This window comes from Ambystoma mexicanum, chromosome 3p (assembly GCF_040938575.1).
Source record: "Ambystoma mexicanum isolate Mex_15411 chromosome 3p, UKY_AmexF1_1, whole genome shotgun sequence".
In the NCBI taxonomy this organism is placed as follows: Eukaryota; Metazoa; Chordata; class Amphibia; order Caudata; family Ambystomatidae; genus Ambystoma; species Ambystoma mexicanum.
The window spans coordinates 862504083-862576171 of record NC_090925.1 but is presented as its reverse complement, the minus strand read 5'-3'; the positions used below and the strand labels follow the sequence as shown (position 1 = coordinate 862576171).

The window sequence follows — 72089 nt, the reverse complement described above, 5'->3', positions numbered from 1 at the left end:
CGTAGAACAGGCGCCGTGGCCGGCAAGTTCGTAGGCAAATACAATGGAGTTGTCCTAAGGACACTGGAACTGTCCGTACAGTGAACATATTATGTATGCACATGCGCAGTACAACCGTAAGTATAGCGAACATCGCGCCTGTCCCTAACTGACCGTCTCACTTGTGTCGCACTTTGAAATTGTTTGAGAACCCGAACACTGTCCGTAGGACACTTGCGCATGTTTGGTACTCTGCATTTGCTATCCAGCGGACTATCATTTCTGGCGCGGATGTGCTCAGGACGTCATCATGTGACCGCACCCACGCTGAGCGTGGACTAATTTGTGCAGTTTGTGTCCTTCTGCAACAGTCCAAAAGAAATTGTAGACACAAGGCAAAGTATTGTAGAGTGTAAAAATATAATTTCACATATCCCAGACAATAGTTGACCTGAGGACTTGATGTGTAAATTTTTTGTACCGCTTTGCAGTGATGAATACAGTCACGAGGCACACCGCTCCACCCCTACAAATGGCCACACCCCCGAGCACATCTTCATTCTCCTTCTAGCTATAGCAGATTGAGGTGTAGTGCCTTTACTGCTGAAGTGACCAAAAGGAAACTAATCGGTATGGCTTCCATGGCTGCTGTTGGTTCATTAGCCTCTGCACCACCCCCAAACCCGCCACCACCACCACATCCCCAAGAGCCTGCAGAGAGATATATGGGGAGGATGTAGAGAGCGAGGAAGAAGAAGAGGAACAGAATGAAGTGGAGGAACTCAGCAGTAGGAGCACTCGCCGGGAGTCGTGGGTGTGGCGGTTGTTTTCCGTTTATGGGAACGTACCAAAAGCATGTGAGAACCTGGTGAAGTGTAACCAGTGCGAGGTGGTGCTGAGTCGCGGGAGAGTTGGTTCGTACAGCTTTCGTACGACAACCATGAAGCGACACCTCACTTTGTTCCACACTGCGGACATTTGCAAGGTGGTGCCATGTGAAGAGCATAGTCGCTTGAGTTCCTCCACAGCATCCTCCTTGTCTGATCCTCCCACCACAAGAGACACTCCTGTGGGGGAGCGCCTCCCTCCAGCTGCCTCACAAGCCATTCGCAATGCTGTTGACTCTTACCTTTCAAAGGTGACAATAGTGTGTAATTATTGTGACGCAGTACTCTGCAGGGGGGAGAGTTTTCCAAGTGCTTTTGAGGCTACGGTCGCAGAGCACCAGAAGATCTGCTCCTTACCTAAATAAAGCTCACCCTATATCTTTCTCTGTTCACTTGCCCTTTCTTATCCCTGTGGCTGGTGTCCCTTCCTTACCCTCCTTTGGCCTCTTCTCCTAGTGTATCGTGTGCTGTGAAGCAATAAACGTGAAAACAACAAAAATTACTCCAAAGGCTCTTTTCAGAGCCGCCTTTCTCAGTTTAAAGATAGAACTATGAAGTGACGGTCGTAAACCCCCGCGGAGTGGTGGAAAAGTTTGTGAACAGTCGTAGGGGAAAAAGGGAGGGTGCAAGCGGAGCAAACACAATGAAGTGGACGCTGGGAGTAAGTGGTGGCTCTGAAAAGAGCCTTTCGGTGGTGTGTTGTGTGGGTCAAAAACTGCGGATTGGAGAAAACGGATTGTCAGATAGCTTAGTGTGAATTCAGAAGAGGTTGCAATGCATTGTGTACATTGCGAAGAAAAATCTGATTGCCAGCATATGTGAGGTGGACTCACATTGTGCCTCGCTTTCTCCATTTGTGGACCAAAAGCAGAAGAACGCAGCCATATTTGTCTTTGTGCAATACGGGAGAAAAGTATGTGACAATTTCGAAACATGTCCACGAGCTTCGCAAGTCCTTCCTTCATTGCAAATTGCAAAGAAATTCCAGAGACATGGCCCAAACTGCTTCCTCTGCAGTGAATGATAAGTATATCTGGAAAACGCTCTGTCAGTAAAGTAACACAGAGAGGTACCAAGTCCATCCACCTCATGCCACGCACGCCATGCCAGTGCACCTCCACATGAGGAAATCGAGATCTGCAGATAAACTGCAGCTTTCTGCATGCACCTTCAACCAATGTATCCATGAGTCTTCCAAAATCCAGATAATCTGTTTTCGAGCATGGAAAGCCATGGCTCTGTGGTGTCCTGTCAGGGAGAAGACGGTCTTACTAAAGTGCACAGTTCAGAACACATCTACTGAACTTTATGGACCAATCCCTAGCTCCTCTCATTCTCATTTGCATGCGTCTCCACCTCTGAATCTCCATTGGTGATACGCGCTGGCTGTGAAGTACCGCCATGTTCGCGGACATGTATAGGATCAGAGCGTGACGACGGTACATTAAAGTGTCATTCCCCTTTTTCCCCTTTAAGATGGGCTCTGAAAAGAGACGTTTTCTTTATTTTTGGCCAGATACCGTACAGACATCTGTTATTTTATTTTTTTTTTTGTATTTTTTGTCCTTGCTTTACTCCTACAACCATTACAGAACCTTCTCTAAAGCAAGCCTTACGTTCCAAAAGAACATCGCATTTCCCAAAGAAGATACCGCAACACCATCTGCTTCGAAATAATCTGCATTGCTTGAAGCAAGGTTATCGTGGCTACAGAAAAATATACCAGCTCGTATCATGAATGCACGCATGCCGCGATTGATGATACACCTCCCAATACTTTGGTCTGGACAGAAAACAGAATTGTTGTCCCATTTTATTCTAGGCAGCAAAGCAGAAAAAATTACTTTCGTTGTTGGGAAGATGGTCATGAGTGCTTCAACCAAATGTGCCAAATCGGCCAACAAAGTACATGAACTCACGTATCCCAAATGGGAAGCACCGTAGTGCAAAATTACCACATGAGGAGTGGTCATTGTATGCATGTCTCTGCAAACTTGCAGAATTGCCGCAGCATTGCCATCAGTGTCAGCGCTCCACACCACCTCTACTCCTCTGACATCGAAATGGTGTGCCGCATGCCTACTCTCGGCATAGTGTTGTAATCCATGCACAAAAATGTCTCCAATCACCAAAACCCTGACCCTCTGCACCTCTGCCATCTTCACTGTACGCACTGTCTTTCCACACAAAAGAGTAATGTGAACATCAGATTGGCTGATGCCTACAGTCCCCTTTCCATGCAGGATTTGCTGTAGAAACCCGTATGTGACACGCCCTACCTGCAGACAAGCGTTGCTTACGTGCGGCACGTAACTCTTAACCAGTCCTTCCACCCTTTCCACAGTGGTAGCAAGTCGAGTCCCTCATTGGACACAACTAAGCAGTCGCACAACCATCCACCAATCACATTAAACATCGCTAATTCTAACTCTGTCATCAACATTGCGCACTTCAAAATTACTGTCGATTATTGTGAATGGAAGTCGCCTATCATTGCAAAGCACCTACTTCATAAGCTACTGTGCAAGTATTGCGAATTTCTACGTACAGCTCCATGCATGCGCACATGCATGAGTATATAATACAGGTATGTATATTGTAATCAGAGAACATATGCAACCCTCATGATTTAATTTAGACAAATGAATGGCACTAAATGTGCACAGGCAACGCATACCAACGTTCCCCCTTTTAAGTACAAGATGTCCGATTTATGATTGACAAACCGCACGACTGCTTACTGTCTTCCGCATAACCTTTACATACGTTGCAAGCATGCCTATTTAGGGCAGAACTCAGTTTTGTATGTGAAAATGTCAGAGTTGTGTACTGTGTACGGGCTAGAGTAATGCTACTTGCAATGTAATCGTATGAGAAAATTAAGCGCTCCCGATTGCTGTACTGACATCTCCTTCTGAGGGTCTCCCGATTTTTCGGCATCGTGCTTTCAATTTGCAAGTAGAACATTTTTTCCCATCTACTACTGTGCCCTATCGCTTACAAACCTCTCGCCTATACATAGTACACCGTGTAAAAAACAAGGCTTTTCCATAAACTTAAAATTGTTAGCAATTTTGAAGGACTTTCAAGTACCATATTGCAAATGCCATGGAAAGACTGCACAGAGTGCAGTGAAATGCAGACATGCACTGGGTTGAAATATGAAAGCAGAATGCTGTGATGAAAGAAGCACAATTAATGTGTGCAGTATCATCACTGCTGTAAACACACTAAGTCATTGATTTTGTTTTTTTGCACCGCAGTGAAGGCTACTCTCCTGAGAATCAACAGCATCTACACTGCAGACGACATACCCGAAGAAACCTGGTTATTTTGCAAAAAAAGTAAGTACAGTACTACCTTTATATTGTAACTACTCCTCAAAGAGACTTTGTGAGTTATTTGTTTATTTTGGGCACCAAAGCAAACATTGATTTCTAAACCATTCTACCTACAAATATCCATTTATTGAACAAAGAATAACAGGCAGAATGGCTCACAAATCCCTGTGTGTTTGGAACACAAATAACATGCGTAATCCTTAGAAGGTTAGATTTAGAAAAGAAGTTGCTGTTGCAAGTTTATGGCATTTCGTTCATTAATAATGGTTTTTGTCACAAGTAGACCACTTTGTACTCTCATCTGAAGCACATTGTAGTAGTATAGAAACAATGAAGTAGCCTTACCAAATCATTGCACGAGTCCAATGCACATCGACACACCATGACAAAGACCTTCCCCATCAGACTCATGCACACATGCACACAGCACACAGACATTGGACAACAGACCAAAGTATACCTTTTTTTTTCAACAGATATCAAAGAATGCCTACCAAAAAGCAACTCTGTAGAAAGGAACGCAAAAGTAGAGAAAATAAAAATAAAAGTGCCCAATGTAAGCATCCACCTGTTGTAGAGTTTGTAGAGAATGTTAGAACAAACCAGCTAATGCAGTTGGTTAGCAAAACAAAGGAAGTCTCAACTACCGAAACGTTACCTCCTCCATCAAAATGCGTCACAAAACAAGAAAATGTTGTCAAACAAACGACTACCAGTACAGCTAACAATGCTCCTAATAATCCTGATAGTGTAACAAGAATGCATAGTAAAAAAAGTCACAGAGTCCTTCAGAATCTACTAAGAAGAGGACCGAAATCATCCTCACCCCTTAAACCCTACCGTAGGAAGTTAATCCTACAAGGTCTTGTGGACAGTGCAATCCTTCTCAAAAGAAAGTTGTTTATATTAGTATTAAATAGGATGAAAGCACTAATAAAACTAAGTACTAAACTACAAAAGAAACTGAGCAATAAACGGAATGTGAACAAAAATAATTTCTTACATGTTTGTGGTGGTGAATGGAGTCACACAACAACCACAGAACCATATTTTAATGAAGAAGCATACAAACAAAATCAAACAAACACAATTGCCATCCATAGCAGTGGACGCGGGTATGAGAAAATCAATACTACCATCATGGAACAAGAAACACTGCTTACAAATGTATTCCCTGAAAATTACCTCTCGATTCAGCAGAACCACACCGTGCAGTATACAAATGGCCGTGCACAGAAATGTGTACCATTCCAAACAAAGCGTTCAAATATTTACGTCAGTTCCTTAATCAATATGTAAAAGGTAAAGAGAAAAGTAAAATGAAAGTGCTGCAAAATATGGATATTTGTCCAGTGCGGAAATACACAGGATTAAAAGGACATTCATTAGCCTGCATTTCTGGGCCTATTTGCAAAAGCAAATATTTGCAAAAGCACCTTCCATGATATCAAAAGGATATCAATACATAATTCCAATGTAAGAAATCTAGTGTATAAAATATACTATGCAAAAAGTCCAGCTTCAGAATTAGGCAACTTAAATACCACTCTTCTGCATGGTACACCCAAATACTTACAAGAAGAAATTGACCGTATTCAGGGAAAGTATTTTGGAAGTGAGAGCCACTTACAAAATACAACAGTTTCAGAACATAGTAGCAACAATTCTGCATATAGCAACCTTCTACTACACACATACAGAAAAGAAATAGTAAAATTTAAAAGGTCATCGGCTGAGCTACCAAACCATGTGTGTGTGTGTTGCCGCAGAATGTTTTACAAAAGGAACACAGAAAATGTGGACATAGCATACAAAATAGAAGACAGTGAAGATTCTAAATGGTTTGAATTAGCTCTCTACCTTTTAGCAGAAAACAAATATGAACTAACTGAACGCCTAATATGTTGCAGTTACTGTACTACAAAATTAGACAACAACCACACTTCTTCACGTGCTATCACAAATAATTTTCAAGCAATTATACGCCTTCATCCAAAAACAGCAAAATTACCTTCCTCCGAATTTGTGAAAGGCATTTGTGGCAAAGTAGTTTATTTGCCATTAGATCTAATGGAAAATGTACACACTCTAAGAGTGGAACGTTCAATAGAGCATTTTTTAATAGTCTTGGTAAATGGAGTACCAACAAAGGACAAAAACATTTGGCAACAATTAGTGGATTTACACAAAGTTAGACAAGCATTGCAATATCTAAAAGACAATAATGAGTACTACAAGGAAATAAATATTGATGAAAGCTTAAGGCAAACAACTGAAATAAATCAAGAGCCATCAGAAACTGGACAATTCGAACTTCTGGATCCTGCTACAGTATCCACTCTTTTGGACCATTACACAATTCATCCATTGCATTCCAATGAAAGCATAGATGATGCACTAGAAACTTACCAAATGCGACAAACCAAAGGGTCACCAATGAGTATATGGGAAAAAAGTATAGAAGCACATGCTTTTCCACTGCTATTTCCTACTGGCAAAGGTGGAAGATACGAAGATAGACCCACTCAGATTGGGGCATCAGAATACCGTTCATTACGAATGTATTCGCAAGATCCCAGATTTAGACAAAATGTGGAATACACATTCCACCTTCTCTATGAAAGTGAATTAGCAACACTATGTTACGGAGTTGCACACATTCTTAAATCTGGTACCCACTTTCAAAATATGTCAGCTACTCAGTTAATACAAAAAGTAAAGAAAAAGATGAGGTTTTACAATCAAGTATAACACATTTGTTTGCAAACATGCGTTGTACAAAGGAATACTGGTTCCGACGGCACGGAGACATGCGTTGTATGATCAGAAACCTAGGACCACCAACTTGGTTTGTTACGTTAAGTTGTGCCGAATATGCATGGGATGATTTACATGAGTTCCTAAGCATAGCAAACAGCAACAAAAACAACATAGATATATTAACACCTGGCAAACTTTGCTCTCTAGATCCAGTTAATGTGTCAAGATATTTCCATCATCGTTTCATTGCCATGCTACACTTTATTTGCAATAAAACTGTACCTCTCCTTGGACAAGTGCAGCACTTCTTTTGGAGAAAAGAATATCAAGTGAGAGGAGCACCACATATTCACATGCTGTTATGGATCAAAGGTGCACCGAAATTTGGTCACGACAGTGACAGTACTGTTTTGCAGTTTATCCAAAAATATGTCACTTGTGAAATCCCTTCTGAACAGACACATAGTGAGCTGCATGGGCAGATTTTACAATTTCAAAGACACAAATGTGGCAAATATTGTCGCAGCAAATACAAAAACAAAGGTAAATACTACACCAAATGCCGCTTTGGTTTCCCTAGACCAGTTACAGAAACAGGTGAAGTAAACAACTTCATGTCTTCAGTTCGACATAGTGTTAAAGGTAAATCACCTAAGAACACGTATTACATAAAAAGAAGGGAAGAATCAAAATATATCAATGATTACAATGCAATCATTGCCCTCTTATGGAATGCAAACATAGATGTGCAGTACATTGCAGACAATTCCACTGCTGTTCCATGATATGTTACAGCCTACTCAACAAAAGCAGAAAGTACAGAGCTTCAAGACCTCTGGGATGACCTAGCATCAGACAAAACATTATCACAGAAATAGTACAGCCTAGGCATAAAAATGCTCTCTCATAGAGAATGTGGCGCCAGCAGCAGATAATGTAACCGGTACTGCTTTGTATGGAAAAATCAGACAACATAGTATGGCTCAGTCTTGGTCCTGCAAAATCTAGAAAAAGAGTGCTAAAATCATATGAGGACATAGAAACAATTGCCAGAAATGATCCCAACAGCCAAGACATTCTGAAAAACAATTTACTGGACACATACTATCCAAACAGGAGTAGCACTCTGGAAAGCATGTGTCTATACCACATAGCTCAAAACTTTGCATACGAAAATGATGTAAAACCTGATGAAAGTAAACGTAGATATAGAGTGACCGATTGTGAAGGGAGCTTAGTGAAACTAACCAAACAAAGCTTAATTAATCATGTAGAATTGTGATTAAAAAGCTCTCAACAAAAAGAAATATATTACATGTCACTGTTACAACTTTTCAGACCATGGAGAAAAGAGGAAGACATACTAGATAACTATGACTGCTATGAAGATACTTTCAAAGCAAATGAAAGCGATATCACTGATGTGAACTTTACGCAGTACAAAACAATGTTACACAATGAGCAGCAACAGGAAGAAGAACTTCAGGCCCAACTAGATAAGGACTCTTCCGACAGTAGTCAACCTTCTGTAACAGGAAGTCAAGAACCACTAGGACAACCACTAATAGCAAATGAGGCTGAAGTAGCTATGGCAGAAGTAGAAAACACCATGTATTAGTATCAAGAAGATACAGAAGACTTAACTGTACAACAAGCAACACTTAATAACGATCAGCGCACCATTTCTGAAGACGTAACAAAACAAATTGTACATGGTGAACAACACGAAAATAAAGAATGTACCTGCCAAAATTACAAACCTATACTGCTGTACGTCAGTGGTGAAGCTGGATCAGGGAAAACATTCTTAATCAAAATCATCAGCAAGTTCCTTCAACAATTGACAAACAACAAACTGTCAGCTGTTGTTACGGCCCCCCCAGGTCTAGCTGCCTACAACATAGGCGATGTCACTTTACACTGATTACTATTGCTTCCAGTAGAGCATCAAAATACATTAGACTACTACAAACTTTCTGCAGAAGCTGCAATGGAATTATGCAGAGTATTGAAACAAATTAAAATGCTATTAATAGATGAAGTGAGCATGGTCTTCAACCTAATGTTGGCTTTGATTCATCTCAGATTGCAGGAAGTACTTAAAAGTAACAATGAAGAACTCTTTGCAAGGAAACACAAAGAGATCTTCTACAATTGAAAGGTGAACCGATTTTTAAAACCTTAGGCCACAAACTCTGCCGGAAAACTGTTGGTAGCATAGGTAATGTTAACCTTTGGCAACATTTCCAATTTAGAGAATTAACTGAGAACATGCGGCAATCTGCATATCTCACTTATGCCAACATCTTTAAAAGTATTAGAGTTGGTGTATTATCGCAAGAAGCACAAGTTGTATTGAAAAACCGGCACATACATGCACTTTATGGCGACAATGCATGTGCAACTGATGTTATGGAACAAATAGCGCACAAAAATTTCAATTGTATGGCCTTAATGCCAACTCTTGCAAGCTGTTTCAAATTCAATGAAACAATGTTAAGTAAAGAAATGCAACCAATACTGGAAATTAGCGCCACAGACAAACTAGACGTACATGCTATGACAGTACCCATGTGTGAGCAAGCCACAACAAGACTAAATAGTTTAGAAAATTCAATCTCCAACAGAGCTGGGTTGGAAAAAATATTAAAATTATCCTTAAATTGTAGACTAATGCTTAAACTTAACCTTGACGTAGAGCAAGGGCTAGTTAATGGAGCACTGGGCACAGTTGTTGGCTTTCAATCATACCCACATGATAGCAACATTCAGTTTGTCAATATTCGCTTTGATAAACTTTCAGAAGTGAAAAGGATAGGGCGCTCAATTGCTCGATTCCTTCTCTTCAAAGACATGTATGTACGTATAGAGCAGTTTTCTCTAACTCTTGCATATGCAGTTACCATTCATAATTCCCAAGGTCTTACCCTAGACAAAGTATTGATAGATATAGAAACACAGTCTTTAAGGAAGGCATGAGCTACGTAGCATTATCACGCTTACGTACACTTGACGGTCTATTGCTAATGAACTTTGATGCAAGTAAAGTCAAAGCTGATATTCCTTGCATTCTAGAATACAATAGATTGTGTTTACTGTACACCCCTCATCTGAAACAATACCCTGATCCAGATAAAGTAAAGCATGGTAAAAGAAAACTAAATGGAACAGAAATGCAACAGAATCCAACAGCAAATTCCGGAAAGAAAAGAAAAGAAGCTAAAGTTTCATCAATTACCGCAAACATAGAAGAACCTACTAGGGAATGTAAACCAGGGACGTCGGCAAAGAAGCAACAGAAATTCCGAAAATTGCACTCAGATACAGAACTTGCTGACCATTCAAATTTGCAAATGAAAGTGGGGTAAGTTGCTATGCAAATGTAGCAATGAATATTCTATTTCAATTGCCATCAATTGTTAACAATGTTTACCTCCACAGTACAGACCAATTGTGTTTCCAAATGTTAGTGCTGCATAGAAACGCAACAAGCAATCCTGACAACACATACAGTGTTCATGGAGTAAGGCAACATTTGGACGACTGTGGTGGAATGGTGAGATTCACTATGAACTCACAAGAAGATCCACAAGAATTTCTAATGTACATACTATTAGTATTGGAAAACAAAAGCATACCTGTAAATGAAATCTTCCAGATTTCGTACATGTGAAAACATACATGCACTCTCTGTAGCAAAGTGATACAGGAAGAAATCCCAAATGAGCTATTTGTGTATGTTTCCATATGAAATTGTGAGAGCATTCCATTTCAGCAACTTGTACAAAATGCAAACCATGGCAGATTATGTACTATTTGCAATTCAGACAATCGCTCCACCTTACTGATACAATCACATAGTGCCTGCATAATACTTATGCTTCTACGTTATAATGAAGATGGCACCAAAAACAACTGCAAACTGACTGGATTCACACACGGTCAAGTGTCACTTGGAAAGAAAACCTTTACAACAGTAGTTATAATCTACCATGCAGGAGCTACAACCAATGCAGGTCACTACACTGCATACATTAAAAAGAATTGTGAATGGTTCGAATGTAATGATAGCACCATTACTCTAAAGCAGAGATTGCCATCTAATCTTACAAATGCATATTTAATGTTCTTAAAGCCAAAATTTACGAAATAATGTGTACTTCAAGATTTAAAAAAACAATGATGTGAAAGACTACAAACAGTTAGAATACGCCAACAGGTATCTAACTACCCAAGAGGATGTAAGAATGACACAAAGAAATGAATATCACAGATCGTTGGGAACAAATACACCTACAGGTATCTAACTATTGTTAAAAATCGGCAGGAAGGCAACAAACATAACATTAATGGAAACGATGAAGGAAACAGGATATATCAATGACACAAATGAGCTGTAGGAACAAATGCACAGTTAGAATATGCCTACAGGTATCTAACTGTTGGTAAAAATCGACAGGAAGGCAACAAATATAACATTAATCGGAAAGATGAAGGAAACACTCAAAGGAAACAAGGAAGTACTTAGTACCATAGTAAATGAAGTTTTTTTTAATCCGACAAGGATTTTTTTCCGCAGACCCAAGGATTAGAAAAGCAAACACAGAAAATGAGCGCATTGCACAGTACACTGGTTTGTAAACTAAATATGAGGGAAAAAAAGGTAAACTGTCGATTAAGTAATGTAGTAAATTTTCAAAAAATGCAAAGACTAACATACCTCTTTCTTTTATCACAGAAATGGAAAAAGGGATACTTCCGTCAAGTACGATAACCATTTAATAATTGTATGTGGATTTTGAACAAAGTAAGGAGTAAGTATATTGGCAGTCATTTTCTACACATGCAAATCTACACGTCTAATCTATGGTACTAATATGCTGCAGTGCCTGTAGGCTGGTCCTTGCATCTTCGGTGTGGAACCTACCATGTACACCTTACGACCAAGCTACAAGGAGTATAGGTCCTAGCCACAACCATCGCTGCATATCAAAACCATGGTCCTTGTAAATTAGCTACTTATAAATGTACTTTCCGGACCATGGTCTGCAGCCATGCAGGCAAGACACTACGGCGTCCACACAAGCGCATTACACCACACCCATATTCACTTGTAACTCCACTGCTTATGACTTCAGTCTTGGGTGCATGGCCTTTGGGCAAGCAATCAAGAGTCTGGGTCCTGGCTAGAAACACCACAGCATATCGGAAACATTGTGCCTTGTCATTGTACTATGTACAAACTTGGTTTTGGGAGCATGGCCTTTGACCATGCTCCCAAAACGCTACGCCCTCCCCATAACCATCTTAATGTGTTGCATAGTACAAGTGTACCAAGAGCTGTGATATGATGCAGTAGTTGGTAGTCACAGGATACAGAGGTGAGTTTGAGTTTGAGGCCATAGCATTATGAATGTATGGGTATACAGTATTTAAAATGCATAGTTACTTATAACTGCAGTGCTTATTACTTTGTTCAAATACTCTGCATCCTGGCCACTACTACCACACCATCGACATCCATTGTGGCATATAAGTACACTACGAACAAATGTACTTTTGGGGGCATGGCCTTCATGATTGCAGCCCCTCCCCACAGCCGCGAGAGTGATGCACTACCACATCATATCTTACCCATTGTGCCTTGTAAGTACACTACATATAACTGTGCTGTTGGGTGCATGGCCTGCACCCATGCACTCATGACTGCAGACTCTCCCCACAGCCACCTGACTGATGTTCAATACTAGGGGTGTCGCTGTAGCTCTGAAATGCTGCACTGTTTGTGCGCAGGGCCTAAAATTGTAGGTGTATGGCCATACATTTCAATATATGGTTGTGAAGTGTCTTATAACTGCAGTGCTTACAAGTTTCTTGTTGGGTGCATGCTTGGATGTATGGCATACAGCCTGCAACCATGCACCCAAATGTAAGCATCTTGTCCACAACCACCGCACTACATGACACCCATGTGGACTTGTAAGTGAAGAGGTTATAGCTTTGTTGTTGAGGGCATGGCCTTCAGCCTTGCACCCAAGAGTACACACACTCCCCACAAACAAGCAATCGATACACATACTGAGGTATCCATGGGTGTGACATGCTGAAGTATTGGTGGCCAGGGCCTAGAGTTTTGGAAGTAACGGCCATGCATCCAAGACTCTAGGCCCTGGCCACAACCACTGTAGCATGTGACACCCATGGCGGCGTACTAATGATTATAATAATAATAGCCATCGGGGAAAAGTAATGCAATCACAGCATGTTGTCAATTTCAATGTTGCCTACCACTACGCGTGTGCTTTCAACAGTCAGAAGTTTCCTGTCCACTGCATGGACTGAAATACTGCCCTTATTGGACCCCTCATTTTCTGTGCGTACAAGGTGGGCATAGGAAATACATCATAAACAGATTATAGCTGGGTTATTGGGTGAATGGCCTTCGGCAAGACTGCACGCACTCCCCACACTTTTTTTTTTAACAATATTTATTGGTTTTCAACGATATGAACAAGATACAACAATAATCAATAAGACATTCTCAGTTGCACTCCCCACAACTTGCCAATGGAAACGCAATACTACGGGTGTATCCATGGGTGTGACATGCTGCGGTGGTTGTGGCCAGGGCCTACAGTCTTGGAAGTAAGGCCTTCGGCCGACGGCCATGCATCCAAGACTCTAGGCCCTGCCCACAACCACTGTTGCATGTGACACCCATGGCGGGGCACTAATTAATATAATAATAGGCATCGGGAAAAGTAATACAATCACGGTACGTTGTCAATTTCAATGTTGGCTACCACTACGCGTGTGCTTTCAACAGTTAGAAGCTTCCTGTCCACTGCATGGACTGAAATGCTATAATTGTCACACCCCTCATTTTCTGTGCGTACAAGCTGTAATTGTAAAGAACATCATGAAGACCAACCCCCAGAACAAACCCATGTCTTACTGTCTGAACCTTTCCCAACGGTCTGACACAGCAAACAGTTTTATAAATAGAACATATGCACGATGGTTCTTGCTTTGGCGGATCCAAGATGTCGGCCGCATCCAAACAATCTGATGCAGAACACGTCTAGCAGCAGCCAATGGGCAGAGATGTTGCGTATCCGCGGTCATGACGCCAGCCCCTTAGCCAATCAGTATCTTGTCCGTGGAACAGGGAAGTTTGACCGCGAAGCGGAAATAGATATCACTAATTTTTTCAGACCTACTTTTTGATCATTTTAAAGAAAAGTACTGCACGGCAGGTCACCAAATGTACAAAAGCATGCTTTCTGGACCAAGCCCCTGTACCTGCCGCAGTTTTCGTGAAAATCCGTCCAGCGGTTTGAACTGTAGCCGTGCGCAAGGTTTTCCCCCCATTCAGTCTATGGAAAAAAAAAGACATTTTGGGACCCCCCCTATAACTTTTGCCCCCCTGGACCAAACATCTCCAAACTTTGCAAAAGAAGTTCAGAGTGGCCCACATACTTTTTTTGCAAAGTTTGGTGAGGATTCGTCCAGGGGGAGCGAAGTTATAAGCCACCCAAAAAGTGTTCTTCCTATGGAAACAGCAACTTAACCATAACTACACGGCCACTACCGTGGCCGTGTAATATATATATGTACAAAATTGTCCAAAATGTGCACTCTGCCTACTTTCAGCGGGTGCTCCGTTTTCAAGGTTTAATAGACAAACACCTTGCAACACTCCAACAAACAACTCCCAAACAAAAGGTAGTTTATATTATGTCAACAACCTTTGTAGCGAGTTAATAGTAACGGAGCACTCAACCCAAATTAAATTAGCACCAATCTTTATTAGATAAAATCATGGAATAGATAAAAGCAAGTCTAAATCAGCCTGGATTTACATATGCAGCTTTAAAACTCTCTGCTTCACGCCACGCGTTCCACCCCTTGGCAGGGGCTTCTTCAGGCAAAGTATTACAATCTCCATTTCCTGAGCCTTCTTCTGGGCAGGACAAAGACTGATATGCGGGGAAATGTCTTCTCTGTGAAAGGGACAGTGAGCTAAAGACTTGGTAGAGTCTCTCCCAGGGGTTATTCACCCAAGAACAGGTCATTGGGCTGTGTTCGTGCTGGTAGAGAGATTCCCAGACCACCCTTTGTTTTGCATAAATTAACTTTGGGTCTCACCCTAAGTTACCGGGGCGATCATGAAGTGGACCCCTTGCTCACTTCTTAGAGAGGCACAGCTTCACCTCACTGATGATGCCCAACAAGGCTGAAACACGTGTATGGGGTTGTGCTTGGTACTCTTGTTCAGAGGAGAATTGCCTAGCATTTCGGTGCTGGACTGCCCCTGGGCAGGACAAAGACTGATATGCGGGGACATTTCTTCTCTGTGAAAGAGACAGTGAGCTAAAGACTTGTGTGTGGGAGCGAGTCTGCCGTCACTTCTCAGTACAAAACTCGGACCAAGTGCCTCCAATAGTGGGTACGCCCCTCGCCCTTATGCAATGTTAACTTTGGGTTACATTCGCGTAGATGGGACCACCGAGTAGGACACAGGGCACCCATTTTTTGTACCCCCTTTCGACTCCATCTTGGTGACCAGGCCTCACTGCGATAGTACAAAATGCCTCTCTCCCTTTCCCCGTCGCAGCAGCTCAGAGCACATGGCCCCCACCCTCATTCCCACTCTGACTGGAAAACTCTGCAGCTGCATTATCACGCTGAAGCCAGAGATGCTTGCAACAAATAATAAATGTAACACATCTCTTTTCCTCTGAGATCACTGTCCTGCATGTGAGCCAACATGAGCCAAGCACATGGCTCGTCCATCTCTACAAAAGTGTCCTTGCCCTCTTACCCTCGCCAGTTGAAACTTATTGCCATTCTAACCCTGTGTCCCTGCAAGATATTCCTTTCATGTGCCAGACCGCTGACCATGCTATGAAGCTCACCCAACAGACCCCCAACTAACATTAGACCCCTGCTGCAGTATATCGTGCCCAATACTAACAAATGCCACATACCTGAGATTCTTGTGAGATTAACCCCACAGTTCAATGAGAGTATTATAGTGGTCAAGACCCGTAAACCTGTGATCTGTATAACCCAAATGTTACAGATGATATAGATACCTGTGTGATTTGCATAGTGACATGATAAACTACTGAGTGTCTTTTTGATCAACCGTTATTTAGTGCATGCATTATTTAGAATGTATTTTCTTAGCTTAGACAGTGACCACCGTGTTTCACAGCGACCTGACCTTCACCCATCCGGAGCACAGATATATGACATCAATCCTCCCGTCAACCAAGCAACCAACCCAGAGGAAGAGATGATGCCCACACCTAAGACACCACCCTGGCTGACCAATCTGGGTCCAACGTAGCATCATATGTTAGATATGTCAATGTGCTTATATAATGTGTTGTAACCTTGATGTGGTCAGAGCGTTCTCAGAGATCTAGATAAACTTTTCCTTGAACTCTCGTAGCCTACTCTTTTGTGCCTTATTCCCTGTCCAGGGAGTGTCTGTTTTATTCATTTTACACGTGTAAGTCAGGGAGGGCACAAACATTTGGTGACCCCCTGCGACGTGATCGGAGAGGTGCCTCAAGGCCGGCACCGTGCGGCGAGATCCGGGACGCCCCTCAGCAAAACCATCGCCTCCGCGGCCGACCAGCCTGTGCGCACTACGAAGAAGGGTCAAGGGTTCCCGATTGACGAATACCCGACTGAAAAGCTGCTCGCCGAGGCGGGCCTTGGCTTGGTTGGGGAGCAGACCTGACTGGGGTCGGACTGCGAGCGGTGACCCTCGAGTCACCTGACTGAACACGTGAGTGCCGGTTGTGAAGGTTACTAAGGAAAGGTAAGGGGGAAATAGGGGGGACAGGTGGTAATGGGTTATAGGGAAGAGTAGGGTCTGTGTGAGTGATGATGAGGCTTTCCTGATCTGTCCTTTATATGGCCATAAGGTTTTTGTGAGAAGTGAAGAGAAAAAGAGAAGTGGTATCCTAGCCCGAATGGGGTAGAAGGCGGCGCCGCGTAGCATTGTCTCGTCCAGTGCAGAATAAATAAGTGAAGATACAGAGAAAATAGTAGGAGTCTTGTATATTGAGTAGACTCGGAGTAGTTATTTAGAACATTCTTTTTCTGGGTACGAAAGAATTCTTGGAAAAGAGTAAGAGGGTGTAAGAGGTGGGGAGTGAATGGAAAGAGTAGGCAAAACGGGGAAGGGGTAATAAGGACAAAACGAGAAGAAAAAACGTGCAGGTAGCGCATGTGCATGATGTGTTATATGTCTTTTGTGTTCTGTCCATTTTTGTCAAGGATATCCAAGTACTGTGATTGATTTGTGGGTAGTGGCAAAATATGCAAAAATGAACTGTTGAATTTGAACATGCAACAATCATAAGGTTAACATTGAAAATTGATTTATATATATATACATATATATATTGATACAACCTACAAGTAATTGAGAAGATTTGTGGTATATTGCCAAGCTAGAAGGAAAGAAAGGCAAGTGGAGAAGTGATTAGAGGGAAAGAGAGACTGAGGGCAAGTACAGACAAAGGGAAAAATATCGTCATGGGGGGAATAACACCACTAGCTCATATTTGTCAGCACCTTCCGTTATGCAGTCCACACACTTGTTGGCAACGTGTAAGGGGAAACAGTTACAGAATAGAAGAGAAGTACTAGATCTGTGGCACATTTTTGAAGAAATTATGCCTACAGCAGAGGTAAGTAAAGAAAGAACGAACGAAAACCAGAAAACGCAGGAAGAGGTAAGCAGAACGCCAAAGGGCGAGTGGACAACCACTACAGCTGAAGGCGATACAACGAAAAGATATCCCTTAATGTCAAGGCCAGCAGTAGGATACAGCGAGCCCCTGTACACACCAGCATGTCCCACCCCCACACCCTCAACCGGAGCAGTCGCCACGGCACCACCGCCCTATGATAAAGGAGGTTTGTATGGTCCGACAAGTGCACCCCCCGTGAATTTGGCACACTTAACCAGAGAATTAGACCGCCAGCTAGCGCATGCACAGATGGAAATAACGCGGCTAAGAGCATTGTGCGATAGAGGGCAAATGCTGCCACGGGGAGGAGAGGTGCCACCGTTATCCATGGCAGATCTCACGCCATCATTAAGCACAGCAGGGGAAGGGGCGCCAGCAATCTCAGAGCCAGCGCAATCAATATCATCACAAGGAACACGCATACCACAAGGGTGAGAGAAAGAGTGGCAGTCAGGGGAGTTCCTGTTTCATCTAAGTGACAAACCCGTGAGGATTATACGCCCACCCACCCCAGAAAGTGAGAAAGGGGAAGGACGTGAAGAAAACAATGAGCAAGAATCAGAAATAGAAGAGGTATGGAGTGACTTAGAGGAATATGAAGAGGCAGCTGCCGAGGCCGGGTCCCCACTGCCGAACCGCCGTTACCCAGATACACCATCGCCACCACTATGGCAGGGTAGATTAAGACAGCGAGGAGGGAATATGATGGTAAGTAAAATAAAGAAAGGTGCGGTAAGTAAGGTAGGAAAGAAACACAAGTTACAAATGTCATTGATACATAAAGGAGCCGGTAGGCCACACTACATTCCATGGGCTCAAATGGATAAAAACAACCTGCTGAAGGTCCTCCCCCCACTTTCGGGAGGGGCTGGGAAATGGATACACGCCTTTGAGAAAAACACAGCAGGAGTGCCACCAGCAATAGGGGATGTGAAAAGTTTATTAGTGTCAGCAATTGGGGACCAAGCAGACGCAGTGTGGGAAAAGGCCGGATTCCCCGGAGTAACGATGAGTTGTGACCACCACGATGGGTCGGCGTTCAACAACGTTTGAGCACAAGTGTGGGATGCATTGCGGCGCACGTTTCCAGATATTCCAGATTTACATTTAGTGATGCAGTGTACAATGGAGGAGAATGAGGATTCTACGCAGTTCATACTGCGGGTGCAGGATTTGTGGAGAAGCGAAACTGCCACGGCGTGGAACCAGTCTACCGCCTTGTTCTATTTTATCATCAAAAAGGGGCTCCCGAAGGAGGTACAGAAGGCCTTGGATAAAATAGCTGGGATAGAAGCCAGGGGTTGGCCTGAAATACAGAGTATAATTGTGCACCACTGCAGGAGGATCAAAGAGAGAGAAAAGGAGATAGCACAAAAAAGGCTGGCAGACGAGTCGAAGCTGGTACAGAACAAATAGGTGAAAGTCGCCGCCATCAACGCCAGCATAGCCACAGATAGAGAAAACGAGGGGGATGAAGGAGCGGGAAACAGACCAGTCACTATAGCGGCACTGCGGGCAACAGGAGGACAAGGACCGTGGAACAGAGAAGAGCAATACAGCGGACAACAGTGGCAAGAAAGACCAGCAAGAGGAAGAGGTGGGTACCGTGGCCAGAGAGGGAGGTTTGGAGGTATGGGGAATAGAGGATTTGGTGGTCAAGGAATGAGAGTCGGACCACAAGGGTCATGCTGGAATTGTGGGAGATGGGGACACTTTCAAGAGATTGTAGAATGCGGCCTTCAGGGTATTTCCAGGGGCAACAGGCCATAGAGAACGAACAAGGCTGTGGGTGCCCACACCCAGGTAGCCCCTATGGACTACCGATGGGAGGAGGGAGACAGCAGGACCAGTACTGCAACGAACCTCAAATGCAACAAGGACAGCAACCAGTGCCACAACCTATGGGAAGACAAAACATGGTAGGAAACGCAAACAATAATTGTTTTGCAACAGCTGCAAACGGTGCGCCCGCACCATACCATGGCGTGACAGTGGTTGGAGACAATGTCTTTTCAGTGCCAGGACAAGAAAGACATTCAGATTAGGACAGCCCACAGGGAACACTTGCGTGTCCAGTCCTATCCACCACCCGACATGCAGAAGAGGAACCAATAGTGTGGGCAGAGATACGAAATAAGCAGTTTATCTTTATGGTAGACTCAGGAGCAGAGAAGTCATGTCTTATGGAAGGGCGGTTTCCGCTCTTAGGCAGGAATTTGGAAACGCAGGGGTTCTCTGGGGCTATTTTAAAAGTTCCTTACACTAAAGATCTTGATATAACGGTGTGGGGAAAAACCGCGTGCGCACCCTTACTGTACCACGAAGATGCGCCAATCAATTTGCTGGGGAGAGATTTGTTAAGTAAATTAAATATGACCATCTCGTTTACAGAACGAGGAATAGTATGTTCAACCCCAGGAGTGTGCCCACTACGAGCCATGTTGATGATCAGCACAGTGATGAATGAAGTTCTGGTCCGAGGAATACCCATTGACATAGGCATGTTTATTTATGGCATCAAGGTATTAGCACGAGTGGTACCAGAGATAACGAGAAAAGAATGGAGAACACCATCAGATTTCATATTCCGCCCAATTGCACACACAGATGTCGTGCCAGGCACGATCATGTCCATAGACATTGAGGCAGTTCAGGTATCTAGCATACGTATTGTGGTCATAGGACTGGACGCGCATGGTTGCGAGTGGAGAACCTTGTAATGCATAGACCCAAACACAATGCTAAGAGATATAACTGATGAGGAATTATTCACTGATAGTGAAGATGACGGAGAAATAATAATGAAAATAAGTATTCCATGTGATATTATGATCCAGTACAGAGAGGTACACAACCCACTCATGGCTAGCGTTAATGCCCCACCGACTATATTTGAGGAAGACATGGCAAAGGTAGCACCTGAAATTTGGACCACAGGGCCCCACTATGTAGGGTTACTACATGAAGTAACACCAATAAAAATAAAACTCAAGCCAGGTGCAATACCGCCGAGGGTAAAACAATATCCCATATCAAGAGAAGTAGAGGAGGGAATTAGGGAAACCATAAATGCACTCCTAAAACAAGGTATCATAGTGCCATCAAACTCCCCATGTAATACGGCAATTTTCCCGATCAAAAAAGCAAAAGGAGGGGTGGGGAGGATGATCCAAGATCTCCGCCCACTCAATGACGTCATTCAAAAAGAGTTCCCATTAGTGCCTAACCCGGCATCAATATTGTGCAGCGTACCGAAAGAATCAACCTGTTTTACTGTAATTGATTTGAAGAATGCTTTCTTCTCCATACCACTCGACTCAGGATCTCAATACCTGACAGCGTTCACATTAGGGAACAACAGGTCTGAACATCGCAGACTCCCACAAGGGTATTGCGAGAGCCTCAGCATTTTTAACAGGGTACTACGTGAAGACATTGGAAACATAGATGTAGAGAGCACCATTATTCAATACGTAGACGATTTACTCGTCTGCAGCCATACAGAAGAAAAGTGCAGAGAAGACTCGATAGCACTACTGTATGTGCTAGCTACCAAGGGGTACAAGGTGGACAAAGGAAAATTGCAGTATTGCCTTGCCGAGGTTGTATAACTCAGACACTTAATATCAAAAGATGGGAAGCGGATACTCCCAGACAGAGCAGCTGCTATACGCAACATAATAATCCCAAAAACTGTGAAAGACATGCAAAAGTTTCTTGGCATTTGTAACTATTGCCGAGCCTGGATCCTTGATTACGCGCCATACACACGTCCCTTACTGCAAGCGTTAAAAGAAGCACAGAAAAATAGAGCCGCGATAAAATGGACACATGAAATGATGACACAGTATTTTAAACTAAAAGACCTCATTGCTGATGCCCCAGTTCTCGCGAACCCAGATTATGAGAGGGAATTTATCTTGTTTTCACACTGTAATGGAACACTGATGACGGCAGTACTGACACAAAAAACATCTTTAGGTCACAAACCATTGGCTTTTTACACTGGGACACTGGATCCAGTAATGCAAGGCCATTTTGTGTGCGAACAGGCTCTCGCAGCTGCGGCCTTCGCGATTGAAAAGAGCGCCATCATTGTCATGGGATGTTCAGTAACGCTATATGCGGAGCATTCCCTATTCGCCATTCTTGAGCGATCAAAATCAACACTAACAACACAGAGAGCAACAGCATATGAAATAATAATTTTGAGCCCCAACGTACACGCTGTAAGGTGCAAAACAGTAAACCCAGCAACATTCATCACAGAGCCATGCATGACAGAGGACATACAGGAACACGATTGTGCCTGTAGGGGGAAGGTGATGATATCCCAAAAGCAAGTGAAAATGCCCCAAAGGAGGGAGAAATATATTTTATAGATGGGTCAGCATCAATAAACCCCGAAACAGGGGAAAAACACGTAGGGATGGCGGTAGTGCGCATGGAGGAAGATGACTATGAGACGATTGTGCAAAAGCGCCTCCCATCCCATTACTCTGCACAGGCAGCCGAACTAACTGCGCTGATCGAAGCACTACACACAGCTAAGGGATGTGCAGTGACAATATACTCAGACTCAGCATATGCAACCACCACAGTCCACTCAGGGTTGTCACAGCGGCGTAGATGGAGATTTAGGAGGGCAGACGGTTCTCCAGTACAGCATGCAACATTGTTGAATGAGTTAATAGATGCATTAGCAGTACCATCAGTAGTGGCAGTGGTGAAATGGCGAGCCCATACCAACAACACAGATGCAATCTCATTGGGAAACGCGGCAGCAGACGCAGCGGCGAAGGAGGCCTCGTATTTCAATGTAACACCAACACTCAAATGCGTTGTAAAGGAAACCATTACAGAACCACTAGAAGAAGCCTACAGTAATACACCAATAGCACAGATAATAGAGTTGCAAAGAAGAGCACCAGGAGGAACAAGAATTGTGGAACAAACGGGGATGTACACAATCAGCCACAGACCTCATTCGGAGGCAGGAGACAACAGGAAAGGTAGTAATGCCCGTAGAATTACTAGAAATAGCATTCCAACAGCTGCATTTCCCTGACCATGTAGCGAAACAACACATTGCCGCAGACATCCAGGAACATTGTTTCGTCCCTAATTTACAGGAGCACCTGTCAAAATTCATTGTAGAATGCATAACATGCCAAAAATATAATTCAGGGGATGGATTGAGAACACTGCGCGGTACCCTGCCCCGACCAACAGGACCATTTAGAGAGCTCCATATAGACTATGCCGATATGGGAGAGCGGTGTAATGGAGCAAGATATTTGATTGTGGTGGTATGCCCCTTTTCAAGATGGGTGGAAGCGGGCCCATGTCCCCACCCTGACGCGAAGTGTGCGGCGAAATTCCTTGTTCGGGAAGTGTTCTCCCGATGGGGAATATGTGATGTGATAAGATCAGACAACGGTACGCACTTCGTGAATGACCTCTTTAAGGAAGTAACGTCAATCTTGGGGGTAAAACACAAGCTATGCTCAATTTATCATCCGATGGCGAATGGAGTGGTAGAAAAGATCAATGGATTGCTGAAGAGTGAGCTATCCAAGTTGTGTAATACACTGAAGAACTGGGTGTATTGCTTGCCCCTAGCACTGTTCCAACTCAGGACGCAACCATGTAAAGACCACCATCTGAGCCCCATGAAATTGTAACTGGGAGGCCAATACACACACCAGTATCCCCGATTAGAAGAGCATTGGACGCGCACAGGGCTGCCACAGTGCTGGGGAAGAGTTCAAGGAATACCTAACCCAGTTGACACGCGCAGTACGCAGCATAGCGCGACAAATAGCACCGCCTTTTACTGAAACTGTGGCGACTGATACTATCACACCGGCCACAGACAGTCCAAGCGGGCCACTGATGCCAGGAGCACAAGTGTACGTCTGCAGCTTTGTAAGGAGGTGGAATTCACCTAGGTTTCATGGCCCTTACGAGGTCATCTATAGTACACCCACTGCAGTGAAGGTGAAGGGATTGAAGGATTGGGTGCACTTATCAGATGTGAGCAGGGCACGCGATAGTACAATCCCCCAGGAGGAGCAAGATGGTGCCACTGGTACCACAAATGAGGTTGAAAAGGGATAACAAAATTGTCGGTAAAGAGAACCTGCAGAGATAAAAGTTATGATATGCATCTTGTTCTGCACGACTTATTTCCTACTTCCTTCTTTTCCATTTTTCCTTTTTTCTTTTTTTTGATTGTTCGATATCCTCTCTACTCACTCTCTCTCTCTCCTTCCTTTCGATCATTGTTCCACGCTTTTCTCCATCACTCTTTCACTCTCCTCCTCTCCATAGTAAAAGCAAACGTGTAATGGAGAAAATGAGCAAACATGACTAAAAATGATGATTAAATATGAAGTTGAACAAGAAATGTAAATACATGTATATATTGTATTGACTTAATGAATTTATATCGCCCCTCCAGGTGACAAATGGCCCAACAAACCACAATCGCGGAGAACAGATTAATGTTAGATAGTGATAGGGATGCTATTAGGGCTAATAGGTTCAGTAATGTTGAATGTGTTTTAAAATGCGCTGCAGTTTTGTTCTCAGTAATGTTGTTCTTTATGGCTTGGTATTATACCCTTCTATCTTTGGTTAATGACATGCACAAGGGGGGGGAGCATGGCTAATTTGATACGAGAAGGGTCGCACTTGATATGGACTGGGGTAAAGACGATGTGGAAAGAAACATATGACACTAATGCCAATGGTACAATTGTAATGCAACCGTCAGAAGACGCCACCGCAGGCCCAACAAGTGTCTCCTTGCTACTTCCTAATATAAATATGAGTAATGATTATGAACTCATTGAATATGATGGTGATTACTACTGCCCAAATAACATAACTAACACTAGTACACATTCACAGACAACCATACACCCTACCTCACACGACACTGCTGCTACTGAGGAAGATACACATGCCATATTGAATAACAATGATACAAACTGGGCTGAAATGTTTCCAATACATTATAAAATGGTGAAGAACAATAACAAGGAAGGGAGAAGGAGGAGAAAAAGGGGGGCTGAAGGGAAAAGATACAACATTTATCATGACCTGGTGTTAGATGAAATAGAAGATCCCCGCCACCCTGATCAATCAAATAAATGGTATTCCGACATGAGTGCCACGGCGAAGCAAGCAACAAATGAAAGCTGCTACGTCTGTTCACTCATTCCGCATGCATCAGGAACACCGAAAATGTTAGTACCGCAGGAAGTGCCCTTGTCGGAGGCCCAATGTTTAATTCATCTGGTCTTGTGCAGAATAAAGAGCATGTTCCAAGCGCACACCGTCACATTGAAAAAACTGGAAAATGAGAGAACGTGCACAAGCAGACGCCAAGGAGTAATTTGCCTTAAGGAACCATTTCTTGTCATCAAGGGGACGCGATATGCAGAAAATAAGTGGCACAAAGAAACTATCGAATGCAAAGCAGAAGCACTTCGAGGACTATCCAATGACACTTTCCAATGGATAAAGGAGGTATGTGACCCCATCTGGTCACAGCATGTCACAAAGCTAACATGGGCCCCAGCATTAGAAAAACCTATCAAAATACAGAAAGAAGTGCCACATGAACTGTGTTTCCATGGGGAAGGAAGAATGAACATGGGGGGGACAAGGAAATGTAACAAGACGGTAATCATACCCGATATGTGGAAAGGCACCGCTGCACTAATGGATATGTACTGGATTTGCGGCAAACAAGCTTACCGCACCTCCAAGGAACTTGTGCTCTAGCCACCCTCCACACAGCCCTGATGGTAAAACCAGAGAGCAATATCCAAGGGACAGCAGGGCAATCGGCTGGCATATCGGCAGCATGGCAATCAGCTGAACCATCGACAGTGCCCCAACTAATGATAACAGAAGCTCCAGCGTATGAACTATTGTCAGAATATGAACTAAAGAGAAGATTGACACGAAGTAAAAGGTCCTCCAATTACATCTCGTCCGAATCATCGAAGCTCCCTGCTGAGATCCCGCAGAAATACAAGCTCTTTTCATCAGCAGAGACATTTTTCGCCTCACTTCTTGCCCCGGGACTGCAAGCACGAACGAACGAACGCCAAATGGTTGCAGATAGTGCGCTGGGAGCTCACCCAACTGGCTAACGACACTGAAGAAGGGTTCAACGTGATAAAAATAGAGCTCCGCGCACTGCGTCTAATGACAATGCAAAACAGATATGTCCTAGATCTCCTCACAGCGATGGACGGTGGTGTTTGCCGAAAAATTGGGGGGGGCGTGTTGCACATTCGTGCCAACTGAAGATGCTGATAACAGGACACTCTCACATGTGATAACAGCAGTACACAATCTAGGAGAGAGGATGAGAACAGAAGGAGGCGCAGAGGAAAGCACGTGGTTCGACAATATGTTCAGTTGTATACCATCATGGGTAAATGTGGCAATGAAAATACTGGTCCCCATCATCGTCTTTGTGCTCCTGTTCTTCTGTGTGTGCCAACTGGGACTTCGGTGTTGTGAGAAAAGTATGCCAACCTCAGCTATGATGATGGTAACAATGGGCCGACCGACAACGGTAGCTACCATGATAGATGCACAAATACAAACAGGGGAGTACACTACACCACAATACAGGATGATAGCAATTTACAGACAATATGGGGATATAGTTGATAATTTGCATCATACAACAATAAAGGAACAAGGGAGTTGCAATGGTACCGAGAAGTATGGGTGGATCTAGATGGGGATGGAGGAATTTACTTTATGTGTACACCAGACGAATATGCCAGAAGAGGAAATAGCTTAAGAAGTGTATGCAGAGCGTGGATGCCAATAAAAGGCACCCCCGCGTGGGACGAGGCTGTGGCGGAGGCTGAGTACTACCGAAGGGAGAATGAAAAGACAAAAAAATAAAAATATTTGTTACTTTAGATGTAACGAAAGGGGGGAATGTGTGGGAGCGAGGGGCCAACAGGCCCCTCTCTGCCGTCACTTCTCAGTACAAAACTCAGACCAAGTACCTCCAGTAGTGGGTACACCCCTCGCCCTTATGCGATGTTAACTTTTGGTTACATTCGCGTAGATGGGACCACTGAGCAGGACTCAGGGCATCCATTTTTTGTACCCCCTTTCGACTACATCTTGGTGACCAGGCCTCACTGCGATAGTACAAAATGCCTCTCTCCCTTTCCCCGTTGCAGCAGCTCTGAGCACATGGCCCCCACCCTCGTTCCCACTCTGACTGGAAAACTGCAGCTCCATTCTCACGCTGAAGCCAGAGATGCTTGCAACAAATAATAAATGTTGCACATCTCTTTTCCTCTGAGATCACTGTTCTGCATGTGAACCAACATGGGCCAAGCACATAGCTCGTCCATCTCCACAAAAGTGTCCTTGCCCTCTTACCCTCGCCAGTTGAAACGTATTGCCATTATAACCCTGTGTCCCTGCAAGATCATGACCATGCTATGAAGCCCACCCAACAGACCCCCAACTAACATTAGACCCCTGCGCCAGTATATTGTGCCCAATACTAACAAATGCCACATTCCTGAGATTCTTGTCAGACTAACCCCACAGTTCAATGAGAGTATTATAGTGGTCACGACCCGTAAACCTGTGATCTGTATAACCCAAATGTTACAGATGATATAGATACCTGTGTGATTTGTATAGTGACATGATAAACTATTGAGTGTCTTTTTGATCAACCGTTATTTAGTGCATGCATTATTTAGAATGTATTTTCTTAGCTTAGACAGTGACCACCGTGTTTCACAGCGACCTGACCTTCACCCATCCGGAGCACAGATGTCTGACGTCAATCCTCCCGCCAACCAAGGAACCAACCCGGAGGAAGAGATGATGCCCACACCTAAGACACCACCCTGGCTGACCAATCAGGGTCCAACATAGCATCATATGTTAGATATGTCAATGTGCTTATATAACGTGTTGTAACCTTGATGTGGTCAGAGCGTTCTCAGAGATCTAGATAAACTTTTCCTTGAACTCTCGCAGCCTGCTCTTTTGTGCCTTATTCCCTGTCCAGGGAGTGTCTGTTTTATTCATTTTACACGTGTAAGCCAGGGAGGGCACAAACACTTGGTAGAGTCTCTCCCAGGGGTTATTCACCCAAGAACAGGTCATTGGGCTGTGTTCTTGGCGGTAGAGCGATTCCCAGACCCCCCTTTGTTTTTCTTGTTCTCTATATAGATTCATGATTAGATTAATACAATTTAAAGTGCTCTTTTGCTTTAATCACCATTCATTAAAGGTAACTATCCTCTTACGTTTCTTAGTCGTCTAACAGATGTATCTGTCGGCAGTTCTTCTCCGGTATTATTGCCATTTGGTTTTTTGGTGTTCAAGGTTACTATTGGTCTTGACTCTAATTTGCGCAATTCACGCTCTCTATTGCCTTTCCTCTTACATATGGGGATATGTGCCAAGGCATAGAATCTCATTACCGATACATCACTTTGATGTTTTTCAGCAAAATAAACTGCCAATGGGTAATTGGCATCATGGTTGAGTATCGCTCTATAATGCCGTAAAATATGTATTTTTAGTTGACAGATGGTAGAGTCTACATATGTTAACCTATATGGGCAAATTATGGCATAAACCACAAATTTAGTTAAACATGTTATTTTCTGTTTGATCAGCCAGCATCTGTTATACATGGTGCCATATCTGATCTCTTCAGTTTTTATGGCATAGGTACACATTTTACAACTGTTACATTTGTCAAAACCCCTACTCGTTTTTTGACTTAGCCAGTTATTGGTCTTATTTACTGTTCTCAACCTACTGGGTGAGATAAGATCTTTAGGAGATCTGGCTTTAGCAAAAGTAATAGTAGGCCTATTACCAATTGAAGATCGTAAATCTGTATCTGTTTGAAGTATTGGCCAATGTTAGCTGAGGATTTTTCTAATGTTGGTGGCCTGAGAATTATAAGTAGTAATAAACCTTATCTCTTGTGTTTCTTTGGCTTTATTCTCGTTTCTGAGAAGCTCTCGTCTATCTCGAGTTTCTGTCTGTTGGTATGCTTTGATTATATTATGTCTCGCATAACCTCGCTCTACAAAACGGGCTCCTATTTTACAAGCTTCTATCTGAAAGTCCTTATTCATTGAACACTTTCTCTTGGCTCTAACCATCTCCTCGTATGCGATACTCGATTTGAGTTTCACCGGATGATGGCTGTTACCATGAGGTATGGAGTTTGAGGCTACGTGTTTCCTATGAAACCTACTATTAATTTTGTTGTTATCAATAAACAGTTCAAGATCTAGGAACACAAGTTGATCTAAACTACTCACATGTGTAAGTTTAAGATTCATACTGTTGTCATTAAGTATATCCACATATTCAGTGATAGATTCTTGCCCCCCCTCTCTCCATACCAAAGCATTGTCATCAATAAACCTATAGCAGCACACAATTTGATTAACAAACTGATCATTCGTTTCTGACCAGGCCATCTTTTGCTCCACCAACCCATATACATATTCGCATAGGTGGGTGCAATCTACAAACCCATTGCCATACCGCACTTCTGTCTATACAGTACATCCTCAAATAGAAACATATTGTGTTCTAGACAAAATTCAAGAAGTGTTAATATCATATAATGTTGTTTATAGCGGACTGATCTAGAGTCTAAAAAGAATTTCACAGCTTACAATTCATTTTGGTGTTGGATTGATGTGTATAATGAATTCACATCTAAAGATACTAAGAGGTCCCCACACACCCACTCCATGTGTTGGATTTTATTTAATAAATAAGTGGTGTCTTTGATATACGAGTTAAGGTCCTTAACAAATACCTGTAGAAATACATCCAAATATTTTGAAACATTTTCCAACAAAGAGCACCTTGAGGAGACTATTGGCCTGCCCGGAGATTTCTTTATATCCATATGGATTTTAGGTATAAAGTTTATAATGGGTGTTGTGGGGAAGTCCTTTTTCATGAACAGTATCTCTTCACCTTCCAGTAAGTTGAGATATTTGAAATTATCGAATAGACTGCCTAATTCAATTTTTGTTTCTTCAATGTAGTCCATATTCTTGATTTCATAACTTTCTGGATCATTTAGTTGTTTGTATTTCTCCAAGAAGTATTCAAATTTAGCCCACACCACTACTCCTACTCCCTTATCTGCTTGTCTGATTACTATCGTCTCATCTTTACTCAAGATTTCAATTGTGGCGCTCTGTGCTTGCGTAAGATTCCTTTTATGATTGTGAAATGAATCTGCTAATTTTCTGAAGTCATTCAACATACATTCTTTAAACACCTCAATGCTATTAGAGATAATGGCTGGATTGAAGTTCTATTTGCTTTTTAGGCCACTTTCTTCAGTAAAATTGGTCACTATTCCATATCGATCTTGTAACTCTTTATCAGCAATCTTGGAATACTGTTCCGATGGTTGAGTGACCTGTAAACTGTCTACAGTTACAACTGCCTCTACATCTTTCACAGTCAGCTTGTTTGGTTCTGGTAACAGATCTTTGGAAAATGTCTCACTGCTGGTAATTTGAGTCGAAAAAACTTTTTTTTAATTTGACTTTTCGTAGAAATTTAAACAAGATAGTCCTAACTCTAATACTTGTTACGTTGCAGTGATCTCCCTTTGTGAAATATTAAATACTCTCACTTTCAGATCTTATTTTGTACTCCTCGCCCTCTGGGTTTTTGTCCTCTCCCAGAACATGTGGTTCGAGTCTGTGAGTTGATATCTCCTGCATTTCATCCCCCTCTGGGTTTTCTTATTTGCCCTCCTTTTCCTCCTCCTGGTGGTCTGCCTCTTGGTTTTCTGTCGCTCTTGCTCTCGAGATGGAGGAGCTTGAACTCTTGTATAAAATTCATTCTAACTGGTCTCAAATCTGGGTCTGAGGATTCAACTTCAGATGAGGTAAATTCAGTCATCTTTGTTGTTGAATTGGATGGGTTTTTGTCATTTTTGTTTTTCTTTAAAAGTTGCTCCTTAATAGGCTCATCATATTTCTTAGCAAACGTGTAGATCCTGCCTTGTTGGTAATCTTTCTTATCTCTCATAAACTTCTGTTGTTTTTTAATGCGGATTTCTCCTTCAAAGCGTTCCAGATTCTCCTCCATTCTGGCTACGTTGCGTTTGCATTCATCAGCTTCTTTAGAAACTATATAGAAACCTTGAACTGTATCTAAAACCCAAGCATCTGATGAAATGAGACGGCATTTTTCTACATATTGTCCAACTCATTCTCCTACTGTGGGAGCCTGTGTGTTCAACGCTTCTGCCTGAGCATTTACTCTCACCTGTGTTAGCTTGGTGTTGGTTCTCTGCATGCCTCCAACTTCTCCCCCTTTCTCTTCCTCTTGTAGGAAAGAATAGGTTGGGTTTCCTCTCATCTTGTTTCCATTGGTATCTGTCGTTATGGAACCTATTGAATGAGTAGCGACTGGCAGAGCGGTGTCTGCCTCTTCCAGCCCGGCCAGAAACCTGCTTACCGAATACCCTCTTCAGGGATGGCTGAGCTTTATTGATTGCCACATAGGAATTTGCAAATTTTGTCAACTCCTTTATGAAAGCGTCACCAAAATATTTCCCTTTGGCTGTTGCAGCCGCTTCTGATGTGGCCAGCTCATTGAGTTTTGGGTCGATCTTTACTAAGATCAACCTCCTCCTCTCTACCATAATCACGCTATTAGCGTTGCCCAGTAAACATATCGTTCTCTGGGCCCATCCAGACAGAAATGCTGGATTTATGGCTTCTTTTTTCTCTTTCACCTCATTTGCCATCTCCATAATCATAGTTATAGATCACGTCAAGCATCTTGTCTTGGCATGAACACCAGGACCTGTCCAAACCTTTCTTAATGTCTTTCACATATCTCCCCATGAATGTGACCATGCCGTCATCAATATCCAGGGTCTCCGCTATGTGTGGCCTTGAGCATTCTGCCCTTAGTTTATTCCTGGATTCTTTTGGCATGGGTGTCCTGAGTCGTTTCGTTATGTAAGCTATTCTTGCAGGCAGTTCCCATTCTTAAGAACATGGGTGCATTAAGGCGTCTGGGTCAAAATCATCCCCAGCTTCCTCCTCTTTGTCCTCTACCTTCTTTTTCTTGGAAGCTCTTTTACACCCCTCTTCATTGGAGGATATAATTTCAACTTCCTCATCTGACGATTGGCTCCCCTAATCGTCCTCCTGTGTACTTCCCGAGGTTGCATCTTGCCATCTGCGCTCTTTTGCTTTCAAACTCACTGCCTTCCTCTTGCCCTTTCCTTTTTGTGGCATGCCCGGGGGCGTCTTGGCATCTCTGGCCTTATAGGCTTTTTTTCTTTCCCCTTTTTGTCTCTCCTATCCACTCGCTGCTCTAAGTTCCTCCATAACCTTGGAGAACTTCAACCAGTCCTCCATGATGGACAACTGGTAGGATACATGTCCCAGACTGGCTCCCACAGCCTGATGTAGCACCTGCCCCACACTGCGGCAAATTATTTTTTGGCTCGCTGGAGCTGGACAACTTGTTTGACTGAGAGATTTACCACCAATAGTCAAAATAAAACAGATTCTCTTGGGCCTGCACCCATCCAGATTTTGTATATATAATAGGGCAGATTACCTATGCAGTGTTTTATTATTTGCAGGATCTATCCTGTGTCACTCAGCTTTCTCAGGGACTGAGCCCTTCCAAGCTTGTGTGGATAATCTCACGTTTGTGAGAGGAACACAATGCTTTTCGGCCACGAGGTGGCACTGAATGCACTCCGTCGAGTGTATTTTATATGACAGCTAATCTTCCGACGCTGCGTTTCAATTTCAATGTACATATTTGTTTGCCGCACTCCTCTTAGGGGTTGTCTGCTCTCCTTACGGTCACGGAAGGATGATCAGTGAGTGCTGTAACTACATTTTGATCTGCCGCGCTCTGATCACTTCCGTGACCACAGTGCCCCCTTCCAGGGATTGATGTGTGTTGCGGTCACCGGAAACTTTCCGTTTCGTAGCGAACCACTTCAAAGAAAAAAGAACAATTAAAGTATACTTCTAACGATCCCGTGGATATGCGCTGCCACCTCTAATCCATGGGCTGCGCTCGCCCTTAGTTTACGCTAGCGCTCGCTCAAATTCTACTAATATATCACTTAGTCACATTCACCACATATAATGAATTGTAAAGTACTTAACTGGATGCCCGAGTTGTAAAGTAAGAGTAGTTGTTAAGATGGTGTACAAGATTTATAGGGATGGACAGAGACTATTGGCTAAATAAGGTCACGTTTGGAAGGACCTATTACATTAAGGACTACACAGATTCAAAACGTATGGAGATTGTCGTTTTTTTCACATTTGTAATGTTTACTGTAATTGTTTAATGATGCGGCTCGAGAAGTAAAGTTGAGAGTCAAGCATAATCCAAGCCTCCAGGTCTTGACATAGAATTCGCGATCACTGCACAAATTCTCTTCTGGCCTCCAGCAGCTCTCCCCAGGTCTGCCATTTTTTTTCTCAAGGGCCGCTCCCCTGGTCCAGCAAACTACCCAACTCAGCCTCACTGAGTCCCGAAACCTATCCTGCCCAAACTTACCTTTGCTGCCTCCTGGACTGTATTCCCATGCACCCTCGCTGTTTCCATGGAAATAGACAAGGGACTTACTCCCTGTATTGTATTACATTTGCATCCGTTTCTAGTATTTTTAGGAGAGTTAGGCACCCGCAAAACGCTTTATGCCCATTGCCCCCCCATAGAAAACCAAAAATGCAACAAGCACCCCAAATTGAGCCCTATGATACTAATAGCGCTAACCCCCATGTTTGGGAGTTGAGAATGGTGGGAACAAAGTCCTGCATCCCTGCTTTAAGCTTGGGCTGGTGAGCTATTACTGCTCCCCACTACCTAAACGTTAGGGTTATCGCTATATTAACTCTACCTGCAATACTGAACTTATGCATAGATGAGTCACTTGTGCTGGATGGGTGTGATGGAAGCCAAGTGGGGAGGTTTAATTGATTCAATACCATAACTGGTGAATTCTGTGACTCTAAACGCTTTGTTATCTCCATGTCACAAAGCATGATTAACTGACATTTTCTTTTCGAAGCATTAATATAGCGAGAACTCCAGCGGTTGGATACTGGAACGAGTGGTAAAGACAACCAGTATGAACCTTAAAAAGCCACAGCGAGGTCTGCAGGATGTTAGTGCTGCATTCAGCACTGAATGCAGTGGCTTTTCATTATTAGCACCCGGGTGCTAATCACATAGTATTCTTGACATGGGCTTCTTAAAGAGCAGCCCCATAAATTGCATGAATTGTGTTAGTCCGCACTCTAAAAAGGAATTGCCAAGAGACCATACCGAAGGCCTTGTGGGCGCCCTGGGAGACCGCTACAGCGCTCACTTTTGGGATAATTTGTAACATGATGTTAAATAGCCTGCACACATTGAGCCCTGTCGAATAGCCAGGGATGAACCCTGCCTGATCAGGATGTATTATGTAGGGCATTAGTGGTAGTAGTCTATTGGGTAACTCCATAGGACATATTTTAGCATCGATTGATACATTGATGATGGACAGGAGCCTGTATGAACTGCACTGTTTTGCCAGTTTTCTTGTTTTTAGGAGTACAATTCTGGTCGCTTCATTGAGCATGGCAGGCAGCTTCTTGGATAGAAGGGACTCCGTCCAAACAGCTGGTAAGTGTGGGGCGAGAGTGGCACCAATTCTGAGCTGAGGCCATCTGAGCCAGTGGCTTTATTCCTTGGTCATTCTTCCATTGCTTTTAGGATTTCGCAAATAGAAAAAGGGAGGTTGAGCTGACCTCTCATTTCTTGAGAGCATGGTTATGGGAATGTCCTATAGTAATTTGTATATGTCTTCCAGGCTCTTGTTTTCACACACATGGTGTGGGCTGCTATAGAAGTCTTCGGATACTGCACTGATCTCCCTGTCAGTATAGTGGACTTTCCCAGAGTTATCTTATATAATAGGTATGCAGTCTGTGCCACACTCAAGGCGGATCAGACGGGACAGTCCTTTACCGGGTCCTTCCCTTTGACATATTTCCTGGCAGCTGCTCGTCTAGAAAAGTATTTTTCTCTCTCTGCATTTTCTCTGAATATGTCTAGCGCCATTTTTTTATGCCAACGAGGGTATTATTACTGAGGGAGCTAGTGTGTTGGTTTTCCAGTTTGCGCAGCTCAGCCTCACAGGCTGAGATATTCTTTTTAATACCCTCCACTCTATCCTACATTTCAACGTCATGCCTCTACCCTAAATCCTCCCATTTCTTTTAGATCTAAACAGAAGTTTAAACCTGACTTACAGGATATGACCCAAGCCATGTAGACAGACGCTTAACTAACTCTTGCACCACCCTAGGCATAATGCACTAATCAAGCCTTCAACAACTTTACTCCTGCATTCACCAGATGGTGTAGGTAATATTGCCTCTAATCTTGGCCACCTACAAGGATGCTTGCTGTGCTCTCATTATCACTCTGAATGGAGCAAAGTCTACCTTCACAGAACTACTCTTATCTCTGACCCCCTGCAAACTCCTTTACCCATCAGGCCACGCTGTTCTTCGCCCTTGCTGTAGTGCCTGCCAGCTGTAAGCAAACTAAGTTATCTTGTCTATCTACTTGAAGATCTGTCTCTCACTGCCCTCCAATCCGTACCCGACCTTCTCCGCACCCTCTCACACATTTACTCAGTCCTTCCTTGGCACCTTCTCCCCAACCTCTCCTACTGAGTTGGTACCCATTTCCCAGACATCCAACCTGCCTGTGTCCCCACTGATCCATTCGCACCAGTCAAGCATTTCACCTCCCACCTGCTGCCCTCTCTCTTCCCTCGCCAACCTCCCCCTCCAACATTTTCACAGCCTCTTTTAAAACAGCCCATTGTTCTACCCATCCTCAGTAAATTGTCATCTGAAAGTGACATCCCTGCCAACTATTAACATGTCTTCCTTCTCCCACAATATTCCAAATTCCTGAAGCATTTGATCTTCAACTGAATCACTTAATACATTAATAGGCTCTCAGATCGCCTTTAATCTGGTTTCGTAAACAGTTACTGAATAGAAATGGCATTAAATTACAGCTCCATCTATTCATTATGCATCTTACTAAGAACTCTCCTCCATCCTTATGCTTCCTAACCTTTCTGTAGCCTTTAACATGGCCAACCACCAATCTCGTCTTACCCTCTCCAATCTTGGAATCCTGGAAACTGCACTCGCCTGAATGACTCACTGATCGATCATTGTTCACGCTATTGAACATAGATTATGGCAATCAACCCCACATCGGGGGCGGAGCGACAATAGCGAAGCACAAAGCTCTGATCCCGCAGGTAAGTGGGGAGGGATGTGGGTGGTGAAAGGGGAAGGTTTATTTTTGGGGTGGGAGGGAGGATGAGGCCATAGTGATGTAACAGGGAGATGCTCCCTGAAGCCTCTCCACAATCAAGATGGTGCGACCCGAGGAAGGGTCTTGTGTGGGTGGAAGCAGTGGGCTGTAACAGTGTGTTCTCACCTGCTGTTCCAGCCACCTAATTGGCTGAGCAGCCTTCCCCGGGTGTGAATGTCATTACATCCCCTCTGCCAGTAGGACTCTCCCAAAGCAATGGCCTTAGCCTGCTAGGCTTCACCCATTTCACTTCCTCCCTTAACTAGCTGATGTCCTCCTTGAGATACTCAAACTACCTCCTTGTCGATGGTTCCAGATTTCCTTCACTTTTTTATACTTTAACCAAAACCTCTTTTGAAGAATCTCCAACTGTCTTCCGGCCATGCTTTGCTAAATTGCACCATGCTGTTGAATGCTCAACTCCTCCAAGACTCAATTGATCTACATTGCTCCCCAGAATAGCCTTACTCATCTATCCTCCACCATTTCCATATTTTATGACCTCCTCTCATCATTCTCCATAGCTCACAACCACTGAGCTTCTTTAACAGAGACCTTAAACTCAACCAGTCTATCACCTCTACTGCCTTGCCTTCAGGATTAACCCAATACCTGAAAAGTCCACCATCTTTCCAACTAGCACTCGATGTGCCTTCATCTCTACTCCTTTGACCGCATGAACAAAATGCTCAACCTTGCAACTCACACTCTGTACAGCATCCTCAACTCTTCTCCCACCTCCTCCAAACCAGCCTTTGACCTATTTAACAGCAGTCCTTCATCAAATTAATTCTATTAATCCTTAAATCACACAAGCATTACCGGTAGACAGATAAAGGGTGGCACGCCTCCCTTTATCTGGCTACCTCTAATGCCTGCTAAACTTCTCCATACTCTTACACTAACACCGTCATTAATCTTTTAGTCCCTCGTGCACTGTGTGCATCCTCTTGCTGCTGCTTCCTTCTCTTCCCCACACCACTGGAATGCCCTACCCCAGAAATTGAAAAATCAATAGCATCCTTTGGTTCAAGGCTACCCTCAAGCTTCATCTTCTTTCTCCTGAAATAGCACCTGCATTAAACCAGCATATCCCCCACTAAACCCTCAGCACCTCCACATATACTTGTGGGTGTTTATATTGTGGACCCCCATATATAATTCTCTGTTTCATGCTCGTCAGCCATCTGTATTATCCCCATTTCCTAATCCCATCCATAAATGGTACACTTACACAATGTATACTGTAAGGCACCTAATCATGGGAATAGCCGATCTCTGCAATGTTTGCTTATGTACACATTTCTGGTTGGAATGTCTTTGCAATTAAGAAATTTATTCTTTTCAAGACAAAGCTAGATATCCCAACCCTAGTTCCAGGTGATGGAGGAGAATTTGTGAGCCTGCTGATAGGGCCAGGTTTTCAGCTTGATGTTGGCAAGGGCAGCCTCTGCCTCCCTTAGGGTGCTGAAGAATGTCTTTCAAGAAGGAGGTTGTGTGGTTAAATAAATTATTAGTGTGGGCGAGTAACCACACCTCTGAATAATCTTCCTTGGAAATGATAGGTTTGAACTAGGCTGATTATTTGGTAGATGTCGAGGGTCTGTAGTGTGTTTTTTCAGCAATTTGATTATTAGTGCATGTTTGAGGACCTTGGCAACCAAGCTGATTGAAATGGTGTAATAATTGTAACCAAGTTGGGGTCTAGCAGCTCATTGTGATCCTTAAGGTAAATAAAACAGAGCTGGGTTTTATAGGGAGTTTGGACGCTTTGACCTCCTCAGCTGCATGGAGCACTTGCAGAGTACTTATTGTCACGAATGGGAGTAAGGATCATTTCATAAAAGGAGGCTTGATGGCAGCAAAGGGAGATTATTCTGGATTCTTCCTGATGGACTCACATTATTTCGAGTTCAAAGAAAGATAGTAGGTCTATCCAAAACTGGGCGTTTCAATAGTATGTTCTTTGAGCTTGCACTAATGATTTGCATCTCGAATAGCTACTGTTTTTCTTTTGTTCCATGTATCGCTTCGTCTTAGAACCTGCTCTAAGGCCTACATGAGAGGCTGCCAGTTGATGCTGTAGGTTACGACAACGTCTTTTCATCCTTGTAAGCTTCTGAATTAACAATTTAATTGTTATTTCGTGTGCTGGCTTGAGGAGCTACTAAAACAGCATGGGGCTAGTATATCGATTAGGTTAGCCATTCCAGACTTGAGTTCCTCAAGAAAAGGGTATGAGCTGGACTTATCGTAGAGGTGGGCTGGAAGGTCATGAAAGTATTCCTGGGCTGAGCTGGTGTTTTTGAATAACAGTTCCTGCAAGGAATAAGCCCTATTTGGTCATAGGCCTGTGGCCATCCTCGAGGCATGAGCTTCACCAAATCAAGAGTTGTTATAAGCGAATGAATGATCAGACCAAGTCTTGATTTGGACTTGTATGTTAGACGTGTATAGTCCAGAGGGAAAAACAGGTTTAGATTGTGAGCTGCTTTGTCCATCGCAGGTTGGAAACATCAAATATTAACCACTACATTAAAGGCCTGTTTGTGGGGACTGAAATACCACATCAATGGGATTTTTGTGACCAAGTGTTTCAATCCTGTGATAAGAATTAATTGACCAGACAAACTCAGAAACTTAAGTTCAAAGCTCCTCATTACGAGTTTGGTAGTAATCCAGCGGTACATCTGTTGAAATACCGCCAAACTCAATCACCATTACCGCCACTTAGTCCCATGGGATTACAAGTGGTGGTAGGGCGGTGTAATGGCCCATTTTTGGAGTCCATAGGGAATTTTGGTGGATTTATCGCTGATGGAATTTCCATCAACTTTTGGAGGTAAAGTGGAGGATTTACCTTCAGCAAAAAGCTGGAGGTGAATCTGCTAATTTTCCTCCAAAGATTGGCAGATTTACCACACAGTAATTCTGCTGTCAATAAATCTGCCAAACCCTATAATTTGGCAGTGCAGAAAAAACAGTGGTAATTCCGTTGCCGCCCAAAAATGGCTGTAACGCAATTGCTGTCACTTTTTTCCTGCACCAGCAAAATTGTAACGAGGCCCAAAGCGTTTTAATTAGGGAACCTTTACACCGAGCGTGTAAAATAATTAGCAGGGTAGGCATAAAGTGCAATGGAAATGTCAGGATTATGTCAGCGATTATAACTAATTAAAAGTTCAGAGAAAGTTCACTGTGGTTTCTCTCCAGCCTCACAATGCCTGGGGATTCCTTCCGAGGAAAAAAGATTATGCAACAAAGAAAGTCTTTTGGCAAAGTCTCTGGTTTCCCAATGCTTTCTTCTGTAGTTCTTTGACAATCCTCAGACAGCACTAGCTTCAAGGGGACGTCTCCCCCTTTCTCTTCCTACTAAGTGACTGGATCTTTTTGGTCTGTTATTCTTCTCCGGTAACGCGACCATCTTTTCTTCAAGATGGCCTATAACAGTGGAGGTATCAGGATCCCCTGTTAAGGAAAGGAGAGGCCTGGTTTGGGAGAGTGTAAATATTATTTCCAGTTACTTGCCACTCTTACCTGCCTAAACCTCCTTCAGTCATTCTATCCTCCAGTCTTCCTCGTCACTTTCTTTGGCATCTTTTGGCTTCTGTCTGTCCTCTCCTCTCTGGAGGCTCCCCCTCTATATACTCTTCCCACTTCTTCACACCGTTGCGTATCCCCTTTCTTCTGAATATGTTCACCCTCAGCATTTTTCCCTTTTTAGGAACTCTCTTCCTTCCAATGGCCCCCAACCACAACTCCTTCACCCCTCTACACAGGTGTTGTCCAAGTTCCTTGAATTCTTCTCATCATACCCCTGCTCTCTAGTCTTCTTTTTTGTCAACTCTTGCACCAACTCTTCCTCTCTTTCTTACAGTCCTTCCTCCCTCTGTAACCACCTCTTGTCTGTACACTCCTCCACAGCTTCCTCCCTCCCTTCACCCACTTCTTCACCACACCGAGTAGAGTTCATCTCCCAAACTTCAATTCTACAGTCACTACACTCTCTACCAGTCTCTTCAACCCCTTTGGGCACTGCTCTCAATAGCCAAATTCTTTCATTTACCTCTCTGGGAACTAGTTCATATTCTTCAACTCACTCTTCTCGCTCTCACCTATTTCATCCCTTTGGGTACTACTGTCACAGCTCTCCAAATTTCTCCACACTCTCCCACCTTCCTCGCCTTCTTTGCTCCTCTCAGCACTACCCACTTGCTTTACTGTCTCACTCATGTATCTTTAAATCTCTTTCACCTTGTGCAACTTCTTTGCTCCTCAGAGTACCACCATGCTCCTTAATAATGTCCCCGTCTTTGGCCAAAGCTCTCCCACTCCTTGCCTCTTGCTCCAGCTCTCTTAACTCCTTGATCTTATCACCTGGAGCCTCTCCTCCAGCTCCCAGTATTCACCAACCTCCTGGAACTCTGCTTCATTTTTGTGAGTCTTTCTCAATGTATTCCTCTCTCCTCCACCTTTCTCCGAACAATCTCCTGTCTCAGGCTCTGACTCCAAACAACTCACTGTCAGACTGGAACATTTGGTTTTTGTAGGGGTGGGCTCCCTGTGAGGGTCTGCACCTGCATCCAGAAATTGGTGAGAAGCTGGGATTGGATGTCCCTCACTTGCTCACCTGAGTTTACCCTAGCGACTAGGGGTTGGAAGATGCCTTTATCTACCCTGTCCGCAATCTTTGAATACAAATTCTGTTCCCTGCAATGCAAGGTTTGGTAAAGACACAGCTTCATTGCCTCCTGCATGCAAGCCCATTACTTGAAAATCATTTACAGTATTTTTAATCCCGCTGAATGTGAAAAGAATAATGCAACTTTGTATCACCTGAAAAGAAAGACTGCCAGTAGACAATAGATAGGTATGTCTTCAGCAAAACAGTTAATTGGCAACATTAGATCATGCACAGGATCTCAAGGCAAGGAATCTCACTGGGCTTTAGAAATGTGCCATTGTCGATTGCAGGAACTTTGGCAACAGTGTGAGTTTTAAAGGACTCCAGCATTCATTTGACTATCTATGAATCTGTGTGGTTGTTCTTTCTCTTGGGGTCTATGGGACTGGCTAGTGGGAACTTCAGGTTATTTAACTTGGGCAGAGAATACTGTGGCCTGTTAGAAGGAGGACAGGGACAAGTTTGTTCCATTTTAACAGACTAACAGACTTTATTTTGAGAAATAAAAAATGTGTAATGTCTAATCTATCCCTAAACTCTGGGTCTTCCTTACCTAACATAAGCCAACTAGGGATCTGGTCAGTCGTTATGTCCCAAAGGAAAACCGTTGTCTGTCCTAAATCTAATCTACTCTGTCCCTACCACTATTTAAAATAACTAGGGCCCACGACAATGACTCCCTTCTCCTGGGATCTGCTTCTCAGCAAAGTCACTTTAGTGGGTGATCATTAGATAGTTCTTAGCAACTACTTTGATAGGTTCACATAGTCCAAAAATAGGATCTGTCAGCTTTTCCACTGTGTCCTTGACACCTTGCTCTTTCCTTTTGATGTTTCTTCTCTCTTTCTCTTGACTTAATCTCTTTATAGTTCTTTCTAGACACAAGGTCAGCTCTTCCTCTTGGATAGGCCAGTAAACACTATGCTGCAAAGGTGTTCACACTTTCTTACTGTTCACTCTCTTTTCTGTCTGAGGCTGTTATGCTTTCAAGATATTTTACTTTCTTTGTACTCTCCCCTCTCACCAAGACGACGATGAAGGCTCCAGTAATAATCCTCACTTCTTTGTTAACATTCTTATAGCTCTTTCTTGATACAAGGTCCACTCTTTTTCCTGGCAAAGCCAGTTGACACAACTTTCAAAAGGTTTGTTATCTTTGCACTCTTGCTTATTACTGGGACAGACATTAAAGTTCCAGAAATTATCCTTACTAAGTATCCACTCTTTAGTATTACTGGTACAAATAGGATTGTGCCAATAATAATTCACCCTCGACTTTCTCTCTTCACGACTACTGGGATTAGGCCAGTAATGGTCCAAACTTGGATTCCAGCATTACTGGGACAAGTACGATTGGGCCAGAAATTATTTCCATTTGAGTGCCAGTAGTGATTCACGCTTCTTTTCCACTCATCAGTATTACTGTGACGAGTTTTGATTGTACCAGTAATGATTCACGCTTGATTTTCACTCTTCAGTATTACTGGGCAGAGTATGATTAAGCCAGTAACAATTTACATTTGACTTTCTCTCTTCACAATTCCTGGGACGAGTAGGATTCATATACTCGTTATGTTCGTTATCCCTTCCGGGTCTCCCACTATCCCAGTTACATTCTTGCCTTGACGTTAGCATCAACAGGCCTGTCAGTAGGGCAGGAAACCCTTCTTTCTCAGTCAGTTTGCTTCTGGTCGCTTTCTGGTTCGCTTGCTTCCTCTGCATCTGCTCCGTGATGGCAGAGGCTCTGTGGTCACAGCGTTGTTGTAGGACGGCACAGTCAACCGTAGTTCGGTCATGCCACCACTTACGTAATCTTCACTTCCTTGAGGATCCCTTTCCCCAATACTTCCTGCTCACAGCACTCCACGTGGTAGCTCCTCACTCCAGCTGTCGGCCTGGTCAGCATGCAGGATTCCTGGGGTTTCATCAGCTCAGCAATGCTGACAGGGGGCTTGCAAGCCTCTCTCTCTCGAAACGCAGGTTTGAAATTCTCGGGTTTCTCGCTCTTCACTTAGAGCTCCTCCTCTTTTTGCGACAGGCAGCTGGGCCTGCTCCAGCATAGGATCACAGTCCTTCTCTTTCGTTTAAGTGTTCTGTATCACTTGATCACTCTTCTTCCTCCCAGTATTACTAGATTCTGATGCTTGAGTATTCTGTATCACTCGAGCATTCTTCTTCTACACAGTATTACTAGAGTATATTTGTTTATGGTCTATCAGTGGTTTTACAGCACAGAAACAGACAGTAGCTTGATCTTCTTAGTTTGTTTCAAACTTAGTCATCACTTGTGGCATGTGAGTAATTCAGGGCGTTTTCTCTGCGGAACGGGAGTCCTTATCCTCAAGGAGGGATGCGTGCATCAAAGGTTCGTTCCTAAATGGCGAGTTCCAGGCAGTAGCAGGCTGTCAAAATGCGGACCAGGCAAAGGGTCTTGCCACATTTATTTACACAAATTGAAGTATAGTTGATGTAAGGTAGGCGATTTTAACTGACCCATGGCATTAAAATGATGGTATTCTAGTGGGGTGCAGTGTTAGCTTTCTGTGATGTTTGAATTCTGGAAACTCAGCACAAGTAGATGTTGTAGTTATTCTAATGTAGTTAGTTTATTTGTAGGGTATACAAATGATTTCTGTGTTGTTGGTTTCCCCTTTCAGACCTTCAAACACTTTGAATGGAGTATGATGAAGTAGGAGTGGATACAATGGTCTAGGTTTCATAGGCATACATTGGACATCATAGTTGGAGAGGTGGTAGAGGCCAGCTATTAAAAGAATACTGACTCTCCAGGGGGCGGGTGAGCTTGTAGATACAAGTATAAGAGGTCCTAAGCAAGGACTTGATTTGTCATATATAGCTGAATACTTGTAAAAACACTGAGTGGAATTTCAAACACGATTGCATTTCAAATTTGGAAACTGTCATTCAACAGCTTTTCAACGTGCCTGCCAGTGACAAAATGTATTTCTGAGAGAACATAAATTTGGAATACGCGTCTATTCTTTGACAAAACTTGAGCAACGCAATTACCAAGAAAGTCAGGTTGTACTGTTAACTATATGTTTCTCTGGTGTATCTTAATACCGTTATTCTGTGGATCGTGCCTGGGTGAAATCATAGCGGGATGACTGAAAACTGCCAGAAGCAAACATTAATGTCAAGATTGTGGGCCAATGACAATTGTGGTGGCCATGAGCCAATTGTTTGTAGTATGTGTTGAAATAAATGATGATCAATTTCGCTTTAGACAATTTTTTAAGGATGTTAATGAAATGTATACTGAATTGTTTTGTATAAGAATATTGCGGGGCGAGAACACTCTGATTGTGATAGAATTAGCTTTCTGAAACTGTGATAGAATTAGCTTTCTGAAACAATGTTAAGGAAATATTTGCACAATGGCCATATTCTTAACTGTCGCTAATTAGTGAACTTGTTATAAGACAATCATGGGCTTATTTGAAATATTTAGATTATTAGCAGGATAGCCTTCTGGTTCAAGGTAAAGGAAAATGTGTTATAGGGATACCTTATTATTGTTCTTAACTTACAAAATAGTTTGTAAGATTTGTATGGTTCTATTTGATATAAATATTTGTACATGGAAGTTTGCATAAACATCAAATATAAAAATAAAAAAGCAAAGAACTATCCATAATGTTAGGTTACATTACAAGATTTTTATACTACAACAGATCACCAGCATAGTGGTTTTAGGCTCCTGGCTGGACTGAAAATTGTCATATTGTTCCCCTCCTGGGGTATTCAGAACGTAAGCTGCAAAGGAAAATGAAGAGGCAGAAGATTAGAGGATGGGAATTGTTGGGTATCCATTTTGCCATTTGTGGATACTCCACAAATCCTCTTGTTCAAGAAATGTAGTCAGGATGGTTGTTTCAGCAGGACGATCACAGAAATATCATTCAGAGAGGATGAAAAGGCATCAAGGGATAAGTAGGTTAGCCTGCTTTTGGTTCAGAAAATAAAGTTTCACTTATTTTTCAAATGTAAGTGGCAAATTAAAGACATTCTGATTGTAATGCTGGACCTACGTTGGTGATCTACTTCTAATGCCTCTTGAAAATCTCTCCATTTATGAATTGTATGTTGCAGGATTTTTACATAGTCCTGGTGCCCTGGTTTGCCAACCACAATGTTTCACTCTAAGGGATAAAAGGATAAAAGAAACACACACACTACACAGACAGCATCACATAATTTATTTACAAGTCCTATTCCCATGCCACTGAGAAACCTAAGTAGACCATCCCTAGTGCGTTTCTGGCAGCAGCAATCATATACATATATTAAAACTTTGTGCATTTAATAACAGAGAGGGACACCCACAAAAAGTGCAAAAACGAGCAGACATGAATCAATAAATAACCTACTAATAGCAATAACTGCTAAAAATCACTGGCACCATTCCAACATTAATCCTACTTAACCGGCTTGTGCTCGGCATTCTTTCAGCAAAATTATATGTGGCTCCTTGAAAAAGAAAGCTGGTAGGATGCGATGGTCAAATCCTAAATAAATTTGTCACTTGTCCAAACATAAAATCACAGTTAAAATTGACGTATGTTTTGGGGAGTCTGACGAAGAGGGGGCTGCACAAGGTGAAGAGACCTGCACCAGCCTATGCAGGGTGTAGCAGTGAATTCTAGAAGCATGCCTAGGGAGGGGCCAACATCAATTGTCAGGTGGCTATGTGAACTGGGCCTAGATCCACTAAAAAGGTCACTGCTCATGTCAAACAAGAGGCCTGACTGTAATCATGGCGCTCACAAGGTTGCAATCACCTCAGATCAAACCGTCTAATGACATCGCCCCACTTGTTTAAGTGGCCCTGCCGAAATTGTGCCCTGCAGTTCTTATGCTCTAAGCATGGCTTGCTGCAGTGTTAAGAAGGGTCTCTGCATGCACCAATAAGGATGGACCAAAGGACCACAGACAAAAAAAAGAATACCTTTGAAGACTTGTCACTGGAGAAATTAAGCTGTATTCCTCCAAAACAGCTAACAGATATACAAGAATATTTGTTTTTAACGTATTGGAAAGCGGCAACATGTTAGCAGGTGAAATCACTCTGAAGAAAAACATAATACAGATCACTATCAGCAAAAACAAATTACCTGATTTATGCATACAATATAGTTTTCAATGAATTTATTATTTTCCATAAGTCTTGATAATGACCCAAAATGATAGTTATATGCACCAAAAAGTCAATGTATTTATCTTTACCAATATGTTGCCTGCTCTTTTTAAATTCTTCCAGACCTTAATTTTTCATAACGTAGAAGATCAAGAACGTAATTACAGCATACAAATATTTTCTATGCATCATTTTAATCCTCAAGGTCATGGTCTTGCCATGCCAGTGTGAGCAGTTTCCTTTTTCACAGGGGAATAAAACTCACAATGTCCCTGTAATCCAGGTTCTTAAAATAGTTAGGCACAAGTCACGCTGCCCAAGCTCCTCTCTTGGCACAAGGCATTATTCACAGATTGGAGTTAATCTCTACATTTGTCTGTAGGGCATTAATGCAGCTTGAGCAAATTTCAAATCAAATATTGGGCGGACTGAGACCTGAGTCATGAAAGAGGGAGGGGGCATCCCCAAGAGGAGGAAAATAGGTTTAGCTTCCAAATCCATAGCTATGACAACCTATATCCTGAGCATATATAGACAGTGCAAAACTGCTTCTTCAAACCAGTGAAATCTTCCAAGCAAAGGCGACTCCATTCCAGATAGACAGGGAGGGGAAACCTGTGCCCCAATACACAGGAAACACTGGGAGTAGCATGAGCCAATATTGGAACTGGTTTGGTATAGTGCCATGTGTATGAGGACACCAGGTACAACTTGCAACTAAGACACTGGATACCAACGCCTCTGTATTGGAGCTTGCACTATTTGGCATGACACAATGAGGTCTTTCATCCAGTCCCGCCGGAATACACCTCGACTGACAATCTCATGCAAAATAGTGACCATGAAATCCTGACTCGATTCGTAACTTTGAAGATGGAACCATAACAGCATTCTCACACCTGGGAGAGTGGCTGAAAAATCTTTGTCTAGGTTCCGGTTCCTTCAGGGGGGCCTCACTGTGCAGTGTCCCCAAACTAGAAATATGGAAATCCTGAACAGGGATGGACTCCTTACAAAACATGTCCTTAAAATAGTAATATCGTAATATTGCTGGTCCCTCTTGAATAGACATTGTTCAATGGGTGATCTGGGACAGTATTATGAAAACCCTGGGATACATTCCTTTCACCTGGGAAAGATATTAGCTCAAGTCGTGTGTCCATAATGCAGGGACAAGTATATCCTGAAACTATGCATATGGAATGGACATCATTTTACATTAAATTCGGAACTGTATTCACCAGGAATAGACAACTCCATGGCATGTGATAAGGCTAAAGACAGGTAACTATGGACTGAATCCATGATCCCCCCCTCGACTAGGGAAGGTCTACACCATGTGTCTCTAATACAGTGATAAGGAAATCATGACCTGCACGTTTGATCCATAGGAATACAAATGAGTTAACCCTGTCACCTAAGACTGGAGAATACGGACTGTAATCTATGAGTCCTTTGGAATGGAAATGACCTCAAACTTTGTGTACCATGGGAAACAGGCAGAACATCCTGTGTTGAACTCCCAGGACACTGGAATGAACATGAACTCCCACTGTATGACTAATATAGTGAAAGGGAAATCAGGGAATTAGATTCCTGGTCCCTTTGGAGAAAAACTTTAGCACACTTGGTGAACCATAGGATTGAGAGAGGAAAATCACAGACACCATCCCTGCTAATATGCAACGGATTGTCAATCTTCAGAAAACACTGCCTAATCTAAAACTGTGTAAACGCATACAAGGAAAAGAGGTGATGAACTCCCCACAGCCTGGGCCAGTTTTGAAAAACATCAGGCCCCTTGCAATAGGTCCCTATAAATACTGCTGTCAGGTCTCGTTTAGCACTCCACCTTGGTACACTTTGCATGATCCCTGGCTGCCATGTAGAATCAATCAGGGTGGTGACTACTTGTTAGCGATCTCTGCCTGGTCCAGGAATCATTTTGGTCCAGTCCATGAGGTTACTTCTTCTTGGCACGTTCCGCCTGATCTAGGGCCGCCATGTTGCGAGACGCTGTGACCAGGTGTAGAATGCTGATGAGGGTCTTCAGCAGGGCAATCGGGGCACAGACCCAGAGCAGCAAACGGAAGAAACCCAGGGTCCCCAATCCAACTGTAAAGGGAAATAGTGGTGAGAGAGGAGAAGGAAAGCAGGGGAGAAGAGGCAGAAATTGAGCAGTGAAGGAGCAGGAGTGATGGGGATGGGAGAGAATTGGAGGAAAGAGGCAGGTGGAGTAGGGCAAAGAGAAAGAAGTACCGAGAAAGAGAGAGCAAAGAGGTAGTTGTGGGGAGGTGGGAGACAGGGGAAGAGAGAAGCAAGGAAGAAAACAGAGGGAGTGATAATGGAGGGAGGGGATTTGCAGAGAGCGATAGATGGTGTGGTGAAAGTGAGATGAGTGAATGCAGACGGATGGCAGGGAGCAAAACAGGGGACAGTAACGGCAAACAGAGTGGGGGATGGAGGAAGAAATGAGAGAAGAATTGGGGATAGTGAGAAGGGGGATATATAGAATGGCGGGGAAAGGGAGGTGTGAGAAGAGGGGGTTATGTAGAGAAAATGAAAGTGCATTTAAAGAAATTAACAGGAGCAAGTGACAAGATAAGCATATCTCCCTTGCCCCTTCCAGTTTCCCATCCCGAACAGTGGGACATTACAAACTTAATTTACAAGCGAGAGAGCCTGCCCCCTGAGGTAGGACTGTTTTCCCACATGCCCACTGTATAATTCTTTAACCTGTGTGATAATGCATCAGAACATCCCTTCAGTTTCTAAAAATGTTAAGGGGAAAGAGCCAAGATCTCCATGATGTCTGGGGCACCTCTCTGCATGGAGACATTCAGATTTCCTTGTTTTCTTCAGTTGAGATGCTCCAAGCATGGTAGCAGAATAGAGGATGAACAAAACTTGTGCCATAGGTTGTTGCGGGTGAAGTTCCAATTTGCGTGAATGGTATGTGTGTCAGTCACTATATGTAATTTTTTGAACAGAAACACTTTAAAGGGCCTGATTACAACTTTGGCGGTAGTGATAAAACATCCATTATTTCAGAATACCGGATGTTTTACTGCTCCGGGAAAGTACGAGTTTCAGTAGTGAAATTGATCTTTTACGCAAGCTTTGGTTTCAAGATAATTACCACATGCGGTAAGATGGTGTGCTATGGGACATCAAAATGGGGACTAACTGAAGGGTACATATGATTCCTTCAAGTTACCACATGGGACTTAAGCGTATTACAGCTTGCTGTCTTTTCCAGAGTAAATACTGCTAGGCTCGTAATCAAGCCCTTATGACAAACCATAGGCTAGATAATAATACGTTACAAGCATTGAATAGGTGGCACGTGGCCTTAGGGCGGAGACGGTGCAGGGGGAGAGGGAATCAAATACATAGACTGGGAACAAATATGGAACAGGACATATTCAGATGTTATGGGGGCTTATTGAGGTAGGCAGCAGTAAGGTCCAGTGGTGATAGGTTAGGAGGATCTAGATCACAGGATCCTTCTGCTAAGTAACCCACAGGTAAAGGAGGAGCCTCTGCCTGGCACTAATATCGCCAAGAAAGCCTTTCTTCTCAGAGTAACCCATAAGGGAGGCCCCAGAATGTACCCTCCGCTAACCACCCTTCTCTTCCTGTTTTGGAGGATCTTTCCTTTACAGTTTCTCTGCAGCTTTCTGAGGGGAAGAGTTATCTGAAAGAGGGGCCAGATACAACAAGGGATGCCAGCCACTCCGCAGAGGAGCCCCACACCTTTGTACAAAGAGTGTTATTAACGTCCATCCCAAATCCCTCACCCTAGGGAACTCCCTCCTCCACTTCATGAAGATTGTTGTGACTGCAGGATGTGACCATCTTCTTTAAGAAGAGCACACTGAAACCTGCTGTGTGCTTTTTCAATGCCAAATCCCCCAAATATGCCGAGATTTTTTAATCATTGTATAGTTTGACCATCATAATATTTTGTGTACACGTAGTCTAGAGTTCAACGATAAAATACTTTTACCATTGTATTCCTCATTGAACCATGAGCCTGAGTAGCGCAGCACAACCTGTGCTTTTCATATACCAGATTGCTTAACGTTTTGTCTTAAGGGGTATGGAATGCTGACCTAACAAAGCACCCTCCATCCAAAAACAGGTTTGAAACTAATGCTCACACAAGTGGAATCTACTGCTTTTCACCAAGATTCTGTAATGTGCCCGCATCTCCAACATGAGGTGTCACTACTCCGATTACCCAAGATGGCCTCCTTTGATCTATTTATTTCTTACTGATCTGTTTCTTTTCAAATGTATTATTATTAAGCACCTACCCTATTTATAGGAGCAATGCCCACATACTTCCTCTTAGGTTAACACCCTACCCTGCCTCCCACTGATATGCACGTACCTTGCACCCTCCCTATTTAGCCTGCCACCATACCTTCTGGACCTTCGGAGAAGTGCAGCAGATACAGCATGCAGTAGAAGAGCTCGTTTCCAGCGCACATGGCAAACAGGACGGGCTGATGAAGACAAAAGAGAGCGATAAGCTTGAGCACAGGGTGAAGGTAAAACAGTGTCACTTGAAGGAATTGCACAAGATGATGAAAATATGCCTGGGGGGAGAAAACTGTGTCAGAAAGTGAGAAGACTTGCCGAAGAGCAATCATGTCAAAGGGAGAAATACAGCATCAGAGTGAGAAACTATGCCAGAGAGAAACTAACTGCCAGCTCGAGAGAAAAGGCATCAGAGGGAGAAACCAGGTTATCAAGAGTGCAGCCATGTCAGCGACATAGAGAAACCTTGTCTGCCATTATAATAATGGGATCCATAGTGGGATAGCACATCAGAAAGAGAGAAAATAAACTTTATCAGCCAGAGAGCACCACCACCACCCCCCCTCATCAGTTAGTGAGAGAATCAATGTGCGACAGAGAAACCACATGAAACAGAGACAAAAAACACAAACTGAAACTAGGCCTGAAAAAACACCAGTAGTGTTAATCTGGTATTTTTGTTGATTGACCACAAGGCTCCTCCACATCTACTTTAAAGGTCTAAATTCGGTGTACGGTTGTTTCATAGAAGTAAATTCACTTCGATGCATTTACTTTGAGGGGGAAGTAAATTATATATGTATAATTGTGGGTAAAGGTGAACAAGTGTGGGTTGGTAAGGGTAGGGAGGGTATGGGGAACACCGAATCGAAGTTAATTACCAAAAATAATTCTCTTTGATGAAACAATCTAGAACCCTGAATCCATATTGGGAGCCCCAGAATAATAATGCCAATCAATTAAAACTGTACCTATAACTCAAATACATGAATTACTGATTTTTGCACAACCATTAAAATAGCTTTTACCATGTGTGGATACTTCTGAAGACAGAGCCGATAAGGTTTTATTACCTTCAATCTAAAGCTATAACTGAAATCCCTTTTGGTGACTACAGGAGGGATGCTCAATCACTTGGTTTGAAGTATTCTTTTGTGCCTCCAGAACGATATCTACATAGTCAATGCCAAGTAATCTGATAATGAGGATCAGATCTCTTTCCTCGGCTGGGGCCTCCCTCTGGAACAGCCTCCGTGCCCGCCTCAAACTTGAGCAGAACCACCACCGGTTTCGGAAGGAACTCAAGACCTTCCTTTTCGCTTCCGCTTTCTCTCTTCCTCTCCCCTGCTGATGTCCCTGACTGCTCTGCACACTGGTCAACTGGCCACCCACTGAACTTGGGCCCAGGCTCCTACATGTCCAGTTGCCCTTGCACTGCCTCTGGCTCCCCCAGCACTTAAGGGTCTGTATCTGTGTATCTGGAACCCTTCAGTCCCTTGTCTCTCTGCACTTATGAGCTATCAGGACTTCTCCGCCCCACACCCCTGGCACTTCTCCCCTCCCTCTTCCCCGCACTTTCACAATCTGAATGACACAAGGTCTAGTAAGATTGTTGTTTTGTCCTCCTTCTGTCTCCCCGTCCTTGTCTCCACGCTTAGAAACACTTGTGTATAGGCACGTTATAAATGACTTAAGATATCATATAATAACCACAACAATCCCTTAATGCAGTGCAGCTTTTCTAAATTCAAATTAGCGAGCCAACACAGGCTTTATGTGTTTTACAAATTATCTGAGCATTAATAGATGTGATGGAATACAAGATTAAAAATTGAAGTAGTGAGGAAGAGCTATAGTGCCAAACCTGTGTTGACTCGCTACTTTGAATGAAAAAAAACACCAATGCATTAAAGTATTGTTGTGATTATTATTAGATTACTTGCAGACGACTATACAAGTAACCTGGTGGAAGCTTGAAGGAATGCTCCAACCACTCGCACAAATACGGTTTTCATCATTGCCTCATGTGTCGCTTCTTTTGTTTCCTCATACCACACTAACTTCAACCCTCTCTATCATTTACTGTACCTAGTGCCAAGAATCCTTCCTTTAAAATAGCAGAAGATGTGCTATGCAAGACCCAGTTACATTACATTACTGTTGACAGCATAGTGCAATATTCCCAACCTTACAAGGTGTCTGGATATAAATAAGCATAGGAAACTGCAGCAAGCGTGACCCTGCTTTTTACCCTATTGTCTCTTTCTGCCAAAGGTCTTACCAACATAAGGCTTCTGATCCTGCAGGCCATTTCCTCCAAACAACTGCTCTCGCTACAGGCAGTCTTGGCACAGCCCCTGGCCCCAGGTTCACTGTGCTTATTCATTCAAGGAGACTTGAGTCTTCTGTTGTACCTCAGTACACCAACATTCAGAAGAAGATTAGAACTAGCCACTTTGTGATGGTGAACTAGAAGCAGGAAGGGGAACACCAACTGGACTATTTGCTATTGTTACAAGTACCTAAAAGGATGATTATTCAGCAATCATCTGAACAAAATACAATCCCTGAATTAGTGGCTCAAAAAGGAAATGGCGCAAGCACTGCAACCAATACATATTGGACTAAATGGGACATCTCATTTACTACCAGGCCACTGTATGCATGTCAAGAAAGCAAACCATATCAATAGCATAGCCACAGCTTTTAGCCACCAAACGAAACTATTCTGGCGAGATTAGAAATACTGAGTCATTTCACAGTGGGCTGGCCTCTCACAGGCCCTAATGACTCCCTAGATGATCATTTCACTTTCACAATCACAAGATCCAGATAAACACTAATCCGAACACACCCACACCACATCACATGTACACATCCCAGTCTAACCAAACATGCATCTCCCCCTCCTTCGTTCAACCAACTCTGAATGGTCCTGGCAACAAGGTAAGCCTAAACAACATATTGAACAAAGGATGCAAACAAAACATTGGAGAAGGGTATCGGGTAGGATAGGGGAGCATGAGGGCAACCAAATATAGTAGTGAATGTCCACCATTAACAGTCGCTGCATTGAAAAATGGATGAACACACCGATGGTCATACTAAGCTGGAAGGGGATGGCGCAAGGACATAGAACCACGAGATAAATCTGACTACAAAGAAAAATGACGGCAACTATGTTACAAAAGAAAATCTCTCCGGGAAAGAAGGAGAAAGAGAAATTTGAGAGACAGGAACTTCATCAAAGAGTTGATCCATATGCGAGAAAGACAAGCAATGCCAGAAAGAGAATCTCTGCCAAACAGAGAAACTGCATAATGGAAATCGGCAATAGGGAGAAAACTGGAAGAGAAACTCTGCAAACAAACCCTGCCCCGGAGAAAGTGCTCCAACGAACAAAACAGCATCAGTGAACTGATGACCCAGAACGTCAGAAAATAAACATGTCCGAGAATTAAAACATGCCAAAGGGAGAAAAAAAGCCTGAGCAATTAGGCTACGAGTCAGAGAGAAAGCAGAATGTATAGACTAAATGTGTGCTAGACAGGAATCTTGATCAGAACAGAGTTTTTTGAGCCACAAAGCAGGATCCTTACATTTGTGAGAAACTGCATTAGAAAAATGGTACAGATACAGCGACATCATTGACAGAAAGTTTCAAAGTGAGACAGAAAGTTTCAAAGTGAGAAACCAAAGTTCCTACCCGTGAGGTATAGTAGAGTCGCAGCACAGGGTTTCCAGAAAGGTCAATTGTCTTGTGACTATCGCTGCCTTTTAAAGTGGAGCTGAAAGAAAAAGAAAATTGGATATGTGAAATATGGGGCTTTGGTTTGTTAAGGATCCATCACTGAAAGGAGATCACAAAGAGGTCCTCATGTGACCTTAAAAAAACCCAAGCACGGCCCATCCACTCAATTTACACCCTTTTCTTCCAAACCTGCCACTCACTTAAGTTGCACACAACTGGTGCTCTCCCTACTCTGTTCTTTTCACCTGATCCCGCCTCCACACCAACGATTTTTCCCTCTTATACTCAACATGCTCCATTTCCCACTCAAGCTCCACCCTTATCCCAAGTTCCACCTGCAGTTCTGTTCAATAAAACTCTACCACTCTGGTCCTCCAACCCAAACTGTCCCCTCACTCGGACATTCATCTCACCTGTGCAGATGTAGCCAGTGGCTGGCCACATCGATTGTCATGCTGAGCTGGAAGAGGATGGTGCAAGAAGGGTACAGCAGAGAAAGATTCACGAGCAGGCACATGGTGGCACAGCGGTCTGTTAGCATGTCTAGCATGGCGCCAAACTTCGTACCTGTGGAAAGGAATTGAAGCTGGTGAATGGGATGCGTGGTCAGATAAACACCTCCCCTTTCACAACTATGGTGCCAGCCTGTGCCAAAGGCAAACTGCTCCCATATTCAAGCCCTTGGTCCGCAGTCAAATGCTCAACTTGTCTCCGTGAGGAAACATAAGTGATGCCCTATTCCAGGACAGGCCTGTAGCACTTTCTTCCGGAGTCAGGGCAAGGCTTTCCATGCCATGTTCGTTGAGTGTGAATCCAGGAGAAGGGTCAGTGTGGGTTCGAATGGAGCAGCTCCTGGAGGGGGCAGTCACAGCAACGCTCTGGGAAGTCCAAGGATATTCACATTGAAGATGTCCCCAGACAGGTATGGCGACAGGAGGAACATGGTTGTAAAGTACATTTGCAGTGCCAGCAAACAAGGCAATGCACCTGGCAATTCATGATTCATTACATTCTTTCATATTTTTTTACACCAAGCGTTAAAGTAACCCTTTGGGCATGGCTCCAACTCCCTTAGGTGGGGTTTGTCTAATTGTGCAATAAAGTATTACCAAAAACGGAACTAACCTATTTGATATCTGCTCTGTCTGATAGTGCAATTAATAATTATAATCTAACAATTGATCCTCTGTAAGGCATTGCAGAGAGGTCAAAATGGGCACATGGAACTTGTGATTCGCCGAGCTCCACTATTGTCCGGCTAACTATATGATCTAGAAAAGATGCATTTTGCTAGAAATACAGAAGAGAATTTATTTCTCTATTTATGTGGCATTCTTGGGCAGCAACATTCTCAATTCCACATGTTAAAAATGTATGTTTCTATGCAGCAAAACAAAGACATTTTAATGTTGTAGGGCCGTGTCATGCAAAAAGGGGTGCAGATGGGGCGATCCTTGCCCTTGCTTACCTTGGTTGAGAGCACGAGCGGCATGTCCGTCAAAAGCATCAAGGAGCCCACTCAGCAGATAGAAGGAAGAGGCGGTGAGGGGGCACGTGGGCATGAAGTAGAAAGCGATGAAAGCAAAGAGAATGCGGGCGTAACCTGAGGAGAAAGAAGAAAAAAGAAGAATTTGTGTTCAATAGCCAAGACCGGAGCAGTCTTTTGGCGGGGCTGCTCTTTGTCGAATTGCTTTTGGAACCAACAGCAGACCCCCAATACCTGTCCAGTTACAGGGCAGTCTTAAAGCTACTCTGACCCTGAAAAACCTTTGGGAGGTCACAAGGCCAGTACCTCGAGATGGCTGTCTCCAAAATGAGAGAGCAAAATGCACACACAAAAAGAACTTCGGAAATATGTGGAACAACAAAGTCATTCTTTAATAGGGCCGGAAGCAGCTGCAGCAAATACCTCAGGCGATCTCTGTATCGCTTGCTAGGTGTCACATGGCTGTTTTGATTCTCATTGATATTTCCAGTGCATATGACGTTGTTTTTTTGGGTTTTTTTTCAGTTTATTACAAACTTTGAAAGGAACTACATCACATTTAAACCAACACAAGAAAAAAGATCAATTACAAGAAAAACAAGACTAATAATCATCTACAAATTAAGCAGTAAACTACTCCAGCATTCCACGGAACTCAGTCCTTCATAGATTCCTCAAATCTAATCGTTTTTATGCCGGTTTAAAACTTCAGAGTTCCAAATTCCAATGCATTCATCCCCAGGGCACACAAATTCCCAACCCTGGTTTATTGCATCGTAAATTAACTTTTCAGTACTTTCAAGATTCTAGAGCGTCTTTAACATGGGTTAAAAAATGGATCAGAGCATAGGTTAGTTCATTATTTACTCCTTCAAATAGAGCTGACCATCAATCATCACAGCTCCATGTAGATCGTTTTCCAATTTCAATTCCAAAGGTCAAGGATCTTTTTTCTCGTAATGCCCGACAAAAAGCTACAAGATGTTTTTGAGTCTCTTTTTCCTTTTTACAAAGGCTGCAAAGTTGATCATTTTCTGCTGTTTGGTTCCTTAATCTTAAAATCTCCTTGGTTTCAAATTGATTTAACCTAAATCTTAAGAAGACATTGCGGTAGTTCTTATCTGGGAATTTTAGAATGTATCGTGCAAGTTTATTATAGGCTCTAGCTTCTATTGGCACAATTTGCATGCATTTGTGTAAGGACCTTTGATGACAGGTTTCTAACCAATCCCACTGCCACAATTTCGATTTCACCTTGTTTGGGTTGCGCCAAAGAGCTTCCTCAGGTGTGTTAAGTGTTTCAAGCACCTTCTTACAGGTTCTTATCCAGAGATTTAGAATCGATTTATCATCACTTCCGTGGTTCAATTTGAGAATTTGAAATTGAGGAGTTGAGTTCGGATCCATTATTTTCCCATAAAGCGATAAAGAGTTTCATGTAATTTTTCGCTGCGATTGATGTTAATCCGAGCTCATACCTTATGCATGCTTTGGGCACTCCATCTCCTAGGCGTAGGACTTTTTTCCAAAAGAGATGTTCACATACTTCCCAGACGTTAAAAGAGCATCCCAAAGCAGTCTCCGCACCGTGTATTAGGGCTGGCACCACCTTAAGTTTATAGAAATCGATGACTGGCTTTAGGCTAAATTTACCACATTTTTTGTTAACGAGCAATCCTTGTGAAGTCAATTGCTTCGCTCTTAGCCTCATCGCTTTTGCCATCGGGTCATCATTAATGTTTGCGCTTATTGTGGCACCAAGGTATCTTACTTCAGCAGCTCTTTTTAAGGTATCCGAGGCAATTTTCCATTGAATTTTTTTTTCCGAATGCTTTTTTGACCCTGTAATTTCTTTAGTTCTATGATCACAGTTTTATTGCTGTTAATCACCATGTCATTCTCTTTAATGGGCAAGTGTAGAGCGGTTAATTTCCGTTGTAGGCCAATTTCTGTTAAATCAATAAGCACGATATCGTCAGCATAAAGCATCCAGTCAATTTTGTTGTTATTAATTTTTAACGAGAAAGATCTTATATCATCAAAAGCCGTTCCCACATCTGCAATGAAGAAGTTAAAGAGGACCGCTGCCAACAGGCATCCCTGTTTCACTCCTCGTTCAGTTTTTATTGCACATGAGAGTGAGCCCTTTCTATCAAGACAAATTCTTATATTAGTACCCGTGTAAAGTTTTCTTGTTGCACGGATAAATCCTTCAGGGCAATTTTTGTTTTTCAGTTTTTCCCATAGCAGATTACGATCAACAGCATCGAAAGCATGGACCAGGTCTACAAATGCTGCAAAGATAGTTTTCTTCTTTCGTATTGCTTCCATTTTCAAGCAATTGATCATAAATAAATTCAGGTTACAGCCGACACCTTTGATGAAGCCAGATTGTCTTGTGTCAAAAGCTCCTGAGTATTTAATCCATGATGTCAGTTGTTGCTGGAGTTGAGTTGCAAATATTTTTCCCACAACATCCAATAGTGCAATTGGCCTGTAGTTTTTAGGGTCAGTTTGAACTCCCTTTTTAAAAATCGGCACAATTATAGCACTCATCCATGACATCGGTATCTGCTTTTCCTTAATGATGATATTAAAGACTATTTCACAGAACTCAGCCCACTCGTCTGGGTTTTGTCTTAACATGTGGTTTGTTAAACCATCAGGCCACTCGCACGAGTCGAGCTCAGCCTTTTGATGTTGTCCAAGATGTCGGATTTTTCGATGATTATATTCCATGGCAAATCCTCATCAAAGTTAACTTCCTTTGTGTGGCCATTGCTTTTAAATAGTTCCGGAAAATGCTGGATCCATTGTGCTTCGCTTACCATATTGCTTAAAAGCGCCTCTTGTTGCACTTCCATGTTGTTTATTAATTTCCAAAAGTCTCTCAATGTTTTCTTCGCTAAGCATTGTTGCATTAGCTCGGCATCATTTTGTAGCATTATACTTCTATGACTTTTTATCCAGTTGTTATAGGATCTCTTGATTTTGAGTATCTCGAGTCGATTGGCTTCCTTCTTATTGGCTCTCAAGGAGCAGATTTTCCGTCGCAATTCCCTTTTTTTAGCATAATTTCTTGCTCAAAGCAGTGGATGGGTGTAGAATTATATTTTCCGTTCAAGAGCCTTACTCCTCTGTATTGTTCTAAGAACAGGACATAATTCATATCACCTTCCTTTGCCACACAATTTGTCAACTCAATTATGTTGGGAATGTTTAATCTCAAACGATTTTGTCCTGAAGTTATTTCAAGTTCATGAGCATTTGAGATTGGGTCTTTATGTAGTTCGTACTTTTGGATCCCAAATGTTACCAAATCATGATCACTATTTAACATTTCATGGACCTTTAGAGATCTTATATTCTCAAATATCCTTTTGGATACAAAGACGTAGTCCAACACTGAACTTTGGTCATTCCTTTTCCACGTTGAATTGGGGGTATGTCTCCTTCAATGAATCCATTCAGCCTCTGAAGTTCTCTGCAATTCAACTCTTCTTGGATATGTGCTGCCAATTTTACCTTTCTTACACATTTTAAGAGTTTTTACGAATCAATGCCCAAATCGAGTAATGCTACAAGGTCCAGGTTCCAATCACCACATACTATAATATTCGGTGATTCGACTGCTGACATTATGTTATCGATTTCCTCGCATAGCATGTCAGCAAAGGTCCAAGTCCCTGTCGCTTTTTGTTGCCAGTAAATATTTATTAGATATAGCCTCTGTTCCATATCAATCTCTTTTCCAGCTCGATCAATTACTGACACCTGGATATAGTGTGAAATATTATAGGACTCTGTAATCCGTAATCCACATCTTCTGTGTACCAGAGTTATCAAGCCAGATATCGGTCTTCCCTTTGAAAGTCTAATCACTGGGTTCATTGCTATTTCGTATCCATCGACAACTGGAAGGGATGAGAGCCAAGTTTCTTGTGAACACAATATGTCTACTTCCCTTACTTCTAGGGGTTGTTCTTTTAATAAATGTCCAAAGCCCCTATTGTTCCAAGACCCAACTTCTAGATCCTTCTTTGCTGTATTCTTTTGACATTAACTTGACTTATTGAAGCTCAAAGCACTAGCCAGCCAACTCCAATTGTCTGGATTGGCGACGGCATCTATGTCATTGTGCGAGCCCGGTTGTTTGTTTTTATCCGACTCATCAAGAGGCACCATTATCTTGATTTGCTTCAAGTTAGCCATAATTTCCTGAACTTCAGTGCCACAATCCAGCGATTGTCGCGTAGCCTTTGTTGTCTTGGCAATTGGAGACACTTTTTCTTTTCCCTCTGGTATTGAATTCAGATCTCTTTTTTCTACAATTTGATGACGAGTTTGAGGAGATCTTTCCTCAGACGATGGACACACCATGTTATCATTCTCAGGCATCACTTCAAAAAGGATGAATCCCAATCGTTTTAATGGAATTTCACCATCGAGAATTTGATCCTTTTTTTTGTAATTCGAGTGGATATGTAGAATTACTCTATCAGTTTGGGTTTCATTGACAAATTCAACTGTTTTAATGTCACTTGATAATACTGATCGTAACTCTGGAACATGTTGAAACAATGCCATTACGTTAGTTCTATTCAGAATTAAACCATCACTAGAGCTGTGATTCCTTTTTAATTCAATGTAGTAATTCAACGCAGCCCTTATTTTAGTGTTTTGTTCCAGTTTGTTTATCTGGGTCTGTTTATAGAATCCTTGTTACCCTTTTCTTCATTAACTTTCATTGCCTTTTTCCGGTCCCTTGGTTTAGTAGATTGGTTGAGCAATAGTTGTTGAATCATTTTAAAGGAAATATACTCATTACTCAGACATTTGTCCGATGTTTTCTCAACCTCTTGTGCGTTTATATCCACAGTCCGGGGCTTTTCATGCATGCTTATCCTTTTTTCCTCCAGTGTTAAAAATCGTACAGTATCCTCGAATGAGTCTGAATGGCCTCATTAGATTCTTGCATCGGTAAGGTTTTAAATTCAACTATTCTTGTCAAGCAGTCCCTTTTCAGATTTCTAGCTTGTTTTTGGCTTGCATTTGCACACGGTATTGCAATATTTGGTAGCTTGAATGTTTTTGACCCATCCTTTTTGCCTTCTAACGTTTCCTCACTTACGCCGTCCTCTTCATCATTTCCACCACCCTCTTCATCACTTATTTCATTTGTTGATATATTCATTAAATCGTCAGAGGAATCTGTGACGTTCATTGGGTCAGAGGTTGGCGTACTTCTACAGCAGCTTTACGGCCTTCCGGGCTGGCTTATTTTGCCGGTACTGACGTCATAACCGTTAAATTTAGAGATTTTAAATTTCTCAAGAATTTTCTAGAGCCACCCCCCATCATTTTTTTTTTTATCGAGTCATGTCTTTAGTTTTTTTCTTGCATTTACCTGATTTCACTCCTGGGCTCGTCACATTCTCTGCCGTTTTTTGTGCTTTCGTTCCAAAGATACGGTAAATTCCAACGGTTTTGGCAGTGGGCCTCTTCAGATGTGCCAGCTCTTTGGCGTGTAGGGCTTCATCCTTATTTTGTGATGGTAACTCAGTATCGGTCGATTCAACCTCTTTGGGGAGGGAGGTGCCTTCACTTATTTGTGAGTGAGGTTCTCCATCTACGGCTACCGGTCTTTGTCCGAAGGGGTTTTTCCTGGTCTCACAGGAATTTAAGTTGGTTATTGTGGCATTCTGTTCATGTGACCATACCTGGTTCAAGGCTGCCACAGGCATCATTTCTGTAGGAACAGTATGAGATGGTGAGATCAATGGGGAAGGACCAGGTAGCTCACAGGATGTAATAGTGGGAACGGGCAACATCACCCCACTAATACCTGTTTTTTCCGCTGAAGCTTTGTCCGACGCTGTTTGCCCCAAACTGGGATCTACAGCACTTTTTCTACTTTCTTTTGAAGTGCTAACTTTTTCACATTCGTGAAATGCCTGTTGAGATTTTTTCAAAATCAGTAGAGCTTCTCGCGCAATGTCAGCCAGAAGTCGTTTGTCATCCGCTGAGTTCTGTAAGAGTTCACTCATTAGGGCATTAGACCCTTCCAGTGAGCGCAGATCTTTATGAGATTGATACTTCATTTCACGCATTTCCAGATCTATGTTCGCCATTTTGGTGTTTAGCATTGCCAGCAAGGTATTTTGATCCCTATAGCTCTCATTGAATTGTTCGTACATTTTTGAAAATGGGGCTGTCGCGATTGTGACTGCTAGTGATATTTTTGGTACCAGCTCCGCACACAACTTTTCCATAGAAACATTTGAGCAATTGTTATAATTGTTAGGTTTCATTGACTTCTGGCCAATTCTCCTTCGAACCTTTGGAAATGACCTTTCCACAAATGATGAGTCTGAAGAGTTCTCATCAGAAGATGTATCAGTGACATCATCATCATGTTGGTATTTTTGGTTCGTGGAAGTAGACATCACTTTTGGATCAATTTGATGGTTATGGGAGTGTACGTACACTCTTTTCTGTGAGCTGAGTATATCATTAGGTGGGCTCACATCCGTGCGCCTTCTCTTTGCTATTCCAGATGTTATGCCGGTCGCTCTTTCTTTGGGAGAGATACTAAGTACTCTCTCCAGAGCTTTATCCCCATTCATCAGTGGAAAGACTTCACTGATGTTATCCCTAGAGAAATGGGAGATTCCTATTCTTCCTAATTGTAATTTTTTATTGAGTGTTGTCAAGTCCAGTAGTAATTGGTCAGCAACAGCCAAAGAGGACCTTTTATTTCCCACACACAGTACTTCATCAATTAAACCATTAGATACAACCTCCTTGAGAGTACAGAATTGGGTGTCAGGGTCATTTATGCCATGTTCAGATGTTGTAACTTCAGGTGTAAAAGATTTAAGTTCAGCCTGCATTTGAGCATTTGGTAGGTCAACAGGTGCAGCATTCACTCCAGTTGAACTTCCTTAATTCTTGTTTTCGCCAGTTTGGTTATTAAAGGTGTCCCACTTTATACTGTTAGGGTCCAATACATCTTTGCTGCACAATAGACTGGATTCGATTTGTTTAGGCAAAACAAGTGTACAAATATTTTCTGACGTTACTTTTCCAATAGAAGTATTAGCATTTGCAGCACCGTTACTTGATCCCGGATTTGCAATTTCTGCTATCTCCTTGCAGTACCCTGTGACTACTCACTCGATCAGGAGCGTCAAAGAGATTTCGTAGACTTTTCAACCCTTGCGCATGTAGGATTGCAATACCAGTTGGCGAAACGCTCACAGTAGCAGGCAACTATACATCACCTGCAGTACAGCCTGCACTAGCTGACAGCCGCGGTGCTACCAGATGGCAGCATGCCGAATCCCCTCGGGAACCATCCCCCTCCCGCTCGCGCTCATCCTCTACAGCAACCGCCTCGTCAGGAGACGGAAGCTCTCCCCCTCGCAGTTCCAGCCCAGCCGCACCCGCACACGGGCCCACCGCAGCCCAGCCCACGCACACATCATGGGACCCGGCAGTGGAAGAGACGACGGCCAGCCCCGAGCGCCCAGCCAACCCCTCTGCTCCGAGCTAAGGTAGGGGGGTTTGGGGTAATTATTTTTATCCACAGTTCTGGCGGTGGCGATGGAATTTTGTGTTGTTGCTATTTTAATAGCATTCAGCTGCAATTCACTGCTACTAAATGAGGAGCGCTGGGATCGTTTAGCAGTGTACGGGCAGGTGCTCGTTGCTTCACATGTTACTGAGTCCACCGGCTGCCCCCGCATTAATCTCTGCTCGATTGCAGAGTTACAACGTCTGTGGTATAGGCGAGTCTGTGGGTAACAATCCGGGACAGACATTTGACGAACACCTCCACAGGCTCCAGGTGTTGTATTAATTATTGCCGTTTTCGTTTCCGTGCACAAAGGCTAAACGGGAGTGGGGGAACAAGTACTAAGATGGAGGGAACTAAATTTAAAACAGTCAAATTTCAAATGTCAAGTGAAAATGAAAGGTTTGTTGGGTTGTTGGTTTTCAACCAAAAGTGGTTGAAGGGGGACATCGGCAACAGTCTTACCTTACCGACGCCTCCCACTGCCTTCTAACCAAGAACACCACCAACACACTCTACGCACTCCACGACGCTCCGCGTCCGGGTGCAAGTCTTTGTAGTAAACTCCGGCTCAGAAGAAAAAAGGATGGTAGAAAGACTGTAGTGCTGCTCCTCCAAGTACTTCCTACACCACCAACATACTCTACGCACTCCGCCATGACGTTGTAGCAAAAAGCATTATGAAAGAGTTGAGAGAATGGAAGTGCATTTCAGGCAGTCACTTGAAATGGATCCAATTGTTCTTCTCAAACTACAGCCAACTTACCACAAAAAGGTCCACCAGGTCTGTCAAACCGTGTACAGTCGCCAATTCGAAAATTCTTTTTTTTATAATAACAATAATCTTTATTGTGATTAGTTCAAATTGAACTGTACACAAGATTCATCTTAAAACAATTCAAAAAATTCAAGACAATTCATCTAGAATTGTTGTCAAACTTCACTTCCTTAGCTCTCGTTAATCATACCACATGTTACAATTACCTAAAAACATAGAATAACCTAAAAACACAACAAACATTTGTGTATTTAAACACTCAAATATTCCACCTTTAGGACCTACTTGGTAAATACCCCAACATTGATGCGAATAGGATGTGACAATTCATACAGAACAATTTATACTAGCTTGGTTGATTGACTAGCAGTAGCAATATTTCAGCCTCAATCCACCAGTACAGATATATCTGTAAATTCTATTGAGAATTCCACTCTCTAAGTCGGGATGGGACATAGAATAGTGAAAGAAAAAAACTGATGTCAATGGAGAGGAAGGGGCTGAGTGATGAAGTGGGGGGGGGGGGGCCCCACCGTAAAAAATAAAATAAAAAGTCCAAAACAAATTCTCCCAAAAAAAAAGAAAAACGAAATGGAGGGGAAATATAACCAATTAATTTAAAGAGCAATTTTAATCAATGACAAAAAATCTAACAAACACTAATAAGGTGGACCTCACAGTCTCTGCCCGAAAGCAGAAAATAAGAAAGGGGGCATCATTTTTAACTCTCACATAACACGTACTACTTAACTTTGTCAGCGATAAAAAATATCTTCAAGTGCATTCCATTCCATCTCCCTAAAAACAGAGGGATAATAGGCAGGGAATAAGATATTGATGGGAAGTAGTAAAGGGCGGGGGTACTCTGGAAAAAAAAGAAGAAGCATTGGCAAAGCCAAAGGTTTGGGCTTTTATGTAGGCATGGGATAGGCATTTATACCTGACCATAAGATGGCAAGATGTGGAAAATGGTGTGATTACCTGAGCATATGATAGCAGTGCCTGGCAAATACCGATCAAATATCTATACCAAGCCATAACTATTGGCTTTGCCAATCTTTGCTTTAAATTGACTTCAGTGCAAGGAACAGATACAAATTAAGTGACTAAGGGGATACTTGTTTAAGGCATGTTAGTGTACTAGTACTGCTTAGAAATAACACTGGCAGGCCAAAGTTTAACGTTACTGCTGGATACAGCTAGGTCATGGAGATCCCAGAAGGATGTGGTTTGAGCGTGAAGACGCAGGTAGTGGATGGGAACTGACATATGTAACAGTAGTAGGCTATGGGCAGTCAATGGGTGGGTAAATAACCAAGCACCCACAAGCTTTTTTCCCTCACCTTATCTCCCTCCTAGCTGTACCCCAATGCAATTATTTTGGCTTTTAGGTGGTGCTTTGGTGGCTACTAACAACCAAAATAAAAAAAAAAACAATGCCTCAGCCAGCATATTTGCCGCCAGCTATATCACATAAAACCCAACTCCTGGGTGAGGATTAGCCATAGTACACTGCTTCTGAATAAATCAAGATACATAATTTATTATGGATTGATGGATTTTAATGACATATTGTTGCTAAATAGTTTTTTAATAAACTAAAATGCAAAAAAATAATGTCTTATATACGTATAAAAACAAAAAAGGTAAGGCTTTACTTTCATAGTGTATTTTATTAACATTAACATTACCTATAGTATAAACATAATTGCTTGTAAATGTGTCTTGTATTACATATAGCCCAACAATTAACATGCATTGTTAATTAACCCTTTTCAAGAGGGATTGTGCAAAATGTAATATTGAAATATTTTCATTATCAACCCAGGAATCTTCCGAGCTCATCTAGTAATGGATTATCTACCACCACCGAGAAGATTTTGAAGTGGGAGCGATTGAATCCCTATTTTTTCGAAGGCTGGCAATACAATTATTTTTAGGGAGTAAAAAAGAAATTCCCATCTCCAATACGTGTGTTTATTGCCGAGTACAAATATATTTAACACTAAAACATATGTTTTTGTAATCCTTACTTATTAGCAGCTAGTACCTTCTCAGATCAGGCAGTAATAATATTGAAATTGATTTGCAGCTGAAGAGAATTTGATTAAGAAGCCCACCTTAAGCAGTCACCACAGCTTCCCCTGCTCTGTTACACAGCCCTCACACAAAACATATTCAACTTCAAACCAGTCTCCATAACAGAGGTCACTCTGATCATTAAAGAGCTCAAACCCTCCAGATGCCAAGGAGACATCTGTCCATCAAGGAAGGACTGCGCTGATGAGCTTACCCCTTCATCTGCTCCCTTATCAACATTTTGTTCTCCTACTTTGTGCCAACCAATTTAAAGAACCCGTTGGTTCTGGTTCTCCCCTTTCTAAAAACCTTACCTTAGACCCAGCTATCCCTTCTAACTACTGCCCCATTACCACTGTCCCGTAACTCCTCAAAATATTGGATCATGAGGTGTACCTCCATATCCAATCGCACCTCGAATCTAACAACCTCCTAGGTCTGTGCCAGTCAGGCTTTCGACCTGGCCATGGCACGGAAACTGCACTGCTAGACCTCAAAAATCTTTGGATGACGTCAAAGACTTGGGCAATGTTGCCCCCATCCGCCTTCTGGACTTGTCTGCGGCCTTCGACCTCAGGACCACCAAATCCTGCGTCAAAATCACACCACAGCAGCCAACTTCTCTGCCAGTGCAACCGCTTGGGTCTCTTCCTTTCTATCCAACAGATCCATGAGGGTATTCTCAGACAGCCGCAGCCTCTCTGCCCCCATCTTTTGCGTCTCAGATATTTTCACCAAGCCTCTTTTCAACCTCCTTGATGACCTAGGCATATCTTATACTAACTATGCTGACGATACTCAACTTCTCCTTCCCCTTACTGGAAACTAGTCTATTGATTCTAAGTCACTGCTTTCATCACCATCTCAGGGTCACATGAGGTCAAGACCTTTGGCATCTTTCTTGACTCTACTCTGTTAATAACAGGACAGGTAAATGCCATTGCATCGTTTACGGCGTACACATTTTTAAGCTAATTAATGGCTGCATGCCCTTTCTTTCTACTGACAACCGCCTCACCATTGCTCCTGCACTAATAGGCTCAAGACTGGGTTACTGCAACGCTATATTTGCTGGTACATCGGCTCAGAACATTAGCAAATTGCAGGTTTTTCAAAACAATGCCCTCAGGGTGGCTCTGAATATATCAAAACGAGGGCATATCTCAGCTGCCAGGAAAAATGTGCATTGTCTCTCGATTTGTGAGCACTTCATTTTCATAACTCTTGCCATTACCCACAAATGCACCTTTAACACTGCTCCAAGGTACCTTTTGCAAAATATCACAAAGGCACAATCCAAGACCCACCCGCTCCATTAACTGGCACTGTCTGATCCCACCAGATTCAAACTAATGATGTCAGGGGGGAAGCTTCCCAGTGATTGCCACTAAGAACTGGAACGCCCTACCAAAAATAAGATTGGAGCATTCCTATTGGACATTCTGAAAAAAACCTTAAGACGCTGTTCTCATAGGATGTCCGCTTCACAGGACTCGCATCCAAAAGACTGCTTGCACTTCTGCCTTACGTTCTGATTAACTATGTAACCAGAGCCTTGATGCCTCTGGGTTTTGTGTACCTCTACAAATGAATAAATAACTATCGGGGCCCCTTTCTGTTGCCACTGCTCTGCCGGTACCGCTGCTCTGAATATGTCTGCAGGGCTGTGTGGGTGGAAGCAGGGGGCAGGTTCCTTTGTGACCAGTGTTTAATATTTTTAATTAGAAGTATTTTTAGTCACTGTTTAAATGTTTTAATGCACCAGTGCAGATTAGAAAATGACTAGTGGCCAACAGCTACGAAATAAAAGGGGACAATTTCTATATATACTCTGTCTCCACCAATCAACAGTGCTTTCATCTAGCTACTGGTGACAGCCGACTAGAACCCTGATCACTGTCCGCTTTGACTATTGTAATGTGCGATACTGACCCTTTCCTAAAAGGTCCATAAGCAGATTGCATCAATCCACGCTGGGAAGCCTGGATGCTAAAAAATCAAAAGCAATGCGAACGAGATGAAACAAAAGAATGGTGAACAGAGCATCTTGTTGACACAAAAAGTAAATAATAATTGTGGGAGTCGGACCTGGTTCATTTCTAAGACAAAGTGATAGGGATGTTGCTGGACTCTAAAGGGTAGAAGAGCGAAAATGTGAGGCAAACTGACCTCAATGGAATGCTAGCCACCATGGAGGGGACACACACACCACACACTGAAAAAAATCTATGGCCGATTTTGGATTCTCATTTACACGATTTTGCCAGTTCGGTTAGCCTAACGATGGCTTTGAGCCGATTTACTTGCATATGAGATAGAGGGAAGCCTAGAAATGTTGGTACCTTCATTATGATTGAGAAGCAGTGCTTTAAGTGGGATGGGGAATCTCAAGCAGAGGCGTTAACAAGGGGTGTGGAATAAATATGGGCAGGAGGGGATAGAAATTGCTCTCAAGGGCAGAAACTGTGAGCCATGCAGAAAAGGCTGAAGCATGAAAAACATTTGGCTGCGCCCGCCTCTCCTTTTGTTTCTTAATCAAAGGTGCCGACCCCCACAGGCAGCCTTTTCACCCATACCTGCCTAACCTCCGGGTTTATTCCAGAGACTCAGGGTTTGCACGCTCTTCTCCGGGTCTCCGGGGAAGAGCTTGGAGTCTCTGGGTTTTCGCAGCAGGCCCAGAGTTGCTGCTTCTCTGAGGCTCGGAAGGGCTGGTGCAGTCAACATTGAAGCGGCTATGGCGGCACTTGCAGCACCTGCATCCCCGAAAAGGGTGTTTTTTTAAATTGTCTGTGATTTTCTAATTACGGGTTACTTTTATTTGTTCCTGTGAGGGAAGCGCTGATAAAGAGCTTGCTAAAATGTTAAAGAGATGTCTCAGCAGGACTATACAGGCTGCAGGAATTTTCCCCTCATTGTCTTTGTTTCCTTTAAGTAACCCACTTGGCACGTCTTATTGCAGGCATTAGCAGACAAGTGAGGGAGAATGGGCCATTTCTCTATTAAGCCACAACTCACTGGGATGGAGCCCAAGCTAGGAACACCTTTTGTAAACTGTATGGGCTCTGCCCTTGTCCACTAAAAGACCTTTCCTGAAGGATGCCAACAACAGAGGTCCTTAGAGAGGCTACAAAGCAGGGTATTGACATTGGAGAGAAGTAGAATGCGTTTATATCACGGTGGGAGTTCATAAACTAACAATTACAGGTAGACAATATTAGCAATAGAAATCACTGGTGGCAATAACTGCTGAAGAAAATGGTTGATGCTCAAAGGATTAAGAGTGTATGGTCTTCTTGAATATGCAGTACACGGTTACTCATTTTTGTGAACTGCAAATGATCAGCTGTTAATGCATGCAATATTGCTCATGCAATAAAGTGATACCTCACAACTTTGCGAGGGTGGGATAATACTTCGCCTCCGTGTCTTTAACACAATCATGACTTTCGTAAGGACTGTTTTTGTAGTTAAAGGGTACGCAGGTTGAATTTTGGGGGCGGGGGAAGGCTGAGATCTGCGTCTGTTGCTAGTGGAAAGTCCTGCTCTATATGACGATATCAGCTGAGGCATTACGGATTAGCCCAAAGGGGGGAAATACTGATGGGCTGGGGGTGGGGAGGAGGGCGTGGCATTTCTCATAGGCTGATGATATTACTGTAAACACGGCGGCCCCCTATCGGTATGCACCGGGGTTCTCACCTATTAGGTTTGGCACAAACAGGAAGATGTTCTCCTCCTCCATGATGGTGGCAGCTACGGAAACAAGACTAAAACTCGTTAGAGGAAAGGCCCTAGTAACGCGTCATCGAATGTCACTTGCACTTTACGTCGCGTGCAACGTACGTCGTACAGCATGTCGTGTCATGCTCCATGGAGGCAGCGTACAGTAATCTTGGATGGTTGTCTCCTAAATTTTGTACGAGCGGGATGAAGGGGTCTCGGCGAACGTCCTACCTCGGTGTTTGCCTACTTTAGTGCAGGAGCCATGTTCCTGCCCACTTCGCATGCGTTTTGTGTGCAAGAAGAAAGGCTGTCGATTTTAAAAGTGGTTCTGAATTGATTTTTAGATCTAGCTTTGCAAAAGCGATCTGAATCGGTGATTTAGGCAAAGTGATGTAATTTAGGCCCCAGTATTTTTTGTATGACATTTTGATGGACCCTTATAGGGGTTTAAGCAGTTGCACCCTGATGCCAACACAGCCAAACAGAATGCAGCTTTGTTTGCAGCAGTTACGTGTGTTAGGGGGCCAGGGTCTCTGGGCCCCCACATGGTGAGGTTGCCCAGTTATGCAGGGCAGTGCAATTGCCCGTTGCTTGGGAGCCGCACGGAGCGGCAGTGAACAGGCTGACACTGGTGTTGTGCTTCAACTGCCGAGCGGAAGCCTGCTTGGCACCTTTATTAGTGCGGGTTGCGCTCGGCACCTTTATTATTATATGAGATGGCATTTATAACGCGTGTTTCAAGACGAGATGAGGCAAGGGAGGGGGGAAAGGAGGGCAGACAGAGACAACGATCTTACCAGGTGACATTGAGATTGCGCAAGTGCAGGGGAAGGGAAAAGTGCGGGGGTCAAAGGGGAGGGGGCAGTGCAGTACATAGGATAACAGTAAAATAAATAAAGACAATAAATAAGTGCGGCCAGCTTGTGGCAGTGCAAGGTAAGTGCAGACATCAGGTGTCAAGTGCTGGTAGGGGGCTGTAGGGATACAGAAACAGTCCCAGAGTTCAAGGATTGCCAGGGAGGCAGTGCAGGTGAGCAACTGGCGGGGTGGGAACTGGGCCCAAGATCATAGGGTAGCCAGGTAACCAGTGCAGTTTCAGCCAGGAGATCAGCGGGGGAGCAGAGGAGAGAAAGCAGAAGCAAAGAGAAAGGTCTTGAGGTGCGTCTGGAACTGGAAATGGTCTCCTCGAGCTTCAGAGAGGCAGGGAGGCTGTTCCAGAGAGAGGCCCCAGGAGAAGAACGAGATCTACCACAACTCGTTGCTTGGAGGAGCGACTGACCCGGAGGGAGTTGGAGGCGGATCAGCAAAGAGCTCGAGAAGGAAGATATTTAGGAAGAGAGAGTTGAAGGTATTCAGACCCCAGAAGGCCTTGTGGACAGTGTTTTGAACTTAATCCTCACTGCCAGTGGGAGCCAGTGCAGGGATTTCAGTCCTGGAGAGATACAATCCCTGGACTTGAGGCCAAGGACAAGTCTTGCAGTTTTGGATGAGTTGGAGAGGGCGGAGAGTAGAGGCAGATTTAGAAAGAGGCTGTTGCAGTAGTCCAGCCGAGAGAGAACCAGTGCTCTGGAGACAGTGAGCTTCTGGGGGAAGGAGAGGAAAGGAAGAATACCTCTGAGGAGGTGCAGCTGGTAGTGTGACTTCTTAGAGATGTGAGAGATGTGTGGAGAGAAGGAAAGTGTGGGGTATCGAAGATGACCCCAAGGTTTTTAGCCATGTAGGTGGGAGCAGGAAGAGGGTCAAGACAGGCCGGCCAGAGAACGACAGGAAAGGAGGGAGTAGGTGTGCCGATGAGGAGAATCTCGGTCTTACTGGCATAAAGGCACAGATCATTGGCAGCACACAACTTCTGGATAGCAGACAGACAGTCAGAGATGAGAGAAGGAGAAGAAGTGCCAGAAGGGAGCCTGAAAATGAGTTGTGTCATCTGCATAGCACTGAAAGTTGGGGCAGAGAGCAGCAATGCAGTGGGCAAGAAGTGCCAGGTATTGTTTGAACAGAGGAGAGGAAGGCCTCAAGTTGGTCATGTGAGGGTCCAATCAGTGCGCGTCACATGCATTAGCATGTTATGTTAAAGATATTTGTACCACGCACCGTCACCACCGGAAGTGGTGCCCAGGCGATCTGGCGGATCTGTAAGATGAGGGGCAGGTGGTTAGTAGGGTGTAGAGGGAGTAGGAGAGTGAGTGTGGTGTCCTGTTGGCAGCTTCAGTTCGGTTTTCACCGTGCGCTGAGCTTCAGTGCAGATTTCGGGTCAGTGGGAGTGCCCATGTGCTGTTGGTGCCAGATATGTGTTGTTTGTCTGTTGCGGTGTGGTGAAGTGCATGCAGTTTGCTGTG

General features: G+C 43.2%; 1 protein-coding gene across 2 annotated transcripts; it reads right to left on the bottom strand.

Moving 5' to 3' along the window:
- Positions 1 to 45076: 45076 nt before the first annotated feature.
- On the bottom strand, positions 45077 to 69829 carry CDIPT (CDP-diacylglycerol--inositol 3-phosphatidyltransferase). Of its 2 annotated transcripts, none has more exons than XM_069652017.1 (6): positions 69727 to 69829; positions 55577 to 55711; positions 54522 to 54675; positions 54064 to 54145; positions 50461 to 50542; positions 45077 to 48146 (listed from the first exon to the last, which is right to left on the bottom strand). In XM_069652017.1, the coding sequence occupies exons 1-6, from the start codon at positions 69767 to 69769 to the stop codon at positions 47995 to 47997; spliced, it is 648 nt and encodes a 215-aa protein (XP_069508118.1). In that variant the 5' UTR covers positions 69770 to 69829; the 3' UTR covers positions 45077 to 47994. The 2 variants fall into 2 exon arrangements, with proteins under 2 accessions (XP_069508118.1, XP_069508117.1); XM_069652016.1 differs by having other exon boundaries at positions 47853 to 48146; positions 50449 to 50542.
- Between the last annotated feature and the right edge of the window lie 2260 nt (positions 69830 to 72089).

What these genes read in the sequence shown, in the direction of transcription:
- CDIPT (XM_069652016.1), bottom strand. Translation starts at nt 69,769, where the DNA reads ATGGAGGAGGAGAACATCTTCCTGTTTGTGCCAAACCTAATAG. An exon ending in GTTTGTGCCAAACCTAATAG is followed by an intron (nt 55,712 to 69,726) that starts GTGAGAACCCCG and finishes CTTTCTCCTCAG; the next exon opens with GTTACGCCCGCATTCTCTTT. An exon ending in GACTCTACTATACCTCACGG is followed by an intron (nt 50,543 to 54,063) that starts GTAGGAACTTTG and finishes TGTCTTCATCAG; the next exon opens with CCCGTCCTGTTTGCCATGTG.